Raw genomic sequence first — 51,977 nt, forward strand, 5'->3', positions numbered from 1 at the left:
TGAGTAAATTGACTCCCAATTTCATAGCTGGCATCAGGCTTAAAAGATTCTCTGAAACTTCTGAAGGATGAATACATCCTGATTTAATTGAGGAGTTTTTGGGGTCTTAGCCCATAGCAACTGTACTACTAAATCAGCATAGCAGACAGGAAATAAAATTTGGATTGTGACTGGGTTTTTTTGTGACAACAGGTGACACCATTTAGTAGTTGGAATGCACAGCTCAGAGTTGTCCAAAGCACCATTAGGGGAACTCCTGAATATATTCTTTGGTGTAAGAGGAAGAATTTTGAGGGTTAGTTCTGATGACAGAGTTTAAACTTTGGTCCTGACAAACAGGGGAAATCTGTGCCCTGTTAAATGTTTGTCTTTAAGAATATCCTGAGAGCAATTCCTGGTAGAGCCATTCAACTGTACATCTCAGATTACAGGGCTTCCTGCAAATAATGCTACAAATTTCACAGGTTGCTTGCTGCAACTTGTGAAATCTCAGAGCAGACTGAAAATCCTTGGTTTTATTTCTCTGCCCCACCTTGGTCAGGTCCCTGAGTGTACTAAAAGGCTTTAATGGTCCTGACCAGCCTCATCTGATATCTCCAGCCTCATACTCATCACCTTGATGTCTGTATGGTCACTCACGTAGCCTATGTTACCAGGTTTCCTCCCTTGTTCCCTAGGGTTTCCTTCCCCTGCTTCCTCTGCCTTGCCCCATCCCCAAATCTTGTCAAGGATGGAGTGAATTTTCCCACTCATCCCCTGTCTCTCAAGCCCACCTAGCCTTTAGGAACCTCATAGGCACTCTGAATTCTGCTAGCCAGCCCAAATTTTCCCATGCTTTCTTCTCTTTCTCAGTAGTCTGTCCTTGGCTTTGTGCCCCCTGAAATAGTCCTATGGAAACTCACAACAACTAATCCACTTTACTTACAGTCCTTTCTGACTCCAGAACCCTGAGAGATGTGAGGACACTTCTGCTGGGAGGCAACTCTTACTGTCGTGCTCCTGAGTGCACCAATGGGTTTTCAGTCAAACCAAGAGCCTCCAAAAAAGCTACACACACACACACACACTCATATGATTGCCCAGAAGCACAGAAGCCCTGTTTAAGGTCTGTCTTGTGTCTTCAGTTCCTGCCTGTTTGTGTTTGGCCATGGTCTCCATGACTTCTGGCTTGACTTCACACTTACCTTGTCAACATGGATATGTAGTTTGTGATAAGCAGGCCTTGTCACCATCACTGGAGATCATTCTGACCAATGGATTAATTTCCTGGCTTGAGCTTAGACCTGCCTCATCACCATGAAATTGCTTGAAAGTCTAGGCTCTTGCTTGAGTGACCATCTCCAGGTCTGCCCACTCACCTTGCTCAGGTAGTGTGGGACTGTACCCCAGGTGGGAGGCCCCTGTCCTGTTTGGTGTAAAGTCAGGCTCTGTCCCATCTGTTAGGGTGCAGCCAACCCTTGCAGCTTCCTAACATTTCCCTCACAATTTAAGAAGTCCTATAAATATCTTTGCACTTATTACTCTTCGAATTTGAGTCTTAAAGATTGTCCCAGTGAAGTCTTGACCTGTTCTGAAAGTTTTGGCAGTAGCAGAAGGTCATGGGCAGATGTCAGATCTGACTGGTTGTCCTGCAAAATTAGCTTGGAGGATCCATTGGTCCTAAAGTAGAAACAAATATCTCTGCCTATGTGAACTTGTTGCTTTCAACATCAGAAAAGGAATAATCAATGAAAACAGTAGATCCCACTTATGGTATCTAAAGAGCTGCTTACAGAATTTTTATGGTAGAGAAGTGACAAAGAAGACAGTGGTTTATTGCATTAACTATTGGAGCTACTTTGATTAGGTGAGTTTATCAGAGCTAGAACCCAAGCCAACAGAGTTTAAAATGGTCTCCTCTGAGACAAAGTACAGAAGCTAGATATGTTCCTCTCAAAGGGAATATCCTGAAGGATATTCATCATCATACTTGTTGCTGGGAAGGAACACTTACTGCTAGGTAATGGCCTGTTCAGAAGTATTTGTCTATTAGTCAGCTTTGGTTAGTTAAGCCAGGCAAGGTTCAGGTTGTTGTGTTACTGTGGGAGTAATTCTGCTCTTTTTGTGCAGATATGGTATTGCAATAGTTAAGAAAGATACTCAAGGGCTGCAGAACTCATTGCCCTGAGCTTCTGGGAAAAGGATTGTTATTCACCTCATGGAAAATTTTATGGCAGAAACTGGAGTGTTGTACGCAAAGGGAAACTGATCCAGGGAGATGGCAATGAACTAAACTTAAAATAAAATTTTATAAGCACTGAGAAAGGAAATAACTAATCTCCTGTAAGATGGAATTAGTTGCATTTTATTTAATGCATTTATTAAAGTAACTACTAGAACAAAAATAATTTCTCTGTTTATTTGTTCACTTAGTAATTTGTTTGTAATTTGTTTACTTATTAGTAATTTGTTATACTTCTGCTGGAAAACTTGATGGTTGGGATCTTTTTGTTTGAATTTTTGTTTTTCCTCAGATTCTGTTGTATTCACCTTGTTGAATAATGCAGGATTCTTCTTCAGATTCATGTTATCTGATTAGATTTTATCAACTAATGAATTTTGAGCCTGATATAACACATCCAAAGAGCTACATGAGCTGTATCTGCATTAGTGAATTTTTGCCCTCATCTCCACCAAGAACTTGAGAGAAATTGTACTTTACCGCAGAGAGAGGTATGTTCTAACCACACAATTAAAGACAGATGAATGATCAAAATTAATCATCACACACTTCCCCCTGAGAATGTTGGAAATAACAGAAAGCTGTCCCCTGAAACAGATGTGGACTGATTAAAACCGAGTACAGAACAAAATTATCCTTAGAAGTCAGGTCTTTGGCCACTTGTATGTACTCCAGGCACAGCTGAATCTTTCTGTTGGGAAGACTGTCCTGGAGATTTTGAAGTGCACATTTGAAGTGACAACTAACTACTTTCTTAAGTGGAAAGAAGTTGCATTGACTTGCATAACTCCGAATAGGACTGACATTTAGAAAACAAACTATTAGAGCAAGTGTTCTATCTTCATGAGAGACTCTGAGAATAAGATTTAATATAAGAAGTTACCATTCCCTTTGCAAGTATGATTCATGAATTTTCCCAGGCAGAGGCTCATTTATAGCCTCCCTAAAGTCTCTTACTATCATTGGCCATGGACCAAGCAATTAAATATGTTTAAATACTCCTTCAATTGCCTCTTAACCAAGGAATTTTTTTTGTTTGTTTTGATGATCCAAAATGACACCTTTCCCTTGAACGACCAACAAAAATATCCCTCATGCTGCTGAAGGGAGTATAGGTGATGTGACACAAAGATCACAAATTTGGTGTCATAAAAGAGCATCAGGAGGTGACTCAGTAGTAACACCATTTCTCCTTGATTCAGCCCTAATGTCCCAGTGTGGAAGTGTGCTCAGTGTGGATCTACTACCACTAAACACAAGCTCAAGTCTCAGTGTAACACTCAACAATTGAATAGCAAATATAAACACATATTTTATCTTAGTTATTCCAACAGTCTCCATAGTGATTTCCCTACTTTTTAACCTATTTATCTGTGAAGCACAGAAAGAGCTGGTGGTGTGGAAGCTTTGACATGTCTCTGTGCCCTGTGTGTTAATTTGGAGAGACTGACTGACCTCTACTGGATTAATCAGAGCTGGTTCACACTGTTGATGGCATCACAAATGCATTCAAAGTACAGAGGGCACCTTCAGTGAATTGATGACCCCAAAGTGTGGGGAATGCTCACTATATTGGAAGGCAGGGCTGCCATTCAGAGACTACTTGATAAAATGAAGTAGAGTCCAACAGGGATCTCATGGGGCTCAACAAAGACAAAAACTCAGTCTTGGATCTAGGGTAGGAAAACTACAGGCCAGGGAAAGATTGGCTGGGACCATCTCTGCAAAAAAAGAGTCTGCAAGCTGAACATAAGCCAGCAGGGTGTCCTTGCAGCAATGAAGGTCAACCACATGCTAGACTGCATTAGCAATACTGTAGGCAGAATGTCAAGAGAAATTATTTTCCCCTTCCATTTCAGAGGGGTTAAGCTGTGTTTAATAAGAGACTGAATCCAGGGTTGGGCTCCCCACACTGGCAAACGGGAGCACATCAAACAGAGGGTCAAAACACTGTTCAAGGAGACACTGAAGGGGCTGCTTTTGTTTAATATGGAGATTGCTGAAGGGAAGGGAAGGGAAGGGAAGGGGAGGGAAGGGAAGGGGAGGGAAGGGAAGGGAAGGGAAGGGAAGGGAAGGGAAGGGAAGGGAAGGGAAGGGAAGGGAAGGGAAGGGAAGGGAAGGGAAGGGAAGGGAAGGGAAGGGGAGGGAAGGGAAGGGGAGGGGAGGGGAGGGGAGGGGAGGGGAGGGGAGGGGAGGGGAGGGGAGGGGAGGGGAGGGGAGGGAAGGGAAGGGAAGGGAAGGGAAGGGAAGGGAAGGGAAGGGAAGGGAAGGGAAGGGAAGGGAAGGGAAGGGAAGGGAAGGGAAGGGAAGGGAAGGGAAGGGAAGGGAAGGGAAGGGAAGGGAAGGGAAGGGAAGGGAAGGGAAGGGAAGGGAAGGGAAGGGACAGAACTAATTGCTGTGTCCAGCAGGGTCACAGAGGTGACGGAACCAGACTCTTCTAAGAGGTACCAAGGAAAAAAAGCAACAACTTTCAAACACTGCAGTGAAGGAGATTCATCAATACAATATGTTGTCAAGAGAGGCTGTGATGTCTCCATTCTTTGAGCTTTTCAAAACTTAGTTGAAGAAAACTCCAAGCAAGCTGATCCAGTTTTTATGTCAGCATTGCTTTGGGCAAGGAGAGACTACAGCCTTTCTAAATGCTATGAATGTATAGAAGTGCTTCTAAAAACTAAAAATTTGGCAACTCTTTAAAATGTATTTTATTAAGATATGAATGTTCTGTATCTAATCATTACTTATTCACTGATGTTAGTGCATGCTAGACCCATACAGTCATCAAAATTACAATGTTGTCATCTCCTACAAACTTTAGCCAAAGCAGTTACTGGGGGTGACCAACTACCCAAAAAATGTGACTCTGTCCTGGAGGGGTTTTTGTGTGAACCAGCTCTGCACAGCAGAGTCCTCTGTGAACCAGCTTGCTTCTTAACCTGACTTCTCCTGAAACCTCTACAATCTTTGTGTTTATAGTTGGGAAGAATCTGCCCCTCCTGATTTCAGTGTCAAGTTCCTGGATGTTCAAGGCAATCAATCTCCAAATAAATGAAATTGTGGCATCACTTAGAGTAGGACTTGCACAAACACTAAGTCAGATCAACTGAAGCCCTTAAGAAGGCCATTTCCTACTCATACAGCAGAGTAACAAGCATTAGTGCTCTAGTCCTTGTCCATCTTCTGATTTGAAGTCTGCAAGATCAGAGGTCACGTCTCTAGGACTGCTGTAAGAACACTGTATCCGGGTGACCTTCATCCAAACCCTGGGGAAAAGACCACAAAGTATTTTTCCACCTGAACATCTCCTGTGCACCCACGGCATTTTTCCATAATTTGCCCTTTGGAGTCACCAAGTTTATTGAAAAAGAAAAGGTAACTGAATACACTTATTCCATTTGGCTTCTCCTGTTTTGAATTACCAAGGAAAATAGTTATGCCTTAAAGCCTTCATTGCATCTTAAGTTTTTTCTGACGTCAACTATAAACATTGACTCCCAATCTATTTTCATGTGATGCTATATACAAATTTCAGTGAAAACTGATTATCCCTATCACAGACCAGATCACAAGTTATGCGTTTTGGTTCAAGTTTTCAAAAAGTGGCATGTAACCTCTTGCTCTTTTCTTGTTTAGGCTATGTGGTGCTTTAAATCATTCCTAATTTGGAAATTTCCTTTTCCTAACTCTTTTGAGACATTTTAATTTCCACCATTCAGTAATAAAACTCTGATATCTGTTTATTTTTCAGGAATAATGTGCTCCAAACTTGGAGTATGGGAAACACCCACATCAATACCCTAATTCTTACAAAGCCTGTTGAACTTACTCTGCCAACCTACATCCAAAGTTCACAAAACTCTGCCAACTTGCAGACCTATGAGTGCTCTGCAGATGTGCAGTTATTTCATGGACACTTTTAACTCCAGAACATTTCTGGTTAAAAGCGCCTTTGAAAAGGTTACATTTTTGTCAAGGTGAATTTAATAAATATAATAAATTGGAAGAAAAAAACTACTGACAATACAAATTTAAACTATATTCCTGAATTTCTTCACAGAACTGGTAATGCTTCCAGGTATGGCAGCTATGTCTGACACTACCTATACTGATTTCTCTGCCATGCTATGATGAACACAAACTCTTGGCTGCATTTTTAGTTAGCATGGTGCCCTACAATGAGTGTTAAAGATATCTTGGTGATGACTTTAAACTAAGGCAATCATTCAGTTTCTCTTATTTTGTTGCATTGCCTGTGGGAGATAAACTTTGTAATAATAAACTGAGATATTATAAGCTGATAATAAATCATAAGGTAATTTAACACTGAATAATTTAAATGGTCAATTTTTCCACAGCTGTCTACCCTATGTGAGTGATATACATTAAAACCATACCCAAGTGAACAGATGACTTTAAAAGACAAAGGAACTTATCACAGCGCTAATGAAAGATCATTTTGCCATTTTAAGAATAATTCTCACTGCTAGAAAGCAAATGTAATTTCTAACATTTTATCTTTTGTGTCAGTTCTCTAATATTGCCTATGCACAGTATAGTATTATCCTTTCCAATCAAAATAGGAAATATTTCTCATATTAATAGCATATTGTTTTTGTTACATAGAAATAGCACACATTCCAAGCCATGACTATGGGAGTCATAGGGAGAAAACCCTAAGAGTATACTTTTCAGGTTAACTGTGTCATTTCACATGAAAAGAATCTCAAAGGCAGTCACATAAGCTACTAAATATAGGGCATTTGAACTTCTCCACCTTTGGGGTTCTTCTTCACATAAACCCTTGTGAATCTGCTATATTTGGAAAGAAGGAGGAACACCAACATAAAAATCTTCAAAACAACTCCTGCTATTTGTTTCCTAGGGCCAGGCTGCCAGACATGCACAAAGGAACCCAGGAAGAGCCTGAGCTCAGGTGCCGCAGTAGTGGGCACGGTTCACATTCCAAAAATTACAGATCAGATTGCAGATTGGGCATCACATTATCAAGAGTATGATGGAAGAATGCACAGTCTGGCAACTCCTGCCCTCTGTTGCAATTCTGAGAAATCATGATAGTATTATCATACTAGGGGATAGTCCTGTCACAGCTATGCTTTCAGAATGTGTTCACCTGCATTAGAAACAGAAAAAGTCATTTGTTGGCAGTATTAATGTATTCCCATTTTGAAAGAAATAGCTCTAAAAGAGAGAGTCACAGGTTTCAAAGAGCTATATCCAATAGATAAAGAGAAGTTCAAGCACATTACAGAAGGTATAGATACTGCAGCACATCTAAGACATCTCTGCATCTGCAGCTATTACCTGTCAAATCTGTCCTGTGACACAGTTCTCAGTCCAAATGCTTCACAATGGGACACAAGCACTTCTCTCTCCCTCTCCAGACAACTCTGTTTTACACAATTCAAATAATTTACCCGGAAATAACATTGAAATATTCAATTTTGGATTGACTGGTTTTGTTTCAGTGAACTGAGAGCAAAAAAACCCCAGACACTCTAAAATGTTGGAGTGTTTATTGTGCAACTGCCAGGTGTCAGACACCTTGAAGACTATTTGTCTTTCTCCCACTTAGCTAGCAATCATGCAGGTACTACTGAGTGAGATCTTGGCTCCAATGAAGACGCTGCAGGTTTGCAGCTGACTTCTTTTCAAAATCCAGATGCAGTTACATTTAAAGGGGCAATGCAATATCTTTCATTGTTCTATTCCATTACAGCAAGTCAATATTACAGACCCCAGCTTATAGATACTGAAGGAAGAAATAGTGAGACTGGAACAGTAAAATTTCTCTGAGCTGGAGAAAGAGAGAAACTGGAATGATATCTATCCCATGGGAAATTCAGAAGTGAAAGTCACCAAGGTTAACAAGCAGTGTTCAATGGCTATTTAGAAAACACAACTAGAATAATAAGAATGAAAAAAGCAAATTTACTTCATAATCTTATTTAATTGTCTAAACATGGAATTATTTATTTAGTTCTTTTAATACTATGTATTTTTCCTTGCTGGTATGAGTGACTGGGATATACTGCATGACACAGACTGTGCAGCATCAGGGGCAGTTCAGAGCAACACCTCTGACAGCAGTGAACTATCACAGACTTTCTTATCAACTACCTAATTATCTTGGATCTCCATCTTATCATTGTACTGCCCTCATTTACCCCAAACCAAATTACAGCCTGGAAGGAGACTGCAGTGGTGATTTGTGCACTTTATCTGATGAACAGTTACATCATGTGGTCAACTCTGGAAAGGGTTCAAGAGAAATTAAGACAGAACCTTGTATAATTGCCCATTCATAAAGAAAACATGTCAGAACAATGTCACTGATGTTTTGCCTGGGGAGAAAGGGATCCAAGGCCCTGACAATGCACCTAATGACTTTTGCATTCCCACGGTTCTTATACCATTCCTCTTCTTTGTATTTTCAATAAGCAAATGCAGAGTTGCTTCACATTCTCATTTTCAAGAACCCTGGGTATATGTAGACTCCACCTACTTGGAGGCCCCATTCTATTGCCATAATTATATATACATTAATTTATTAAATTATAACTACTAATTATAGTTATTAATTTAATTAGTCATTAAATTGTATCTTTTTCTGAATAGGCATTGGATCATTTCACAAATGAAAAATAATTAGCGTCTACATCATAAAAGGTGAATAAAAAAGAGAAGTATAGATATATGCAGATTCCTTGGGAAACGAACATAACTTGCATTGTACAAGCACTGCAATGCCTTCTGCAGAAAGCCTGCAGTGCATGTTGGGCTGAGTCCCTGGATTTTTTGGGCTTTTAAAAAATCTGTTCCTAGATTTAATTGCTAAAAAAAGAAGCCAGAAAATATTAAGCAACTATATTCAGAACAGAAGGCACAAAATATTGCCATATTGTGTTTCTTATAATCTTAGTTAGTTTATTAATTTTCTTAAGAACTTGCTTTAATAACTGTGATTTTCTGAAATTATAAGAAGCTGAAATGCTTTTTAAGTCATTTATGTCTTACATTCTGTCTACATTTCGTCAGAGTAGCCTGAAGTAAATTAGAGAAAAAACAGAAAAGTGTTTTAAAACTAGCATAGTAAGGCTGCTGTAAGATATTTCAATATTTATTGAATGCATATGGAGATGGCTGATGACAGACATAAAGATGTTTGGATAAATGATGTGAGGCTTAACAGGCCACACAGAGCAGTGTCTCAACAATTAAAGCTTCTTCTGACTCCTCCATTGATGATTAAGCAATCAGGTTCTGCAATCAGTGGAGTTGTTCTGCTTTAGAAGCTTCCAACTGTGAACTTTCTCCTTTATCTGAATTCACTTTTCTCAAAATTACAGGCAGGGCTGTTTATTTCACTTAAATCTAGATATATTTTAAAAATTAGGTAAGTCTGAGTAAGTGTAAAAAGGAACAGCTCTTTGATCTGGTTTGAAAGGGCTGTCTTGTGGAGGTGACTCTTTCTCTTGCTCTTAAAGAATACTAGATTTAATACAGGTTTAATTCATACTGTGTATATTGCATGTGATTCTACTGTTCGTATTTTATCTAAATAATAGCAGTCCAAATAATAGCAAACGAAAAGAGAAATGGCACAAAAAGAGAATGCGAAGAGAAAGTATTTGTACAACCCATGCCTCAGTGGAAATCCAGTTTGGACTATTTTCTGAAATAACCATCCCTCACTCCCAGCTGAGGAGCTTTTCATTTGTCATTTCTGTGTCATGGTGAGATAGACAAAACCTTTGGGGGAAGGATGTTATCCTCATCTCTTGCATGTGATGACACAACCTAGCTGCTGCTATTTGCTCTTAGAAGAAGCAAGATTATTTCCATTTCCAGAATCCTGTATTAGTGATGAAAAATGGCCACATTTCAAAACCCTTCTGCTCTTTTTGATCCCTCCTCCTAAGTTTTCTTTTTTGTGATGACCTCAGAAGTTGTGAATTCTGCATGAGAAAGCAGAGAGGGAGAGTAACTGCTTTGGGATAGTCACAAGCAACTGGACTCCACAGATTAGTTAGCATTCTGATGATAATACGTGGCAGGTAAATGAAAAGCCTGGTTTGCCGGAAGGGAACTAGTTTCTCGGAATTTGAAGTGCACTTTATGATTCTCTGCAATACCAGATCAGTAGCCATAACACAGAACTGCCTGCAGTCCCTTCACCACAGACCTCTACAGTATTCATCTCAAACACAGCGCCCATCATTCCTGTCTTGTAGCTGCCAAGCCATTTCCAACCTACAGTCACAAAACCCTCTGCCAGGTTCCTCTGTCCTGTCCTGCATCTCTCCACATATTTCTGTTCTGGAATCTTCACAAAGTTCTGCTTGTGCCATTCCCATTACACCGTTGCCTGGCCTTTGTAGGCCTGGGCACTCCCAAGGATATCTGCTCTCAGTCGTGTTCTGGGGTTCCCCATTACAGACTGCAGTATCCCCAGATTCTCCATCAGTTTCTGATCCCAGCATCAAAATCAGCCAGTAGGAGTGCCTTTAGTTTCCTGGCACTATCCCATTCTCTGAGGAGTACAGCCTTGGGGTAGGATGCAGAAATTCACTGATTATGATCTTTTGGTCCATTTCCTTTCTTCCCTTCATTGGCTCCTTCTTGCCTCAAGGCCCTCACTGCTCCATCTTGGGAATGACTTTACAGCCTCATCCACCTCCTCATTACAAATCCAGTGGGGTTTTGACCTCACACAAGAGAGTCATCTGATGCAGACAGTGATAACCTTCCTGGTGCTGCCAATTGTCCCGAGCTTCACTGGACCGGAGAGCTGCTTTTACTGGATTTCATGCACCAGCTCTTTCACCCTGATGAGGGAGAAAGCATACATTAACTAGTCTGCTTTATCCCCCTCCCTCAGCCCAGCCTGAGAGCAGTGGCCCATGTGCTGTTCTGCCTTGGGTATTTTCATCGTCTTTGCACCACACTGAGTCGTGTTGCAGAATTTGCTAAGGAAGGAATATGTGAAATACTGAGTCACAATCCCTAGAAAGAGAAATTATTGCTCTAACTGGTTTATCCAACTGTTTCAGTGTATTCATCTTTCTCATATCCTGCTCATTCTCCGCCATTGTATGGACAGGGAAATCCATTTCCACTGTTCTTTTCTTTTCTACCTTGGAGCCTCAGCTTCAAACAAGTCCAAGGGCAGTCCTTTGGACTACACTAAAACCCACTCCCTTGCCTACAGAAATGAGCCTGTATCTCTTAGTCTGGCTAGAAAAGCACAGCCTTAGGCAGGAATCTGTTTTCCACTGCAGTCAGAGTGACAATCAACAGAAAGGACCATGAGGATTCCAGGGAAGGACCAGGTCATGTTAAGTGAGATTTTGGAATGGGGGTCATTCCTCTTCAGAAGTAAGAAGTGAGGTTAGCCTAATAATGTGCAGGCCAGGAGAGCCAAAGCAAAGAAAGAGTTTTAAATACATCCAACTTAGGCCCAATATCCAACAACATTTAAAACAAAACAGTTTATTGAGGATAGATTTCAAAAGTGTAGTACAATCAATGGGGTGGCAATGCTGGCAAAGGGTGATTTAATTCTAGGAACAGAGATGAAGCAGGGTAGAAAAAAGTAATTATTAATTTAATTCTTTCAACCTTTTTTTCTCTATTGTGCGGGATGCATACAAATTGAAATTTTCACACATACTTGCATTCACACATACAAAACAGAGAACAGCCAAAGAAATATGTATACAAGGTCTGAGATGGTCAGATAAATATTCTGTTACTGTCAGCCACTCAGAGAAAAAAAAAACATTAGGCAGACAGTCTGGTTTTCCATATTTATTTTTCTTTTTAAAAACATTTTTGCAGTTTGATTTTAAGAACTCTTCAGGGACAGAGTGGTGTTTAAAGAGTAGTTCTTAAATATTTTTTTTAACTTAAATCTTTCTTTTCAAAGCTTAAATCTTCTCATTTTGCATTTCACCCTTTTCCTATTTTAATTATATATACTTTGCTAGGGAACATATGTAACCACAAACAAAGCAAAACAGGAGTCAGAACTCTCTGTACTCGAGCAGGGATTGTGTAGTCACTGTTTCTTTTCAAGGCCATGGCTTCTTTTGAATTTGGAGTATCTGTCACTCAGTAAAGAGCAGTCCAGCCTTCCTCTGTCCCACCCCAATCCTTTGTTTCTGCTGGCTCACTGCAGAGTAGCATTTGTGTGACTGCACAGTCAACTGCATCAAAAACTCACCTAATAGAAAAGTGACCTAATAAAAGCATGTTTAAAATTATTTTGTCACCTAATACACCCCACTAACTGAGCCACACCAGCACTAGTGTCAGCAAGGGAAAAGATGTAGGAGCAAACATCCAGTGGCAGGAACCCTTGCTGAGGCAGAGTGTGAGCTTATGCCAGAATGAATATGTCATCACGACCTCAGTCATAGTAAGAGTTTTCACATCTAGCATTTATTTACTTACCTACTTCAGTGAAATAAAGAATTTCAGAGGTGCAGGTGAGGACTTGAAAGTATCCCACACTCCCTGTGAGGAATGCAGAACACCTTTGAAGTACAATCTTATGCTGATTTGGGTACAGATTACTTCAGATGCAGAGATCTCTGTAGGGAATATGCCCCTTGAAGCTGCTTTACTAATTGCTCTGCAGGACTGAAAATTCCACTTTCCAGTCCCACTCCCTCTTACCCTTTCTGATGCAGATTGTTGAAGCTTCAGTCCTACTCCTGTGTTAGATTATATACCTCCTGACACCCAGTGTATTGAACTGGGTATTATTACACCATTCAGTAGGAGCCAGCAGAGCAGAAATTAATTTGACAGCCAAACACATTATTTATTTGTTGAACATAACATTCAACAATTCCACTCAATGGGTATTTCTGAAAAATTGATCTTCTAACTTCCTGAAGTATATTTCTAATGAGCACTTCCTGGGCTGAATGTAAAATCTTCTCAAGCAGGAAAAAAGATGGCTGAATGTCTTGGACAGCAAGCTGAAACTCACCTAAGACCTGGTGTAGAAATCTCAATGCCTATAAATCAGAAAATATATATATTCTTGCCTGTGCTTAAGTCTGTAGTAGCCATCTGAGTCCCAGGCTAATTATTATCTTGATTTGATGAGCTAATTTCCTGGCTTTTGGGCATCTTGAAAATGCCCAAAGGGGAAAAAAGGGGAAAAAACCCCACAAGCAAGAAATTACAACCACCCCCCAAGACCACCAAAAAACCCTCCAAACAAAACCAACACAAATGAAAATCAACACAAAATCAAACATAATGAAAGTCAAATCTAAGGGATCTTAACATAAATCTGTACGTAAATTTCAGCGTATGAAAGAAATTTAGTATAGCAAATAATAGTTGGGTTTAAATGTGAGTTTGAAAATAACTAGAAAATTGTCTTCTACACTATGTGGTGAAAAGTCATCATCAGAGTTCTAAAACGCAGTCTGGACAGAGATTTAATTAGAGTGGGCATTTTGGTCTGGCAAAGTCAGTGTCAAAGGTTAATAAGACATGAGATGGATTTTTTCCTCCATAGAATAGGTGCTTTGCAAGCTGAGCTGTTTCTACATTGATGTTGTTAGATCACCATCTAGAGGTCATTTAAAACACATGCTTTTCATTCGAACTGGATTTAAAAAATAAATTATTTCTACTTACTAAGGCTGTTTAGGCCAAACAGCACAAATTACTTATAATTGCTTAAGCACTGAAGTGAGAAATTCATTATATTTTCCACTCCACTTCTACCGGTTTTATAGAACACTTCTTGTTCAGTTTAAGTTAGTTGTCAGATACGGAAATATTCAGGATTAAGTGGGATTTTTTCACATTAGCTAGTGTCCTATTGTTACTCTCCTATCCCCTTCATTCTCTTTTTTACCTTTCAGCAGAGACATACTTTTTTTTCAATTATTCCCAAAAGCTTTCACACTCTTTCCTTGTTTTGGGGTCTTCTTAGCTACACAGGGTGAAAGTCCACAGTGTTTCTGCCTAACAAACATGCAACACCTTTGTATGTCAGATGGTGTCATGATGTCACAATGTGCCCCAAACAAGACTGTGGTGGTAGTTATGTCCAGACTCCATTACCTGAAAAGCGTCTTGTGCTAGACAGCAAAATAAGATGGGGGTCAATGCCAACCTGATAATTTTCCTGGGGTTTGCCATCTATCTGATGAGTTTGTTCCCAGGCACTTACTGCTCAGTACCAGTGAAAAGTCCAAGCATGATTCGCACTGCCGAGAATGAACAGGAAGAAGAGAGCAGTCCAACAGCAGGTGAGAGGATGGGCTGAAGAGAGAAGATGAGAAATAAGGGGCTTGGAGAGCAGCTAAGGGCAGGAAATGAGATTAGGTGGGGACACCAAAGAAAAAAAATTTCTTTTTGTATAAAGAAAATCAGAGGAGGAACAACAAGATATATGTCAAGGCGAAGTGGAGGTCAGATGATCCCTAAGGAATAGGGAGCCTGCAAAGGAGTGGGATAGCAAGGCCATCCCACAGGCCTAAACAGGACAGGCCTGGGGATACCAGCCAGGGTCAGATAAGAGGTCACCAGGGAGGTCCATAGTGTTGAGACAAGTTTTAGTTCAAGGAAGAATACCAGTCAGTGTGAGGACCAAACCCAGCGATGATGACCAGGGTCAGACACCTCCAGTGAGGGCCCAACCCTACTCTCACACGGGGCAGAGGACATGAGGGACACACAAGTTCAGGCCAGTCATAGCTGCTAAGGCCTCTTAGATCACCTGCAGCCCTGACTGCAGCCTCCTGTCTCAGCTGTCCCAAACATCCTACCGAGATCTGAAAGGAAAGGTTCAGGACACTCCTGGAGACCAGGGTGAAATAATGAAAGAAAATAGAGTCAGACACAGTCCTATGACTACCAAGTAAGCCTGTAGTGACGAGACACATTCAAGGTCAAAGCAGGAGGTCAATTTGCAGGTCAGGATCCACAATAGCAGAGTCCAGGCACAGCTGTGATAGAGATGGAGCTGGAGATAAGTATATTTACAGCAGACCACAAATAGAGATCTGAGACCCAGACTGGAGCTTAAATGCAGTTCTCAGACCTATGGAATTCAGGTAAAGTCTCCAGCCAAGGCTTTAAGGACTATTACAGCTTACTGCTTATGGCCCTGAAAAGATAAAAGAATGTATCTGGGGTAACTTTTGTAAGGAAAATACAGGAAAGGAGAAAAACATGAGATGCAAAGTGGAGTGAGGAAAAAGTGATTACTAAAAGAAAATATTTCAAAATCAGAATCACAGAAACAAGAAAAGGACAAAAGAAGCAGAGGGAGGAAAGAGGTACAAATGAAAAGCTGCTTGGAGTGAAGGAGGAAATGGACATACAGTGAAGGTGAAGAGAATTTGAAAGTTCAGAAAGCAGGGAGAATAAAATAGGAGGGACAGAGAGGTAAAAAGCCTTCAAGTATTAAAGAAGTGAGCAAGAAGAAAGCTTATGTTGTTCCCCTTTTCCCTCATTTACAGGCTGGGAGGAAATGGAGGAGTCATTTGTGGCCTCATCAACAGGGGAAGGAATGGAGGTGATCGATATGGTGGAGCATGAGGGCTCAGAGATACTGAACAATTCAGCAGTGAAGGATCTGCTCCTGGATCTGGCTCTTCTCCTCAGGACTGTTTTTTGGGTTTTTTTATGCATGAGCTAGAGCTTGAAATAATTTCTGTGATCATGAATGATGACAATTTGAACATCTCCCTGTGTTTCATGATCACCTTCTGGACAATACAGCTTTTCTTCACCAACCATATCCCAGAGAACTGAACTAGAACACTGGAGACAAGGGCAAGGACCCTGTGCACATACTGAAAGTGTTTTTTCCTTTCTTCTTTCTCGTTTCTTGAGAAACAAACAAACAAAAAAATAAATAAATAATAAATTCTCAGTAATTTTTTCTAAGCCAGACTTCCCTTCTTGCACTTCCCATATGTTCTTTGCGTAAAAACATCATAGCTAATAATAAGAATTATTAAACTCACCAATTTCACCAGTGACCCTGTTTTTAAACAGAATATTATTAAATCAAACATATATTGAAAGAACAAGAAAAAATAAAGCATATTCCAGGGAACTGTACCTCCCCAAATACTTAACAAGGTAGATACAAGAAAAGTTATACTCCTCAAAATGCATATTGTCAGTACCTTTTGCTTTTTTTAAACACAATAAACACAGAAGCCAAGTAGACTCAGAACACTGAAACAATGTCGATATTATACACTTAGTGTTGTGCAATGTTATTTGCTATAAGCATCTTAAAAAAAATCTGTCTGGACATGCTGCTAGGAGAAAATAGTTGAATGAGTGAAGGGAAGGAAGAGTATACACTGTTTAAATGGCAACGATAAGTACAAGCCTAATTTTGTTACATTTATGATGGTAAATAATTCAAATTATTTTAGTATTTGCATTTATTACTTGTGAAGTTCAATTAAGAGCATCAGACAAGTTGTGAACAGTACAAATACAGAAAAAAGATAAAGGCCTGATGATAAAGCATTTGCAATCAAAGTAATTTTTTTTTTTCAGAAGCAAACACTTTATTACTATTTTTGTTAGTTAATGAAAACAATATCTCTGAACAGTCCATTCTTGGGAAACATTTTGCTCTATTTGTCAGTACTTGAAAAGGATTAACACAGTTATTTTTAAAATGCTTACATTGATAAGGGATGTTTCCACTTGCCATCATCTATTCCACAAACAATCCCCGGCAGCCAATATAATAAGTAAAATAAAAATGTTCCCATAAACAAGAACAGTTTGAAGAGTATGCAAAAGGTGTAAGTATTTTGTATACTTATGAACATCAGTAAAGTTTAGAACATTGGTATAAATTTTCTGAGAGCCTGAAATAGATGTAATTATTACATTGCTCTTAAGAATGTATTTTAGGCACTTCTGCTACCCCAAATCATGGTGTTTCTTACTCTGTTTTTGCTCTAAAGCAAATTAATACCTAAAATTCAATTTCAAGTAGAAAGTAAAACCCTGCTACAATTCTATGCCTCTGCTTGGATGGTAAATATTTACAAATGTAGGAAGAGAACCAGGTTCAGGATGCAGAGAGGCTCTTAGAATTCTAGTTGTTCAACCTTCAGAAACTTCTAGAAACCTTTGTGACTCTCCCATATTGCATCCTCTACCATATCCTCAACCCTAGACACTTTAAAAAAGAGGATCTTGTTGGAAAAGAAATATAATCTGTTCCCAGCTCCCCAGTTACCCTCCCATTAATGGGGGAGCCTTCCTCTTTCCTCTTATGTCTGAGTTTTGCTGATGAAACAAAAACAGAGCAGAGAAGGCCTCCAGTAAACTTCATTATTAGGTCACTTACGTTTCAGCCTACAAGCTGTAGCCACTGAGTCTTTCCTAGCACCTGTCTCCACTTATTAGCAAGAGAAGAGAAGAGAATTGTTCCCTCTCTTGCAAGTTACATGTGATTTGCCCAGTAACCCATAGGATTTCCCCAAGAGCTATTGTAAGACATGAACAAGTCTTACAGCTCCTGTTTATTGACTTGCCCTTTCTACAGGACTGTGGGGCTGCTGGAGCAGACAGGTAAATGCACTAAACAGAGGGACTACTAATGTAACAGTCTTTCTGTTCACAACTCCTCACAAGCTGTTGCCTACTAGAAACTGGCCAGTCACCTTGCTGCCCTGGGACTTGTCACACATCTGGGACAGAGCACTGAGAGCCTTGGAGGAGATCCCTTCCTTGTGAGATCAGTTTAAGAATTTCCCTGCCATCAAATGCTGAGGAAAGGGTAACAAGAAAAGGAAGGCAAAGGAGTGAATAAGAGCACCATGTCACCCTAGAGGCCCTGAGAAGATGGTCATATTTCCATGTGTCAGGCCTTCCTCTCCCTGGGATCACATCTCTCTTCCTCCTCTTCCATGCGTGCTACCAGATGCGGCATTTGTTGTCTGGGTTCATTGGAGTTCCACTGGGACACTGGAAGCTCTTGGAAAAGTCCTGGCTATTGCTGACAGGCCCAGAGACACGAAGTGGCAAGGGACTATGTGGATCTGTGTTCAGGGAAGACTGGAGCTTCTCTGGATCCAGGTGTCCACACATTGCCTGAAGGGAAGCAAAACAGAAAAGTCAGTTTGGCTGAAAGTCTTCATGTGAACAAGACTTAGGGCTCCTCATGCCTCTGCATGTGTCAGAGGGCGCTGGAGAAAACAAGGAAATGTGTATACATGGCTGACGACAAGATTTTCTTCAGATTTTTTTCCCTTTCCTTAAACTTCTCTGTCCCCATTTCACCCTCTGACAAGTCATCTGCACTTTTTCTGTACTGCATAGTCCAGAAAACAGAAAATTTAGACTACCCTGGCTAGGCTCATGCAACCTTGGACTCTATCTAAAAAGTAGTAAAGATGTCTCAGTATCTAGATTCAGCTTCTTAAGTGAAATCACTGAGTGCTCATCAACAAAGGAGTGCACTTACACAAAATCCCATTACTACTCTAGAGACTTGGGGAGGATTATATGACTTAACTGGTGTTAAACTAGCAATCCAAGTCTTCATTCTCAGGATTTCCGTCATTTTTTATCAACAAATGATGCAGCTGCCATTTAGACTCTAAAAGACCCAATAAGCTGTTTTTTTCATGCACTGCTCTGACTTAATAAACACACAAAACTTCTCCCTTTGCACAATTAGAGTGACTTATAAGGATGTGATTTTTTTGAGCACAGAAATCCCACCCTCTGTCATGGGGAAATTGGCAACACAGCTGTGCATAGCTGCACAATTTACTGCAGCTTCCCACAGAAACAGAAAACTATGGGTGCATGTACTTCTAGTTCTTTGTCTCCAAATAACATTTGAAACATTTTTTTCACTATCAGTCAATCAGAGTGACCTGACATCCAGCTAAGCACCATGGCAGAGCAGTGAATGAAGGAAGGGAGGGACAGAAACATGACTTTTACAGTTAGATTTCACTGTCCATGCAAAAGATTGCTCGCAACAGCAAAAAAGTACTCAGAGGCTGGCAAAGAAAGCCTGCTTTTCCTGACGCAGTTGTCAGCTACAACTTAATTTTTGTGGATTTCAGTGCTTTGTAAAAGATATGTTTGCAGACAGGCCTTTTGTTAGCTTGAGATCCATAACAGGTTAGGAGCTATAAATATGATTTTTAGCTTCTAAATAAGATTCTGGACCTCACAGAATCATTGGTCATTCTCAGTTCTGTGAAGAGGAGGGAAAGTGATTGAATATTGAGAAAGACAAACTGTAAGGGTGTGGAGGAAAAGAAGAGTGAAAAAGACACATGACTAGAATTCATTACATGAGCAAAACTGAGGTAGAAAAGTTGATCGTGTGAAAGTCCAATCTTAGGTAAATCCTCTTCTTTGTGCTTTTTCAGCCAATTCTTATAGGCCTGTGGAGAGATAAAATGGATAATTATAAATCTTCCTTAGACAATATCACAGTCTCGTCTTCTGTCAATAAAATCTATCAATCTAATATATATTTAATAAATTAGCAAGTTTGCATCTCCCTCCTCATTCTGAGGCTCTCTGCTGCTGCCCATGCCCTTAATAAATCTAAAGTGGGAGAATACAACATAATTACTTTCCTTACCATTTCAGATGCTATTACACAAATACTAATAAACACACATTGTCATAGGATGTGGTAATTATACTATGAGAGAATGAAAATTATTTTTAAAAAATCACAAGTATTTGATTATAAATTAAAGACTTTCTGCTTCCCAATGTTCTTCATGAAAGAATGTAACAAGTACTATTTTAGACCTAGGGATCTCACACCACCCTCAGCAGGTAAACTGAAGTACTGCATGAAGAAACAAAAAATTCTCCCTAAGGTACTGCTGAAAACATTGTTATGGAGTCATTTCACCATCACACAAAATTCTGTTTCATATCTCAGCTTATTTCCTCAAGTATAAGCATAAATACAATAGCATGCTTTTGTGTGCATGATTTAAACAGGGAAGTAAAGGGGACAAGTGAAGGGGACAAGTTGTCTTACATGGACATATTGAGACTATGAGCAAAGCTTTGTGAGGAACCTCTCTCTGAACTAACAGAGGACATGCTGGGCTCATGCCCCACTGGCACAGGCGTGCAAGAAATCTGGAACTGGAGGGGGATGTGGGAGAGAGGAGCAGCAGTAGTCAGACTATGAGATTGCAGAAGTAAATCACAATACCTGGTAAGCGACGGCGAGCCCTCCAGTGTCAGCTGTATTCTCCAACAGTGTGAAGGTGCCATTGACATTAAAGCTGTAGCTTTCATACTGCTCAACCAAGCAGTCTATAGAGCTTTGTAGTGCACTCCTGTTGCATGCAGGACAGCCCTCAGGCAACACTGTGGGGGGAAAAAGTCCTAGAAGTAAAGCTATTTCTGGTATTCACCTGTGTTCCTCATACTAATCACTGATTATTCCTAGTAGCCAGCATGGACTGAAATATGTTTTCCTTAAGTTCATCTACCTTAATAATATATGTATATATTGATGTAAGGACTAGGATTTCAGATCCTCTAAGGGGAAGTACCAGTGGGACCTAGAACAGTAAATGAAGACACCACAGCCAGTACCCACCATAACCATAGAATGAGTGAAGAATTTCATGTGCCATGAAGACCCCGATGGCTCCAAAATTCACAGCACTGAAAAATAAAGATGAAAAGAGTGCTTTTGGAAAGAAAAAGAGGGCAGAGGAGCATTCTTATTCTGAGCACAACTGTGTGGTCCACAGGAGTGTTCTACTCTGGGATCACACAGAAACATTTTCTATGTATTGTCACTCAGGCATGTAAAAGTGCAAGGACAAGTGCAAATTATCCTACCTATGCTTAAAATTGTACTATGGGCTTACTTTAAAGTGTTTGTTGCTAATAAGCCATCGTAACAATGAAGAGTCTATGAATGAGATTCTGCCTTTATTAGCTCATTAGTAATGATAGGTATTGTTGTTGTTGATATATGTCCTTATTGAACCTCTGCTGTCTGAACTGCTGCACAAACAGCAACTACAATGGTAACTACAGAAAAGCAGGATGTTTGGAGAAGCAATCTTGCAACTTTTGTCTAGTGAGAAAGGATACATAAAACCGGCAAGGCAAATTAAAATCATGATGTTTTGACTGCAGTTACTCTGGTCTAGCATTGGCAATCTTGCTACAAGCAAGAAGTTGTCCTAGAAACCTCCAAATGGAATTTCTATGGTTCTATGCAATGAATTTACCAATACTATCACGAGGTAGAGAACACTCAAAATACATTTCCATTATATGAAATTATGGGCTTATTCTTTCTTCCCATGCACTGATTAACACTGCTGAAGCATGAAATTTTTGTACTAGATCATTATTCCATCACTGGGACTCAGTAGGAGCTCTATAGGTGATAATTTATAAATTTTACCCAGAGAAGCTGTGGATGCCCCACCCCCAGAAATGTTCAGGGCCAGGCTGGATGGAGCTCTGAGCAACCTGGTCTAGTGAAAGGTGTCCCTACCCATGGCAGGGGGGTGGAACTAGACAATCTTTAAAGGTTCCTTCCAACCTAAACTTTTTTATGATTCTATAACAATTGTACTGCTTTGCTGAGTTCTTATTTTCAGAATTATCTTCACAGTCACCTGAATTGGCTTTTGCCAGTAAAGTTTAAACTCTGGAACATCATTTGAGAAAATGCTATTGTACCAACTCACCAAAAGATGATAAAGTTTTACTTATCAGTCCACTCAACTGAGGTGACAGTGAGAAAAATGTACTTTACTCACCTGAATACAAAAGGAATAAGAAGGCATAGACACTTTTTCACAGAGAAATATAGTGACAGCCCATGCCACTGGAAAAAAATTTTCTTTTCTACTATTCTTTTGAGATGTCCTTTTCTTCATATTATAATAAATTAATTAAATACTGCAAGCACTAGAAGATCACCATCAAGAAAATAATTAATTTTAACTGAAACATGTTTCTTTTGAACTTCAGCCTCTTGCCACAATGTGAGCTTATTTTTCAGTACAATGGTACTAGAACAAGTATCTATCCACTATAGGCGAAAAGGACATAGAATTATATGTTTACAGTCAACTGTTTGGAGTGCTTGTATTATCAGAAAAAATATTGCTTAAGAGATCTGTTCCATATCATGAAAGAACAGAACCAGAGGAGTATGGTCTCGAGAAGCGTTATTGCAGGGGAAGACTCAGAGTTAAAAGTCTATTTGCTTACTAGAAAGGGTTTCTTTAAAACAAAGATAGAAGAACTGTGACACATTTCAAAAAGACTTCTGACAAGAAGTTGCTCTGTAAGGCTCCTATTTTCTCTGGGTTAGATTTCAGGAATCCTTGGAATTTAGAAAATGAGAGGCAAAGGTGGAATATCTTCTTTGCAGTTAACCTACATGTGACTTCTGCCTCTTTGCTCTGAAGTAATATCTTTGTGTCAGTTCAGTTTCACCTAGATTCTGATTTTGCCTCAGCAGAGTCAGTGATCACTCACTCTCAGAATGCATCAAGCAGTATCCATGTGGCTTTAGAAAAAGCCAGGCTTCCCCCCTTTCCTCTGTCTTTCTGGGATGCAGTGAGAGAAAGAAATTAGGGACAGGCCACCTGCTAAGGTTTCTGCTGGAAGCACGGTGAAGCCCAGGGACTACATTCAACTTGCACCTCTGAAGCCCCTCCATACCTGGGAAACTCCATGTGGAAAAAAGGACTGCGGAACATTCCAGCTGGAAAGACCACCATGTGGTGTCTTATTGAATAGTATGAATGCACACTCCAGGGGTGCACATGCCAGCTAGAAGCAAAATAAAAAGAGAAATTAGAGAATGTACTAATGCCTTATCTCACACTTTGATCCTTTCCTTCACTGAGCTTGCAAAAAAAGCTCAGCTGCTCACACAGCACCAGCAAATGATGAAATTCACATTCTCTAGAGTTACAGGTGTTTGAAATAAATCTTCAATTGTTTACAGATGATCAGAACTAATAGCTTAGTTTTCATAGACCTTCTCCCTCATAATTTCCCTGTCAAGTAAATTAGGATTAATAGCCTCCTGTGAAGTCATGTATGGAATACTCTGCAGGAAGTGTAAGGCCTAAGCCCATCTGTCAATGCTGCCTTCCTTCTGAAGCATCCTATGTCCTGCCTTTGAGGTGGCTCCACCAGCATTCCTGTCATCACAGAGCCTTTCTGTTGGCTTTGTTAAGAAGTCCAGGAGAATCAGCTATCCCCCTTAATTAAGGGTGCATGGTCAAAAAAGTGGGTTTTTTTCAAAGGTGCTCTCTTCACAATGATGGGTACTTTGGTAGCATTGCTCAGGCTCAATGAAGGACAGCCTGCCAGATTCAAGGTTTCTTTAAAGCAGGATGCAGCAATGCAGACTTGCAGCAACATTCAGAACTGGTGAAACCACTTTCAGAGGTGCTGAATCCAATTCTGCCCACTGGCTCCCACCTGCCCTTCCTTCCTCTTCCACAGTAAAAGAGAGATATACAGTTATCACAGTTCTGAGTGACCTACTCTAACTAATCCTGCTTTGAGCAGGAGTATTGAATTAGGTGATCTCCACAGGTCCCTTCCAACCTCAGCTGGTTCACAAGTATGGGATTTTGTTATATTTTTCAGATCACTATCTGACTTACTTTTTCTGTGGGTTATGCTGAAGGAGCTTCAGGTAGGAATTTTCCCTCAGTACTTTCAAGCAAGCCACCACATTGAGGAAAAAAGTGTCTTCATTTATCTCCAGCTGAGGGAAGAGACAGGGGATGTGACTGTCATAGGGCATAAGTGAGGAATGAATTGAACAATTGAGAAAAAGAAAAATTAAGAAAAAGAAAAGTCCCATGGATCAAAAAAGGGTTAATCAGAAGAGAAACCAATGGGATACTTGTAGTTTTTTTCTCTCCCATTTCTAAAGACCTTCAATTTAAAATATGACAGGAATGTTATCCGGAGGCCAAACAGAACATAGAAACAGGTAAAAAATTACTTTTATCAGGCCAACAGGTCTAAATAGGAATCAGTATAGGCAACAATATAGAAGCAACAGATGATGGTTCTGTGGCCCCATATGTTCCCAAAAAATGAACTGTAGGAAATGTGCTCCAGAGGTCATAACCTCTTTTGTAAGTAGACAAGACAGCAGCTGATACAGGTAAACTGCCAATAATGAGGCAGGCATGTTTACATTATATAGCTCACTTTCTGGTATTCCAGGTTCACTTTGTCAGTCTGGAGTATGTGAGCTGGATAACCAATCTCCACTTGTAGTTTGGATACCTAAAATAATAACAAACAAACAAACATAAAGAAACTTGATCAATAGGAGGCTTCACATTCTGCAAGTCCTTTTAAAGGCTATTTTTAACCAATGTTAACATGATCTGTGAGTCAGCCTTCAAAAGGACAGCTACTTTGTTTCAAGAAGACATCTTGTCCTGCTGCTCTGCTTTCTCAACTCTACAACTTAAGGCCTAATGTTGTTCTGTTCTTTTTCTTTGTATTGTCTTCTGCCATTCAGCTTTTTAGCTTTTAACCTTACTAGATGTATAAAATTGAATTGTATCTCAATAAATTAATTCAGAATATTCATGGACAGACAAAAATGGAGCCACTCTATCAGTATATGTAACCATGCATGCTGGCACTTATAAAACCACCTTCAGTTTTTAGTATGAATAAGACATCTGTTTAAGACTGTGTGCCTGTAGAAGCAGGTAGGAATACATAAAGGTGTAGGACTTTTCCATTCCTTCTCCAGAGGCTTCAGGGAAAGGAAGGCCTCAGTAATTCCTGCCTTCTGCACGCACCAAGGCTTTAGCGTTTTGGCGAGTCTGTTCATCCATCCACTCCACCTGATCCAGGCGGTCACAGAGGGCATCTTGGATCACAGAGAACATCTGCTCAGCCTGCCATGGAGAAAAGAAGGCATGGTCACAATTGCACAAAAACATTGCTCACTCTTAGCTACCATCTTCACATGTTCTAGCAATTCAGCCATAGAATAACTGGGGGAAAATTCCATTTTGTGTGTGTGTGATGAAAGAGATTTCATTTTCTACAGTGATTTAGCCTTATGTTATCTGGCATCCAGTTTTTCCTCACAGGGCTCACCATTCTCTCCCACACACCTTTTCATCTGGCCTCTCACAGTAACTAAGAGGGAGACAATTCCTTCTCATTCGATATTGAATAATTGCCTCCCCTCTTGAGCAAAATGAAAATTCAGTATCCACAAGTATTTCTTGCTGGTGTCTCCCTTTCCAAAATTATGGCAATCTGAGTCAACCCTTCTTGCAATTATGCTTTATTCATTAAAATGTATGCTTCCCTACATGAAGTCTTGGTTTTCCAATTAGCTTTTCTTGGTGTTATTTATTCTTCCCACCATATAGACTTCAAACTCTGCTAAACCAGGTGCTACACTAACTTTCCTCAAAAAAAAAAAATCTGACCATCACAGGATGAAAAAAACAGGAAATCTTTTCCACACTGCAGGCAAGTGTTCTTTTTACTGTGGATCCACTCAGAATGTTTTCATATGATTGCTTAGTGTCTTTGCAACTGAAAATCTTATTGAGATATATCACATTGGTGATGAATACTGTTAATACTGCTATTCCAGGGAGTATACAGAAATTGCATGCATTTGTTGGGCTGTCATAGCTATTGGTGCTGCACAAACAACTTTTCTAACAGTTGAGGCAAAGATAATAGCTAGGTAGAAAACCTACAGATGATTTTGTTGTCTTAATATGGTCTTAAGGTGGCATGTCAAAAAATGAAAGAGGTGAAGCTGAACTCTGCTTAGGGGTTAAGATGATGAATACCTACAAATTTCTTGGTCTGCTCAGGGAAAATTTCCTGCACAATCATCTTCCCTAGAACTGGCTCAAAGAAAGAGCTGGTATCAGTCAAGCACTTCCTCCAGCGCTCAGCTGGGATCTGTAGGAACAAAGAAGTAGAGACTCATGAGAGTGAGGACAAAGAACTAGGAAATCATTAAAATTATATGTAGATATGTGGACAATAGCACTGTCTAAAATTGACAGCAGTGAATAAGTAATGTAGTTCTATTTAAGCTACCACAGTAAAAATTTCTAGTAAAACATTAATTTCCCTATGATTTGCTCCACTTACTTTCCCTCAAGATTTGTATATTAGCAGAGAAAAAGCCACAGAAGAAAGGTGACCATCTATGTATAATTTTTCCCTACTCCATGATACAGTACACTCAGCTCTCTAAACTTCTGAGGATTGTATCTACTCGCACATTTCTTTTGAGAAAAAAGAAGCTCTTAATGACCATGGGAGAGTAGTTTTTCTTCCCAGATCTAAGAAACTCTATCCATTTAAGGTATCAAGAGAACATTCAGAAGGCATGAGCTACAGTGTTCAGCTGTTGGGGAGGCCAAAGAAACTGATAAAAGGCTAACTCACCATTCTAGACCCCATTTTTCCATAAAGGATCTTATACAGCTCCAGGCGTGCATCTTGGAATTGACTGTCAAGGGCTGGGGAGAGATTCCCAACCAGACAAACAATCATATAAATGTGAAGGACCCTGTAGACAGAAGATTGAAGGCTGGTAACCATAAACACAGAAGAGAGGTAAGTGTCAGAGGAGTGACTTTAGGCAGAGAAATCCTAGGAACCTGAACAATGACACCTGGAGCTATCAAAGAGGGATGATTGACATGAGTTGAATACAGAAACTCCCCAAAACACTGTGGAGACTTAAGGGGTAACTCCCTGCTGGGGCACAGGATTCTTTATGGGAAGTTGGAGAAGGATACTTTTACAACTGGGTGAAACATATAGAACATTATGAGAAGTCTGTGGGATTATGTAAGATTTATGATGGCATGTTTATGGGAAGGACCAATGGCAGGGAAAGGGAAGGATCATAGTGGACTGGGAGAATATATGTGGGAAAATGGGGAGGAAAGCCGATAAGAAGGAATGGTTGAGTGTAAACTGCTTGCCAGGGTGTCTGCCTGACTGAGCACTGCACATGGTAACCAGGATTTGTCCTCCTATCTTATTAAAGTCTATTGTTAAGTAACATTCTACTCAGTATGTATGAAGATGGAAATGAATGCTGGAGAGATGACAAGTCTGAGAGTTGACTCCTGGAGGGACTTTGGATCCAGCTAGCTTCTGGAGAGAGCAGCAGTCTGAGAGCTGGCTATTGGGAATACTAGTGGTTGGGAGCAGCTACTGAAGACACCTGATAGTATAGGTGTGCTTGTGACAGGAAGACACCAGAGTACCAGCAACTAAACAAAGTAGGGCTGCAAGACTCAGGGGATCATATGTTCGTGTGATATATCCAGGTGTACACCAGGAGATCTTGGCCAGCTTCTCAACAGGCTAAATACCCAAGACCAGCTCTTGGAGTGAGCCACATCATGGGTGTGCACACACGTATTTCACTAGTACTGACCAATCCCGATCAGCTGGAGCTAAGGAGTAGAATCAATCTGTGTTCATGTTGGTATGAGTGCTATGGGTGCCAGTCAAGACACTGTGTTTCCTCTCTGTGACACACTTTAATTATTTTAGATGTGTCTTCATACATGGTGCATGCATATACAAACCTATTGGGAATATATGCTAAGCCATAGCACTGGCCAAACCTGAGGATATAAGCCACAGCAGCCTTGCAATTGTTAGACTACTGGATTCAGCAGCCTCTAACACAGCAGCCTCTAATCTATTAAACCTATGGTATTTGAAGAAAATGTTTCTTGGGGCATGAAAAACTGCAACCATAGATATTGACTCCTACCTTCCCTTGTGCCATTTCTCGATGAGCTGTGACATGTTGCTTAAGTAATCCATGTCATGCACTGCAATTGGCTGAGAGAGGTCCATTGGCGCAGGATGGAAGACAGCCTTGAGACACGCCAGCCAGTCAATAGCAGGTGCCTTTTCCTGCAAGTAAAAAAGCTTACATGCTGAGCTATGAATCTAAACTGGCTCACAAGAAATAATAGGGAAACCAGGATCGTCTTCCCAATAATGTTAAGAGATACTTTCCACAAGTTAAATTGTTTTTATAATGTGCATCTTGAGGAGAACTGACTTTTTTTAAAGGGAATTGCCACTGGAGAGGGGAGAGAGTTGTGGGCCTGAAAAAACTCTGTCAGTAAAAGACCATAAGTTACTGGGTTATTTAAAGCTCAACAGGCTCCAAGTGTAATTTGCAAGACAATGGCATTTAAACACAGCATCTCATATTTCTTTTGATCTGGATCTTCAGAATGAAGTCATGAAAGTCACATGTAATTGTGTTGCTCAAGCTTTAAGGCACAGGTACCTGTAGCTCCCTAATGGTGGTGCGGAAGAACAGCATCCCCCTCTGCTGTCTTTTCTGCAGTGGAGTGACAAATCGCTGGAGGTTAGAGATGAAGGACAGGGTCAGGGAAAAGGAGTCAGGAGGACCATCCTCTGTCCTTCCAAGCAGAACCCCTAATTTCTTCAAATACGAAAGATACACACGGAGAACCTGCAATACAGAGCATATCTTCAATGGAAGATACGTGACCAAAAATTAGTCACTCCATCCGTCCATCCATCCATCCATCCATCCATCCATCCATCCATCCATCCATCCCTCCATCCACCCATCCATCTTTACCATATAAACTTCAGTCTTTCAAAACTACTGCAGACCCACCCCATTCCTAAAACTGTCCTCTTACTGCAACATCCTTATGCAATTGTTCATGTGGAATACCCTTTGCCAAGTACAGCTCCTCTCTCAGTGAAGAGCAGAGAATTCCCTAATGATTCTTTTTCTCACAGCTCACAATTACTTCAAATACTAGAATAACTTTAGAGATGTAGGCCTGCCATCTCTGGAGTCAGAGGAGAGAAATTCAGTGATATAATGAGTCAGTATTTTAATGGACAGAAAATGTCAACTTCTTGTTTCTATTTTCATAAAGTTTCAGATGAATGCTTATGATAGCTCAGTTTTTTTGATGGTTTTTCTGAAAGGCTCTGATTTTTCAGAAAATGACATAACTCAGTTTTTATGAAGTTCAGAAATGACAAAGTTCATTTTGTTACAATGTCTCAAGGTCAAAGAACTTGTTCCCCCAAAATATGTTCAAACACTTTAAAATAAGCTGAAAAATGCTAGCTATCCCTCCCTGCAATACACAAATTTTGTTATAAAGCCATATTTTGGACAAAAACATTTTTTAAAAAACATTCATTCAAGGCAAAAACTAAAAGAAAGCCCAGGTTCAGAAAAAATTGTAACTATAAAAACGATTAAAAATTGTAACTATAACATTCTAAACTAGAAGTTTTAACCTGGTAGCTAAAATGGGTTACATTTTACAATCTATCCTTTGGAAAAGTTGAGTTTTGTAAAGAATTCTTTCTGGAGGCATTTTCAGAGGTCACTGACCGTAACCCATGGAAACAGACCACTCTGAACCAGGAGGCAATTCAAGGAGGTCCCTACATCAAATAGCTATTTTTACCTTTCTTCAGCCTCTGATATGTTACCTCAAGATAATTTTTCTCTTTGAATTCACTCTCAAGTGGAATATCAAACTCAGGATGGTCAATCTGCAAAAAAGAGTAAAGAAAAAACTTTTTCAGAAATGCAAATGTGAGGATATTTTGGTATTTTCTATATAATGGAATTTGAAATGCTATTAACTTGCTTTTACTTTTGGAAAATGCTTGCTCAGTTCTTCAAAGAAGGACACAGGCTTAACTTGAGCAAGTCTTGGTCTGACTTGCTTCACAATGCTTCCTTAATAATGCTCTTTCTTTACAATGCTCACCTGAATAATATTGGTCTTGGGGTCAAAAGGAGTAGGTCCCACATGGACTCTAAAAAATGGAAAGGTGCTGTATCTGCTCATGAGAATCTGAAGAGTTTCATTAAAATCTTTTGTTTCCCCCACACCTGTGTTATGCCATCCACCAACCTAGAAAAAGACAGAAATGCTGCAAGTGAGAAAAACTGGTTGGATCTGTACTTACAGTTTTTTTTTTCTTTTACACCTATAAACTCAGTCATTCTGATAACTGAGAAGCAACAGAGCAAAAAGCACAATGGGAAACTTATGAGGTGTTCTACATACCCTGCTGGCTTTAGAATGACCTGACACTTTCCCTTAAGCAAAGCAATGAACTGCAAAATGACAAGGAAAAGGAATTGTAATTAGCAACAGAGTAAGGTGTGCAGGAAAAAATGCTGGATAAGCAGGAGACAGGAAATAGGTCTCATTTTTCTGAAGCCATCCGGAAGCACAAACAGGGATCAGTGATTACAGGTCCCAGCTCCCTGACAAGCAGATTCCCAGGTGGGCCTGTAGTCACTGTTCCTTTTTCTGGAAGGTTCTGCATCCTCTTTTGACACAGGGCATAAGTGCGCTCTGCTGGAAGGAAGATGTCCAGCCCTCCCTGGCACCAAGAGGAGTCTCCCAGAATGGAAAGAGAAGGATTTTCTCCTTTAAACAAGCTCTCCTGGCAGCCTTGACTACTGAATGATCATCTCGTTTTAGACACAAAAATTTAATCCATTTGCAAGATGCTCCCCAATCTGTGAGTCAGATCCTACTGAGGATCTGAGATTAAACATGACCCCTCTCTGTAGACTTGATTTTTTTACCATCCTTCAGTAATATATAAGGTTATGAGGAGAGATTCAGGTAATGAGTATCTGATGTCAGAAAATCAGTTCTTAAAACAGCATTTAAAGCTAGAAAATTTATCACTTGGAAGTTGTGCTGTGAACCACGACTAGGGTCAGAATCTATGAAAGTTACATCATATAGGACTATATCACCGCACCTGCCCACTTTCCTTCTCCCTGCAGGAATTCTCTTCCTGAAGGAGAGGAAACAGCACAAACATTCACCTCATTTAGGAGGTCCTTCAATGGCTGAGCTCCTTGGGATTCTATTCGTTCAGTATCCATGCAGGAACGATAAAATCGTATTGCTTTCTCCTTGGCTGAGCCTCTTATCCCAAACTGTGGACTTTCTGAAGAAAAAAGTAGATTTAAAATTTAAAAAAGCAATTTAGAAAGAAGTTGGGACAGCATTGGAGCAGAGAACAGTTTTAAGAATATTTTACAAATACATCCACATTTCCCACTGTGACCCAAAGCAAGGGACTTTCTAGCACCATGACTCTTCCTGAGGCCAAATATGTGAGGTTTTTTGCATGGAAACAAGAGCACAACAGGAAGTTGGTGCATATCTAGGCTTCAGTCCCCCAAGGAGGCAGGACACATCACCAGAGTGCACATTCAGACTAGCACAGCAACAATGGCCTACTTTGACAATGTAACAGGAGAATGGTTTGGGTTGCTGTCAGAATTTAAAGCGTGACTTTCATCTGTTACACTTGGCAAGAGGAACTAAAATGTTTAAAATGCAGCTACTGTAACATGACATGCTCAAAAAATAAATCTGTACCTGTAATGATAGAAGAACGAAGAGAGGGGACTCAGTCCCTGTTAGGAATGATTGTGCTCTCAGTCACTACTATTGTCAGATCTAACCGAGGCAGATGCTGAAGGTAACACACCAATCATCTGACCCTACCTAAAAGCCTTTTCAGGATCAACAGGTTTTCTTCCAACAACACATCAAATACATTTAGTGATTCTTCTCTGGTTCTACTTGACTGTTTGCCTTCCCATCTGCCACAGGCATATTTGTAGAAGTTCTCACAGGGGTTAACAGTGTCATTCCTAGAATTCAGAAGTCTTTCCAACAGAGCAGGATCTGACTCAGCATCACAGGATCCTGAAGAGGAAGTAAATAAGAGAGAACTGAGAAGTAACAGTAGAGAGTGAGAATAACTCCAAACAAAAATCTTTTAGGGGACATTTACCCCAAAAGACTTATTTTTGGTACAAGCTCCATTGCATGTAGTTGAATTCTTTGTAAGGTATTGCTGAATGTGGAGGAAGTGTGTTCTCTCTTTCACATCCCAGGAAGATTGTCCTCTGTACTATCTAGGCAGCCACAGGTTGGATTATTCTGCCTTCCCAATGTCTTTCCTCTGAATCAGCCAAATTTGGCCACATGATAAACAAGAAAGCAACTGATGATGTCAATATATGATGTAAGAGAAGGACATAGAACAGAGAAAGAAATGAGATAAGATTAAAACATGTTTTTTTTCAAGTATGGGAAACATTTTTCAGTATGACATTTGTCAAAAGAGGACAAGGATATTTCTAGAATATCTTGCTTTGATCTATAATTTTCTTTTTCTAAACTGCTTCAAATTGCTGGCTATACATTGTCATTTTAGTTCAGTATCTTATATCAACATCAGATCAATTATTTACTGAAATAATCCACCTGTAAATCAAGGTAAGATTTCCCATACTATGGTTTCAAAGTTGACATGGGAGAAGGCAGGCAGAGTGGAAAAGGACTAGATCTAAACAGATTTTCTTTGGTCTCTGCAGTCTCTAACATATAACAAGAGCTAAAGAAAAAAGCTAGGTGAAGATTCAACAGTGCTTATTTTGGAGCAGGGAATGTCTGTATCCACCAATATAAATGCACCTTCTGAGCTTTCTATATGCAGAGATATTCCCATGGACCACTCTGCAGATAGTTCTTTAGCAAATTTGGAAGCAAATTAATGTTTCTGGTCTATACTCACAGCTTCTCCATTAGCAAGAAACTCTGACTTTTGCTTTTACTCTATGACTGCACTGATCTGTGCTAGAAAAACAGGACTAGACTTAATTCAGAGATAGAAAGGCAAAACAGGAGCTCCAAGTCTCAGATTCAGTTCAGTTTCTTGACTGCAGAGAGAGCAGAACAGATTGATGAGGTGTAATACAATATAATGCTGTTCTCCCTCGAAACTGGGCTCAGGCATATTAAATAGCAGGCAGAGGAGGACAGACATGGAGGATTTCTTCCCACTGTGACTCAAGGAAGAGGTAGAAAAATGTATTTTTGACAAAAGGTGCTGTGGAGATTCTGAAAGTCTGGTTCTTAATACTGATGTTAACCTTAAAACACAGTGGAGGTAAGAGAGAAAGGGATCTTAAAAATGGGGTGGGTGAGGAAGAATGGAAAAGGATATCTCATATTATACCTAGAGCACAAGTCATCACGAGGTAGGTGATAAGCAATGTAAAGCCAAGGAGAGTACTGAGAAGAAGTGCACACAGAAGTAGGCTTTTCCCCTGAAGGCATCGCTCTTTCTTCGCACCTGTTCTCAGCTCCTGGTCACAGGTCTGAAGAGACAGAAAAAATCAAGAAAGAAAAATTCATATTAAGGTTAGCACTAATAACATACTCAATCTCCCACCTAATCTACTAGAAAATCATTCACAGGACTAGTCCCAAAATACCAATGGTCATCCAAGTCATCTACGTGTCTGTACTCCCATGGGCTTTCTCACTTTCTTCACTTTCCCGTTTTTTCAAGCTATAACTGTTGCACAGTATTATGAATTACTCATTGACAATCCAGCTTGCTATGAGGAGACTTCTCCCTCCATGGTTCATTCTGGTATATGGAATTACCTTGCATATACTTCCTGAAGATATCAAAGCCCTTTTGAGTCTATAAAGCTAATAATTGGATGGCTAGGACTGGTGGTTCTTTATTCTGCTGGAGTCTGGCAATCCAAGCACTAATTTCAGATCTCTCTTCAAGAAATAAGGTACTGCATCCAAAGTCCTCTAGTCCAATTCAAGTGAGAGAAAAGATTTTTTCTATTCTACAACTGAAGTAAGCTGTAAATTGCTGAGATCTTATATAGAGACAGGCTTAAATTTAGTTTTCTTCATAATCTAGGTGTGTCTTTTTTGTCTGTGGAACAGGCTAGGGACGTAATGAGTACACCTTCTGTTTTAGATATCTGTTTTAGGATGAGCAGAAGCATTCTCCAGAGTTATTTGTCCTTTTCCCTGTTGGCTGCAAAGGAAGCTAGATGATATCTTAAGATATACCCCTAACATCTACCTGGATATAGTTAGATTATATGATGTTTTCTTTCCTTCTGCATACTTTGATGTACATAACACTGGAGAACAGCAGTTTATGAAAGAGCAGACACTGGAATGCATGCTGGTGATATATAAGGATAGGGAAAGAACTGAAAAAAAATGAAAGTTGAAATGACTGAATAGGAGTATACAATGATAAAAGGGAGGCAGAAGGGGGGAAAAGCCAGAAGATAATGGAAAACCTCAGCTGTAGCAAACAAGGAGAAAATATCACAGCTGTGAAAGCTGATGGAAGTGCTATTGGGAGAGTCCTACATGTCACTGTCAGGGCCTGGCCTGTGCTGTCCCTACAGGCTCAAATTTAGCTCCCTGTTCTATCCTGATTCTTTGATAAAAGAAATCTGTTTGAGAAACCTTATCAGGCCTTGAAACTCTTTGAGGAAAGGCAAGAAGCAGCCTTAGTGCACATGCTCACTTCTTCACTTGGCTGTCTGCAGCTCTCCTGTGTGATCTCCATCTGAGCTCTGCTGCAATGGCAGCCATGCCTTTGTCCGGACAGGCATCCCATCGGTCTGGATCCTGACCATCACCTGCAGACTTGATTCTGCAGGTTTGCTCTTGGACCTGTCTCCTCACAAGGGACTTGCCTGGCAATCTGCACTCTTGGTTGACCCTGGGCCCTGTCACCAGTCCTACCTTAAACCCTCACACCCATACTGAGGGGTGCTCCCCTTGCTTTTTAAGTCATAGCTTCTTGCCTGCCTTGTCATGACTCTCAGGTTTCAGATCATCACCTCTCTTCTGCCTTTGCTGCTCCCTTACATGCAGCAGCTAAACTGCATTTGTCACGACTCTCGGTATCTATGTTCTTTGCCACAAAACCAGGAAACATGGATCTTGACAAAAATCACAAGAAATGGAGCAAAATCTTTACAGGAATGTAAGTATGTCACAGTATATGCCCCTTCTCCTAAGGGAACGTTAAGGAAATGAATGAGTCTGCTGTTAATCATCTGGACTAATATACGATTTATGACTTCTGCACAAAAACATTAATAGAAGGGAAAACAAAAATAAGCAATAGAAAAACAGACCTCATCACTTTCTAATCTTTCAAATGTGAATTTTATTCAATCTTGAATAAAAGTCTCTCAAAGGCTTTCAACTCCTGGAAATTACTAACAAGATTTGAGTGCCTAATGCTTTTCTCCTTTAAAATCCTATTCTCCTGACTTCTTCAGGAAAGATACAGAATAATCAAACGGAGAACAAGTACATACAAGTGACATTAGAAGTTTTTAGATACAGAACATTATCATACTAACAAAGTACAATGTACAAACTACAAAGGAGGAAATCCAAATTCCTTTCATAAGTCCCTGTAGCAAAACACTTGTTTTACTCCTGGAGTAAGACAGTAAGTGTCACAACAGTATGGCAGGGAACTGAGTGAAAGAAAACTAGCTTAGCTGATAAAGGAAGTAGGAAAACCATTCTTTGGCATGCAAGCCTTCATCTTTCACCATTTAGGAAAGATTGAATGATTTACAGTCACAATTCTCCTGACTTCTCTGCTGCAATAAACTTCTTGTTTTTAACATAGAAAATCTGGCCTATTCCTATCATGAAATAGTAACAATTTTTCAATTATTTGGTTTCATGCTATCAGAAGACATCTGTTTCTCTCTTTTGAGTCATAAATGGCATGACTGTGGAGATACTAGCCAGAAACTGGAATTTCAAGACTGTCTGTTGAATTTCTTATGAATTTTTGGTTAACAGTCGGCCTATTTCAGGCCTATGCATGATGTTTATTTTGAAATCCAAAATGCATCAAATAACAGAGTTTTAAAAATGTCTAAGAGAAACAGCACTGCCCCCCTCAAATCTCCATTGTGAAACAACTAGAGAAGTACCTGGCTGAGAGCAGCATGCCCAAAATAATAACACAGCACAAAACAAATGACAGGGTAGTGGAAATTGGTTGTGGACCTCTACGTAGAAACTGGATTATGGTCTGTGTTATGTGAACCATAAGCATAAAAATTGTTCTTGAAACACTTCACCTTCCATAATAAATGCCTTTCTAATCTTGCCTCTCTAACTGGGGTGGGATTTAAGCGAAATTGTGGACCTACATAAACAGAGAAAAAAGAGGAGGGCAGTCATATTTAGTCCTCCTTTATGTCTTTTTCATGCCAACAGCTTAAACAAATCTAGACAGACAAATACCTGCTTTTTCAGTACTCTTAGACAGATACTCACCAGAGCAAAATCCCTGTCAGATTTTTGATCTAGAATGAATTTCACTTTTATGCCACAATGGATTAAGTGGTTTACAGGCACTTGAATACAGACCTAAGGCAGGGATTCTTGGCCAAGGCAGAGGTGTGGATTTAACTAGATGGACCCAGAGGTGGCATACCAACACTTCCAGGGCGCAGGATACAGGAACATTACATAGCTTACAGGAAGCAGCAGCACTTTATTGTGGTAAGTTTTGAGACCTGGTTGCTTCATCCAGCATGCTCCATATAAAGATACAAGTGAATGGTTTGAACAAGCCAGTGGAAAAGGATGAAAAGACTTCAACCTCTGACAGGGTTTTTCCTTATAGGCCTCACTTATGGGTGAGAAGAATAATCAGTATTAGCATAAAGATGAATGCAATTTCCACTACAGTTTCAGTTCTTTCATGTTTTTAAGCATGTGCAAATGCTCAAATTTAAATGTCTTCACTAGATCTAAGTGAGAACAAATGGCCGTAAAATCATTAAATGATGAATTCTAATAGCTGTAAATTATAAAAATTTATGACTTTAAATTAATGTACTATATGTATCATCTGACTCAAACACAAGAATGACTTGGGATAGCATGACAAGTACTGTTATCACTAAAGCAAGAACTGTTTGATACAACTAAATCAGCCAAAGAATTTGATTTTCCTTGAGCATCTCCTTCTTTCTGTTTGTGAGCTGTTCCTGAATTCTGAAGGAAGGTTGAAGTTACTTTGCCAAAATCTTTCTCACCTTGCATTTTCACAGTGTTTAGTGCTATTACAGAAAGATAAGCATCTAACTTTCATGAAAATAAAGTAAATTTTTAAAAAGAGTTCAAAGGAAGAGAGAACTGAAGTTATTTTTCATAACTGTTTACTAGATAATGTAGCAGTATTGTTTTTCAGCCAGTAGATTATTCATGAATTACTGACTTTGGCTGTTACCCAAATCTTGTTTATCACATTACTCACATGGATGGCATATTTTCAGACTAATACCCCAATATCACAAAAACCTTCATTTTCTTAAATTTATCTTTTGTCAGCAAATTATTTAAGCACATAAATTGAGCCCATTAAATGTCATTTGAGAAATATTTTAGCCTGTGTTTGAAATAGAGTACCTGCTCACATGAAATATGAAACAAAAAGGTTGCTGAATTGTATTCTGGAGTACTAAAATTGTAAAGCAAAACCATGGCCAACAACTAAAATTATGATTATGGTTTGATCTTCATCACACAGAAATTTGTGAATGGATATACAAAACAAAGGTTTCTGCAAATTCTTCAACTATAAAAATGCAGACAAGATAAATATAAGTGACTGTTTGCATTACAGCCACAGTCACACTGAACAGATCTCAATGTAAGAACACATGCACATTTCAGTGTTTGTATTATTTAGTAACATAAAACAGTTATCTCTGTTGCCCTTGAATGCTTTGTACTTTTTTAGCAACCTTGAGCTAACAGTTCAGTTCAATGCAATTTGTCTGTAAATATGCAATTAAGACTTTGCTAGCTATTTATATAAGACATCAAAGCAGAAAAAGGACACCACACTACATGGGAAGCAATTAGGCTCACCATGTCATTCTCACATTCCAAAAACTATGCCTTGCTTATCCACAACTATTTGTAGGGGAGAAACTGCACATTTCTGTGTAAGTACTTTCTTATAAAACCTTGCTGAAAAAAATGGAGACAGAATAAAATATGTCATTATAATTTTTATTATTGTTGTTGTTATCATTATTATTACTACTAATAGTTTTACTATTACTATTATTACTTGTTGGTCAGTACTTCAAAAGAGTTCTCAGAACGGCCATTAGGGTGACTAACAGGAAGGGCAAGAACCCCTAAATCATCACCCCATATCCCATATCATTAATTCTGAGACCCGGACAAGACCTTTCTGGATACAAACTGTGAAAACCTCAACTACCTCGGTCCCCCAAGGCAATAAGCAGTGTAGCTATGAAAGGGGAAGGAAAAGAGAGGTGTACAATGAAGGTCCCTCAGCAGATTACAAGACAGACCCATTTCCTTACCTGTGGAACAGTGCTCATGCTTGTCACCCCAGCAGGCTTTGCTCCTTTGGCTACCACAGTTGTGAACTCTGTTTACTTGGTTGCTATCAGTCTTCTGTGCCTACACACTCTGCTGAGTTCAGAGACAATCTCTTCTTCCCAGCTTGGCTGTTTGCTGTGGGGAGGAGAAGTGAGAGGAAAAGCTCAGAGACAAACACCCTTAGAGAAAATGGGAGGGAGGGAGGGAAATGGTGTTTCTGCAACTCTCCACCCACCTTCTTAACACCTCTACTTCTCATAAAAGGAATTTTTTTTTCCCCTTCTGTGTCTCTGTGACCCACCTGCCTTTCTGTCTCTTGGAGCTCCACCGAAATCTTTTTGAACAGAAGTATGTGATTCTCTATCTCCCTCAGCCTCTTCTCAGCTATTCGCTGTTTCTTTTCTCTCCAGCAGCCTCACTATCCTGCCCACCCAACAAGCCTGTTTTGGTCTGATATTCTCCTTGCCACTGGCCTGTTTCAACCTGCTGTTGCCTTGGGGCCCGCAGGCTTCTGCCTATTGCTAGATAGTGTGGGCTAGGGATCCTAGTGCTCCTCCTCCCATGAGGAAAAGCCAAGGTGCTGACTTGCTTCTTGCTCTCGCTCTCTCATCTGCACCCTAGTGTCCATTCAAGGTGCAAACACATCTGACTTTTTCTCGTTCCCATTAAGAGGCATAAAAAAAGGAAATCATTAATTACTGATTCTATTTACAGTTGTTCATTGCTTCTTGGAAGATGGCCAGCCTATGTGTCTTTGCTTATTTAAGGAGGAGTATTGGGAAGATTTGGGAGGGAGGTTTCTCTGCTTTGAGGACTGGGAACCCAGATTACTTCTCTGAGACATTAAAAACTGAGTAAGGAGAGTGAGACATTGGGATTTGAGACCTTCCCAATTGGCAGCTGTAGCTGAGAGGTAGTGGGGACCAGCTTGGTGTCAGCTTCCAAAGTGCTTGAAACAAGCAGAATACCAGGATGGGACTGTTTGCCTCCCCAGGCTGCAAGTCTCTGAGGAGAATATGATATCTTGGTTCACTACTCTGAAGATAATTTGATATCTGTTCAGTTGTTCAGAGCTCCTATTAACCTGATTTTTCACTATTTCTGTGGTGCTTGCATAATTTAACACTTTACTATCACAACAGATTTCTTATGTGGCTGAAACCAGATACTTACTCCCAGTTCTTTTTAGCATCTAGGTTACTGGTAGCTATATATTTCTATATTTACCAAACAGCTCTAAATACAGTAAGAAAGTCCTTGCATACTGACAAAAAGGTCCCTGCTGACCTTTCTTTCCTTGCAGTGTGTCACTTCACCTTAACATCAGAATCCATTTTGCAAATACTTCTCACATAAATTGATTGAGATTTGACTTAATGAAAGCAACAAAACAGTCTTTTGTTAGCCACTATTTTTATCTCACAGTAAAGAGATCTTTGTAAACTATCTGGACAAATTTGTTCATGACAATATTTAGTTTATTTATCTATCTTAACTGTATCTGAACTCTTCCACATTCATAATTACAGCATCTAACAGCTGCCAAGTTCTATGTAATGAAGAAAATTTTACTTCTCTTTTCTCAATGAACACAATTTAAGTTTTAAAATTTACCTGGGCAAGGAATTTATTGCCTTTTTTGATTGTAAAATGCTTATGATGATTTTGAACACAATGTAATTAAAATTAAAGCAAGTAATAAAACCTTGGCTGAAGTATTCATTTTTAAAATGACACTTGAGAAGACAAAAAAAGCCTTTGGTCAATATGCTGGGAGGATATGATTGACATTAACGTGGTTTCATATACCATAGCTATTAAACAGGTATTCTCATTTCTGCTTGATTACATGAGATTTTACCACATAATTTGGCAAAACATTACATTGATATTGCCACAACACATGGATTGTCTCACACACATGCTAGCTAGAAATGCTTTGAATGCGTATGTATGGATGATTTTTACCAGACTTGTAAACTAATCAGGACACATCCTTGACAGTAGATGGATCACAACTTCATTTCAAGAGTGCATGGGATGTTTCAGGAAAGGAAACCTGAGAAACCCTCTCTTTCTTAATGAAGAGCACAGCTCCTTGAATTAGTACATGTTTCAATGGTGCTGTGATGCTAAGAAAGCTGCCTTGCAAGATCTAGTGTGGTGGTGATATTTCTTCTCTGAAGGCAATACATACCATAGTAACATCATATGTTGGATCTAACAGACATTATTTTTGGATTCTCCATACTGTTCTGGAAAAGTATGCTCCGGAGTAGTATTCTGCTGTAGTGGACATTGGGTTTTGAGTTTGCTCAGTAATTCAGTAGCAAAGTTGAGCTGTTATGGAGAGAATTAAGTTGTTAAAACTTTCATTTATTCCAAAATTTGTGTATCTCATAGGAAAAATTTGGATTTATTTCACATAGATGCTGCCTCCCTGACTATGGTCTAGATACACAGGTATAAGACATATTTTATCTGAAGTTATATGATCCACGCTTCAGAAAAATCTGTTTGACTGTTGTTATTAGCTGTTGCAAAGTAATTCAGACACTGTAGTTAGGTATGTTTTCAAGGAGAGTTTCTTGCATCTGTCAGAGTAAAGACAGAGCATATTTGCGTCTGGTAGCAATAAGGTAGTGAAGCATGTCTTACATTTTCCACATCACCAATTGGATATGGAAGTTTCTTTCAGATTGTGTGCCACAGGACAGTAGCACTTTCTGTCTGAAAAAGACAGTCTGTATGTATATATTTAAGCCTTGAAAAAGCTCTGCCTTGGAGAGGATTGCATGATGATGTTGTAAATACTCTGATGGGGTTTTGAATATATAACCTGCAGAGCTTTGGGCATCTTGAGAGGTGAATGTGTGAAGTATTCATATATACATGAAAATGGTGCTGTTGTTTTTCCTGCTAGCATGTAGGTTTCTTTGAAGACACTTTTATTACCTACAGAAAGCAAAGACAAAAAGTTTCCCTGAAAAATTTTTCTAATTACAGAAGCAGGAAGAGGGGCTTGGGGGAGGGAGGGAGGGCAGGGAGGGAGAAGACGTCACAAGTAATCCTTATCAACTCATTCCCTTCTTATCTTTAAGGCACATATGACAGCTCTGCTCCCTTGAGTCCACAAATTAGTAAGAGAACCTCTGGCTTTTTTCTCTGGGACAGACACTTTCTCTCCTCTACACAGTGCATTAGCTTCTTCCAAATCTAACTGATCAGCACACTGGAAAAAATATAGTGTTCAGCATGCCTTCCAGCTGTTACACATAAAAATGCTTAACAGCAATTATCTTTTAGATGCCTCTTAGAATTAAATAAACATATGATTCAAAGAAATATGGACATATTAGTGTGTTGGCATGCATTTGACAGATGTTGTTGCAAGTATTTCTTATGGTAATTTTAAATGGTTAGTATTTCAAACGGTTTGGAATCAAAAGCAGATTTCAGCAAATTATTTTTCTAATATCTGTCCTGAAGTGAAATTGAATTGGGACTTTGATCTTTTACATCATGTGAATAGTAAATTCCACTGCAACAGTTTGGTAGACTGAAGTTCTGCTGGATGGATTGATATTCCATCTTCAACCTTCCGAAATATATGTGTATCACAGACTGCACGAAAGATTGCTCTTTTAAAAAGAGCATTAGAAAAACATGGTGAGGCAATATTAATGACACTGGCCATCTTGAAAACTCTTGTGAAAAGGCTACCACTTAAAAAGAGACTGCACTTAGGTTTAAAAAAATACTTGTTTAACTCAAGCTCTTCTACCTCAAATGGTCCCTGGTGATACTACTACTGAGCAGTGTGACTTGAGGATTAAAACAACATGGAAGAAAATCTCCTTGATATGAAAGACTCTCTGCTAAAGGTTAGTAATAATTTTGGCAACCATCAAAAGCACAAATTTGGTCTGAGGACATCAGAACACTGTAGCACTTGTTCCTTCACTAAAGAAGTTCAGAAAACTGGAGGCAGGATAGCCTGAGAGCCATAATACTCCGTTGTAGATTGGAGGACTGATGACAGGATAAATTCAATTTAAACAACCCATAATTGGAGCTGTCAGTCAGGGATCTAGCAGAGTGTTCTAACTGCCCTGCAGGTGACAGAGAGAGATCCCTTCTGGGACAAAAGTGCTCTCAGACACTCTCAAATCACACATGAAGATGGGAACTCTTCACCCTTTGATCCACCAAAAACTTTCTCTCTCATCTAGCATCAGTCCATCAGTACACAAACTCAAGGACTCAGAGAATGCCTTGGTTAGAAGACACCTTTTAAAAATCATCCAGTTCAACCAACCCCCCATGGTCAGGCTGCTTTATCTCTGTCCAGGCCTTGAATACTTTTAATGAGGGGACATCCCCCACTTCCCTGGGCAATCTGTCCTTCAAGCTTTCTGGGACATCTTTATTCAGGAAAAAAAGGACAGAAAAGTCATTGTTACTTCTAACCACAGCCACCAGACTTTAGGTTCAGAGGAGGAAGGAAGAAGGGGAGAGACCAAAGTTTGTAACCACAGATTAGCTCAATGTGTGGCAATTCATTTACCTGGATAAATTTGTTAAAGACAAGGGGGAAAAAAAGAGGAGTAGCCTGACCTCTGTGACTCCTTTGAATTGAAGATTCATCAGTCCACCCATAAGGAAGACTATACTCAAACCTGGGATCCAGGTGGATAGAATGGATACAAGATATGTGAACTGGAAGATAGACAGGAAGGGTACCCTTGATGACAGGAAAGAAAAGGAGTTGATTTCAGGTACTAGGAAAGGAAAGTCTGAGAATGAGGGGTAAGAGGGTAGAGAAGATTAGGCAAGAAAGGCAGGAGAAGCAGTGAAAATAAGAATGGCAAAACCCACTAAAACTGAAACTAAAAAAGAGCTTGTTTTTCTCTGTCCTACATGAATGTACATGAGTTTCCTTGATCATAACCCTATCGTACATGAATGCCTTCTATTATTTTCTGTGTTACTTTAATATCTCATTTGTTGCTTCATTGGGCACAACCTCTAAGAATAAATAGCATAATTAGAATCTCACCTCAGGCTATTGTTAAAGATTTTGTGAGTTTTTTGTAGTTACTGTACTAGTGAGAACTTGATTTTTTTTTTCTCTGCAACAGGGTAAACCTGATATTAAAAAAATATTTTTGCAGTTGTGTATCTCTTTATGCATTCAGACATTCCCTGTGAAACCATTCCGAAACAACCATGAGGCATGGTTTTCCATTCAGAAAAGCAAGTCCTAGCCTCTGAAGCATTTATTTAACATCAAGGAGAGCAAAAAAGAATAAAAGCCTAATCCCTGAATAAGCAGCCACAGGGCCTTGTACTGAGGAGGCATGCTAAGGCAAATGAAATATCTGAGTCCAGCAGACTGCCAGGGGGCTTCTCTTACAATTGAGCATGTATCAACTCTGTTCTTGCTTCTTCACAGTGCACCACCTTCCAAAATACGTCCTAGAAAACCATTTTCCATAGCTCTTTAAAGTGCTTGCTATCTGCTCTGTTTTTTACAATTGCTTACAGGCTGATTTAAAGGGATATTTCCTGTAAAACTGTTCTGATTCTGAAAAATGACCATAACAAAAATACCCTTTCATATGCAACATAATCAAAAGCTGTGAATTTCACAGCATAAAAGTTATGTCCTGTGCTTTACTGTATTAGCCCTACAGATGTTATTCAGATGAAAGACAACCTTGTGTGAGATGTGGAGTTGTACCTACTTATGGAAAACTCAGGTTAATTGCTATGCTTAGTGACAACAAAATAGAACAAAGCCTTATAACCTAAATTATGTGTGCCAATGTGTGACGTGAAAATAGCCTTGAATTTCAGAGATTATGGGTCTATCAAGCAGAATTATTTATATTTCCCATGTAGATAATGTTCTTCTGCTGCAAAATCACTTGAATCATGGATGTTACAATGAAATAGCCACTTGACGACAACTCAGATTTATGTCTCCAAATGTGTAATTTAATTGTAATGCTGCAACAAGAAACTATATGGAACCACAGCATTTACAGCTAAATTTAAAACTATATGAACTTCATGGTCATTCACAACACTTTAGAAGGAATCAGCAAGATATTTTTTTTAAGTATTTTTTTGCTAGAAGCACATCCATCATATCCACCATTAGTTACATTCTGTGGACCAGACAGTGAAGTGTCATCAGTCACAAAACTTCTCTTTGGTTCAGCCCCTAAATCTGCTGTCCTCATTTGTGGTTTAGATCCAATTTAGATACTAAAGCTCTTCATATGCTTGGCAATATCACAAAGTAATGCTTGTGAAATAAAAAAAATTAAAAAAAAATTACCTCATCTCTTCTGAGCAGAACACTAAATTTCTTTCTTCTGTATTTCCACCACAGTTTCATTTTATGTCTCCTCTTCTTAGCCTTTCCATCTTCCTCAGTATCTCCAGTTATTGTCGTGTGCTTCAGAAGTTAAGGCTTAAACTTAGAATTCTGGGATTTCAAGTTCCATTCTGTATCTTTGATTCTGTTGTAATATGTGGTTTTTAGTCATCAGGCAATTTGCCATTGCATCTGTAAAGTGGAATTGTTTGCATTTGGCCAGCAACGTGGCATATTTTGAATTGAACTAAATAATTTCCTGTGTCACTATGAGGTATTATTAAGTACCAAACACTTTAGTTCACCAAACAGTCAAATTAGTTGGGAGAGATTTTCTCCCAGACTGATGAAATGGAAAGAAATGTATTTTTAGTAGATTTCTATATAGTTAGATGAGTAAGTTTTGTTTTCATTCACTTCTCTTATCCAAGGCAGGATCGGCTTCCCCTGTGACTCTCCAGAATCTTCTTGTTCAAACTCTTTTAAAAAGTTTGTAATGAAAATATATGTGTTTTTTCTCCATCTAAATTTTAAGACTAATTGTAAAAAGGATCTGGCTTTGTAATTATGAAACCAGCCACTCCTTGCCCTCTTCACAATGCACTTTAAGAGTTTATTCCTATATCTTCAGAGTTATTTTTTCATGTTTTTTAGCCTTTTGCAGATTTCTTCTTTCTAAACTAAAAAAGGCTGTTGTTTCCAATTTTTATAGTTCTGAAATACAACTTTATTAGAGCCACATACAAGAGTACAATGCCTTAATTTATGCAACAAAAATTTTTGGTTGTATCTCCCAATATGGCATCTATTTTTATTACTGCTTTCTTCGCAAATTTATATATGCATGTGTTTATTCATCTCTGTAGGCATTTGTCCCTATTTTATCAGATTGCATCTCCAGCTTGCCAAAATGATTTTGAATTCTGAATCTGTCTTCCAGAACTTTGTGGTCAGCCTAAGCCTGGTGTTGTGTGTAAATTCAGTAGTGTCCAATCACCAGAAAAATAAAAGTCCCCCCAAATACTGGATACAATATTCCAGATACCAACTTAAAAAACTGTTAAGGAAGAGAATCACTTAATCTACTGGCTGTGCTTCTGGTTAAACCAGATTAGAGTGCTGTACACTGTATACTTATTCTCTAGACATTTACTGAACTATTTTATGTACTAAGCTCCCCATCTACTGTGGTAGTTAATTCTGATTTCTTTGTCAAGCCCTTGGAATCTACTTGTGTTGAATACTGCTGATATAATTAATTTTACCACCAGACGATAAAAAGGCGGGACTGGGATGGACTCATTTATAAAGTTCCCAGGTACTGCTATGGTGAGTATAGCTAGGGGCTCTACACTTCTTTTGGAGTTTTGGCTGATGAGTTTCAGAGCCAACTTCCACAGCACAGCTGACTGACCTTAAAACAGATTGCTGGAAGATGCCTCGGGAGGGCTCAGCCCCCTCTCATTTTGGGAGCTGCTTCTAAGCTGGGTGCTCAACCTTGCTCTCTCACTGAGCTGTGCTGCACCTTTGCCTGAGTCTTTCCACCTGCCTAGCTGACCTGGATACTGATCCTGGTCTACAAACTGGAATTACTGGCTTGATCTTGGACATGCTGTATCACTATGGACACATCTGGTATGACTGGACAGTTGGCAGACCCATCACAGAGCTTCTCAGCTATCCTTGCTTATAGGAGGTGGCACTGCATGCTTGACAGTCCTGTCCTTGCCTGCCTTGTGGTGATGCTGCCTTTTTGGATCTCATTTCTTTATGGAACAGCTCCTCCTGCTGCTCCTTGACATGACCATCGTAATCCATGCTTCAACCATAATTCTCCCTTGTGGGCTTACATGGTGTTGAGCAGCTTTTGAAATAGTTGACTACTAGGCTTCTATAGTAGCCTTTCTATAAACTGTGTATGGGGATATATACGTACTTTGTTAGTTGACTCCATGAGGATGGGGTGTTCAAGTTCAGCCAGCACGCAGCTGATGTTGATTTTGATTCCTGGGGGGACATTCTGGAAGACAGCCTGAGAGACCTTTGTCTTCATCTGCGCCATGAACTCAGACTGGGTGCCTGACCACCAGTATCAAGGGAGTAAGGCTGCAAAATGCAATGGAGCACCTTCTTCTTAGGTGCTGGTGACCAGAATGTGATATAGTGACAGTGACAGGCATGAGATCACTACATAGAACCTTAAACTGACCCTTTTCAGGTCAAAATGTGTCACTTCCTGCTGTTCCACCATAGTGCACAGCACAATATGATCCCAGGAACTGGATGGTCATTTTTCACAGGGTGAAGGAATTATCTACCCATCAGCAGCTTCCTTTGACCCTTCCTGGAGAAAAAGATTGCTCCAGTACTTTCTAGATAATTCTTGAGGATGAGCATAATTGAGAATACAGCAGCAGAATCAAATCCAGCACCTGGAATGGCAACAATGTCACTTAGATTGTCAGACCATTGCCAGATGGGGTAGGCTAGGCTTGGCTTGGCTTGGCTTGGCTTGGCTTGGCTTGGCTTGGCTTGGCTTGGCTTGGCTTTTGAGGTCTGCAGTGAGTAGAGGTACATGAGTCACCCTGGGTCTCTTAGCCATGGAAACAAAGGTCATTCCCTGGTGTGGGTTACCAGGATAATATAAAGTTGCATGAAACAACTGCAAGTTCTGTAGTTTGTTGCATATGAGATGAATTGCAATTTAGTAATAACTCTAAATTTAGAATTATTTCTGTAAGCAGTTTGCTGACTGCAAACTGTATCAAATTCTCTAATTTTACAAAATTAGGAGGGTACTGTAGTATGTAATTAACTACAAACAGACATTGTTCCAATGTTACATAATTTCATTAAATGTTTAACCTATCCTATTGAAACATCTCCAGCAGAGACTGTATTTATGCTATTTGTTTATATCTATACTTGCTATTCTACTTAATTAGATTCTGTCATGTATGGGCTGTACTGCTACAAGTGGATGAATCTGTTATCCTGATGATGTGTGGGTGCTGCAGCTCTGTTTTCTTGAAGTCAAGCTAGGGAGTGAGACTGAGCAAATACTCCTTGGGCAGGTATCCCTGCCTGTGGTGGGGAGGTTGGAACTAGATGATCTGTAAGGTCCCTTCCAATCCAAACCATTCTATGATGGTATCATCCTGTGGTCCATAGAAACACACACAAGCACATACAGTAAGACTATTCAAGCACACAGCTGGCCATGCAGATCACATGGCCAGGAAGTACTTGAAAATTTTACTTTGAGAATGCTTTGAAAATTTAGCTAATGTCACTATGAAGCCATCAGAATTAGCAAGATATTTAAAACCTAAGCATCCAGAGCACAAAGACAAACCCCTACAATCTTTTCAGTCATGTTTCAGGCCATAATTCAGTATTTACAAAATTTCACCAAACTTAATGACAAATGTGTAGAGAAGCCTCCTTTGAAGTTTCTTGCTTCACAGCAAAAGAAAAAATGTCACATAGGACCAGATAAACACTTATTCTTCCTGCCATAAAAAGTAAAAATGGCTGGGATAATACACAGAAAGCTATAGAGAAAATACACCAAAAGCAATAGAGCAGCAAACTAAAATGGATTCTGTTGTCAGCAAACACTGTCAGAAGACACATAGAAAATACTGCTGAAGGCTTGAAGAGACAAGTATCAGCACAAATTACATAGTGGAAGAGGATTCCTGAGTGGATGAAAGTATAAATGTTTCTAAAATGCCTCAGATTAAGGTATTTGACAAATTCTGTTTCAGTAGTGAAATAAATGAAGAGCTACCTTCTGTAAGCCACTGAAGGGAAGATTTACCACAGAAGTTGTATTCTCCACAGTAAATTATTTATTTAATAAAAATATTTTCTGGAAGAGCTGTGCAAGTGTAAAGACCAGTGGAACAGCTGCTTTGATTGGCATAAGAGAAGGATTGGGTGGTAGGGTTATGTAGTCATCACTACACCTGGAATTCATTCACTGCAATGTTCATAGATGAGTTATTACAGCAAAGAAACTGGAACCAGACCTGCAAAAGGTGCTACAGGATGTCAACAGTTTGGTTTACTTCACAAAAACAAGAACTTGAAATATTAGAACCTTTACAATACTGTGCAATGACAGGGGAGAGATGATGAAAATCCTTTATACCTGTGAGGGGTTGACCTTGATTGGCTGTCAAATGCCCACCAAGCCTATTAGCAGATATTTGAATACATCTGATAAGGACCTGCTTCAGTATTAGAAGAGGCCACAGAGATTACTCTCATAAACAAAGAAGACATGACAGTGCAAGACAGGGAGAGATTAAGGTCTAAGATATTTTTAAAAAACCAAATCTAAGCATGTAAAGCAGGACATTGGATAGATTAGTGCAAATCCACAGTTCTAGAAACCCCAGCTGAGCTGCTCCATAACTTTACAATGCAAATCCTTCCACAAAAATGAAACCTATGTAATTGAATCTTGACCCCATTTGCATGCTTAGACCAAGCAGCTGAGACATCAACCCAGAAAACAAGATGTAAAACAGCAGAAATATTAAATGACATTAGGATACTTCTGCCCCTGAGATAAATAGGTGAGCATTGCCCACAACAGCTCCTTGGGATTGGAGTGCCTGCCAGATCTAAGGCTTTCAGGAGCCCAGAGGAAGCTGAGTAATAATGACAAGCTCTTCAGTTGCAACGATGACATCTTTTGCTCTCCTTTGTCTGTCAATTGCCATAATTGAATGCATGGCAGGAATTCTGGGAAATGGAATTATCTTGGCTGCCAGTTCATTGAGCTGCATTGGGAGCAAAACATGGCCCCCATATGATATGATCGTGATCTCACTGAGTTCATCTAGATTCATTTTGCAGTCATGGGTTACACTGGATTTACTAATGAATATATTTTATGAACCTTTCATTTATACAGAAAATGTGAACGTAGCTTCCACGACAATTTTTACCTTTCTGAACTACTCCAGCCTCTGGTTTGGAGCCTGGCTTAGTGTCTTCTATTGCATCAAGGTTGCCAGTTTTACACAGTCTTTCTTCATCTGGCTGAAGCTGAGAATTGCCAGGCTGGTGCCCTGGATGCTGCTCACATCATGGCTCTGCTCCTTCACAATTGCAATTCCCTTCGCCTGGCATGTCTACAGTGTGCACAAGAACATCACTGCTCCTTCATCCATGACAAACTCTTCAGCAAGGACAACCACAAGGAATGACAGACTGACTTTATTGATTTATCTCTGGAATGCAAGTACAACTTTGCCTTTATCATTGTCTGTTGTTTCAAGTGTTCTGCTGATTCGGTCTCTGTGGATACACACCAGACGGATGCAAAATAATGCAAGTGGTTTCAAGGATCCCAGCTTAGAGGCCCATATGAAAGCCATCAAGTCAGTCTGTTCCTTCTTTATCTTCTACATTATATATTTTTTTTGCTTGCTTCTCCTCTACTCCAGAGTTTTTTCACCTTTAAGCGATGAGGAATCCATGTGTATAGTTATATTGGCTGCCTGTCCTACAGGACACACATTGGTCTTAATTTGGAGCAATCCCAAATTTCAAGAGCTGCCAGCTAGGATTTGGGACCACACTAACTGTCCTGTCAGAACTATATCCATATAAAAGATCATGATTTAACGTTGACTTTCTAGTTTAGATCCAAATCAATTAAAATGAAGTTGTCAGAAATATAAAATACTAGGCACTGGAATTAAAAGATTAGGGCCTTGATCTGGAATCATGAAGAGGGCAAATTTGCTTTAGTTGGATGTGAGTCTTGTTTTGAAAAATTGTATAAGTTGTCTCCTATTTGCTACACTTTCCTTGGAAATTGCCATGGTTTCTCTGGAACAAGAGAAAACCAAGGTCAAGACTCAGATTCCAGTATGATTCAGGAAAGAACAAAACAGCCTTTTGATCTTCTTCTGCTCTTCCTGAAGTAATGATTGTTGTCACTGCATTATTGTTACATCAGAACTGGAGCTTCATGACCCTTTTCAGCTACAGGGGGACTATATTCACTTTTAAGGGGACTGTCACTGAAACATACATGACTTGAGCTTTGTGTTCACTATGCCCATCCTGATTCAATTTGTCTGGTTTGGATACTGTCAATCTGTTTGAAGCAATGTACTTGTAATTGAGCTGAGTCTATGCCTGAATTGTTTTATTTTACAAATTAAAAAATACCAAGTCCAAGGATAACTTGAGATGGAGTCTTCCTTTCCCTCATGACATAAAGTTTGCCACAGGTGACAGCACTGGCTTCCATGAACATTTTTTATGCCATTTAACAGGGATGGTAGAAATTGAGCCCATGGCAGTGGCACCCTGACATGCCACTGTCAGCACCGTGCATTGTCACCATGCTGGTTCCAGCCCAGCACCATGAGACACCCGTGTTGGGAGGGTTGGTCCATCCTCTGCCCTTCCCTGCTCTCCCCTCACCGGCCTGCAGGAACAAACCTCAGAGCTCTCTGACCACACCAACAGGCAAAACACGTGGCCTGTGCTCAACCCACAATCTGTGTGTGCTGTCCTGCTCCTGCCTGAGCTCGGAGGCACACGGCTGCTCAGCAGGGACACCCTGAACAGCTGCTCTCACACAACTTGGTTTTACCCTTGTTCCACATTCCTCATGCACATGAGATTCAAAAGCATGTGCTATTTTCCTGCCTCTATAAGTACATCTTCCCTCCAAAGCTTCCTTTCCATAAAATTAAATCAAATAGTTACCAGTTCACTGACATGAATTTGGGGATCTAAGAGGGAACAATAACAAAGATATTGGAAGGCACCTCATAGGGCCAATCTCCTGCTAGATGTTCCTTTCTGTAGTGGGACACCTAACTAATTATTATCATATGAACAAAAATATTTTTAACATGCATTATATACACCATCTACTTAATCCCTGTGTTCTACTGGATAAGTTAATAAATAAATTTGATAAAAACCTGTTTTGGGAAACAAAAGTAACAGCCTCTGTCCAGGTAAGAAGATG

General features: G+C 39.6%; 2 protein-coding genes across 10 annotated transcripts; one reads left to right on the forward strand and one right to left on the reverse strand.

The window, feature by feature from the left end:
* Window positions 1–16,656: 16,656 nt before the first annotated feature.
* Window positions 16,657–39,104, reverse strand: KEL (Kell metallo-endopeptidase (Kell blood group)). 7 transcript variants are annotated; one of them, XM_054655002.2, is made up of 19 exons: window positions 38,885–39,104; window positions 38,565–38,718; window positions 33,368–33,509; window positions 31,846–32,049; window positions 31,155–31,279; window positions 30,073–30,219; window positions 29,789–29,851; window positions 28,587–28,775; window positions 28,056–28,201; window positions 26,705–26,849; window positions 26,099–26,209; window positions 25,075–25,173; window positions 24,453–24,544; window positions 23,908–24,036; window positions 22,949–23,059; window positions 20,850–20,917; window positions 20,457–20,614; window positions 19,567–19,659; window positions 16,657–18,346 (listed from the first exon to the last, which is right to left on the reverse strand). In XM_054655002.2, the coding sequence occupies exons 2-19, from the start codon at window positions 38,580–38,582 to the stop codon at window positions 18,170–18,172; spliced, it is 2,217 nt and encodes a 738-aa protein (XP_054510977.2). In that variant the 5' UTR covers window positions 38,583–38,718; window positions 38,885–39,104; the 3' UTR covers window positions 16,657–18,169. The 7 variants fall into 7 exon arrangements, with proteins under 7 accessions (XP_054510977.2, XP_054510976.2, XP_054510979.2 ...); XM_054655001.2 differs by having other exon boundaries at window positions 38,819–39,104; XM_054655004.2 differs by having other exon boundaries at window positions 23,908–24,011; window positions 24,467–24,544; window positions 38,819–39,103.
* A 2,599-nt stretch (window positions 39,105–41,703) lies between these two features.
* LOC129135104 (taste receptor type 2 member 40-like) lies at window positions 41,704–51,178 on the forward strand. 3 transcript variants are annotated; one of them, XR_008536258.2, is made up of 3 exons: window positions 41,704–42,467; window positions 46,186–46,297; window positions 49,896–49,929. XR_008536258.2 is itself a non-coding variant. In XM_054655008.2 (3 exons), exons 1-3 carry the CDS (start codon window positions 42,426–42,428, stop codon window positions 50,594–50,596), a joined length of 801 nt encoding a protein of 266 aa, XP_054510983.2. In that variant the 5' UTR covers window positions 41,704–42,425; the 3' UTR covers window positions 50,597–51,178. The 3 variants fall into 3 exon arrangements, 1 of the variants encoding a protein (XP_054510983.2); XM_054655008.2 differs by having other exon boundaries at window positions 46,240–46,297; window positions 49,896–51,178; XR_008536259.2 differs by lacking the exon at window positions 46,186–46,297 and having other exon boundaries at window positions 49,896–49,981.
* Window positions 51,179–51,977: the final 799 nt, after the last annotated feature.

Source organism: Agelaius phoeniceus, chromosome 2, assembly GCF_051311805.1.
Source record: "Agelaius phoeniceus isolate bAgePho1 chromosome 2, bAgePho1.hap1, whole genome shotgun sequence".
Lineage (NCBI taxonomy): Eukaryota > Metazoa > Chordata > Aves > Passeriformes > Icteridae > Agelaius > Agelaius phoeniceus.

Excerpts from the sequence above, each read along its gene's own strand:
- KEL (XM_054655002.2), bottom strand. Across the intron at positions 28,776-29,788 it reads AAGAGAAAAATTATCTTGAG|GTTCTCCGTGTGTATCTTTC; the intron begins GTAACATATCAG and ends TCTGTATTGCAG. Across the intron at positions 24,037-24,452 it reads CAGAAAGTGAGCTATATAAT|TCACATCCCCTGTCTCTTCC; the intron begins GTAAACATGCCT and ends GCCCTATGACAG.
- LOC129135104 (XM_054655008.2), top strand. The coding sequence starts at position 42,426 with ATGGAAGAAAATCTCCTTGATATGAAAGACTCTCTGCTAAAG. Across the intron at positions 42,468-46,239 it reads TGAAAGACTCTCTGCTAAAG|ACGATAAAAAGGCGGGACTG; the intron begins GTTAGTAATAAT and ends TTTTACCACCAG. Across the intron at positions 46,298-49,895 it reads AGTTCCCAGGTACTGCTATG|AAAATGTGAACGTAGCTTCC; the intron begins GTGAGTATAGCT and ends TCATTTATACAG.